The sequence below is a fragment of the Pongo abelii genome, chromosome X (genome assembly GCF_028885655.2).
Source record: "Pongo abelii isolate AG06213 chromosome X, NHGRI_mPonAbe1-v2.0_pri, whole genome shotgun sequence".
Taxonomy (NCBI): Eukaryota; Metazoa; Chordata; class Mammalia; order Primates; family Hominidae; genus Pongo; species Pongo abelii.
Window position 1 is genome coordinate 94,533,256 of NC_072008.2, and position 72,089 is coordinate 94,605,344.

Genomic DNA, 72,089 nt, shown 5'->3' on the forward strand with positions numbered 1-72,089 from the left:
ACTTGTGCTTTTGTCTTGTTGATATTAATACGTATTTTGTTACAGGGGGTACTGTTGAAAACTTAGAAAGATAGAAGAAAAATTATTTTTTCCTCCCCTACAATGTCCTTCTGTGTATAAAGTGCAAACCTGGCAGGTGTATGTGTGTGTGATGCTCTCGAGTGTATGTGTGTTTTACTCTTGCTTGTATAAAAACTACCAAAATGTATTTCCTTAAAATGGATCAATAGTGAGAAACTATCATTTTGAGTTTAGTTGGTGAAATCAACCACATCACTGCAAGCAAATCATTTACATGGTCAAAGTGGATGGAATCTATGTTTAGGAATGATTTCAGAAATCTTCTATTAAGACAAGAAACAAGAAACAGGATTCCTTTGATATTCCTGATCTGACATTCTCTTAAACAGCAGCACTTTTTATTTATGCCCTATTAGAGACTCTCAATCAGCAATGAAATTACCATACTGCATAGCAATATAACTTAAGTTCAAAAATAGTCATTGTTTACCAGATATTCTTGATCTGTCCAGAGTCAGCTTCTCATCTCCAGTGTTAGGAACAAGTCAACAATTGAAAAACTGCCTACACATGATGTCATAAATAGGGTCATATAAATAGGAGAAAAGAAATGGCCACTTTTATTCCCAAGGAGAAATGACTATTTCTGTCAATAATAGATTTTATGTTCTCTAACTGGCTCCAAACAACCACTGTAGCTCTAACTTTGCTCGTAGGCTATGTAAACCAAAAACTATTTGAGACAAGTCTCAATTAATTTAGAAGTTTATTTGCCGGGGTTAAGGACATGTCAGTGACACAGTCTCAGGAGGTCCTGAGAATGAGTATCTGAGGTGGTTGGGCTACAGTTTGATTTTATATGTTTTAGGGAGACGTAAGACATCAATCAATACATGTAACATGTACCTTGGTTTGGTCTCGAAAGACAGGACAATGTAAAGCGTGGGGTGGAAGGTGTTTCCAAGTCATAGGTGGATTTAAAGATTTTTTTGATCAGCAATTGGTTGAAAGAGTTTATCTAAAGACTTGGAATTAATAGAAGGGAGTGTCTTAGTTAAGATTAGGGGATGTGGAGACCAAGGTTTTTATTATACACATGAAACCTCCAGGTAGTAGGCTTCAGAGAGAATAGATTGTAAATGCTTTTTCTTAGACATTAAGAGGGCCAGATTCTTAGTTAATTTTCTCCTGGATTAGGAAAAAGACATGGAAAGGGAAAAGGATTCTCTACAGAATGTAGATTTTGCCCACAAGAGACAGCTTTGCAGGGCCACTTAAAACATGTCAAAAACGTGTATTTTGGAATAAAACACTTTGATTTTTTTTAGGGCCTGCTACCTGTTATGTTATTTTTTGGTTGCAAAGAATCTGTAAGACTGTTTTGTTAGTCTTAAGGCCTCTGTTTTAATGTTAAGTGCTGTTCAGCTGTGTCTCAATTTCAAAAGGCGAAGAGTATGAATCCCCCAACCCCCACTTCTCATCATAACTGACGACCAACCCCCACTTCTCATCATATCCCGAACTAGTTTTTTAGGTTAATTCAGGAATATTCTTGTCCAAAAGGAGGAGTCCATTCAATTGGTTGAGTTCTCAGAATTTCATTTTTGGTTTACAGCTATTATTGGTGTAGAACAACTAGAATATCTAAGAATGTAGTTGTTTGCAATGTTACTAAAGCATGAGTAAAAGTGAACCTCTCACATTGTGTAGTTGTTTAAATGACAAGAGCTATCAAAAAAAATCACAGTGTTACACAGAAGACTCTTTTAGGAAACATGAAAAGCTTATTTCATTTTAAGGATATGTTACTGATTAATCCTGAAACTATTTAGAAATTCAGACTTTTAATGTCAACATTGTTTTCAGCATAATTGTTCAATGTAAATACACATGAATTTTACTGTGTCTGTGTTGTTTTGAAAATTAGAGAGATGCTAGCTTTCATCTATCTTTTTTAATTGTAAATTTTGGAGTTGCAAGCATTCCGTTTTGTATTTGGAATGTTATGCAAAAGTTGGATTACTATGAGTTAAAGAAAATGGATTTAGAAATATAATAGCAGGTTGCTGGATAAGCTTTAGCCATTAGAAAATCTATTTTTAAAAAGGAAATAGAAGAACATTATTTTACACTATGACATAAAAATCCATAACTGCATTTGACTTGTACATCTGAGACAAGTTGTATAATTATATTGCTTTTTACTTGCAGTTTTACTGTTTAAAGTTTACAGGCTCCAACATTTAATTTGATTATTTTATTAAGGTTGAGAAAAATTCTCAACACTATTAAAAACCTGGAAATAAAATGAGTCCTTAAAAAGCATTCCTTCATTTAAAAATGGTGGTTTCCAATTACTGCTCAAAATATAATTCAATGTTACTATTTCTTAAATTAAAATATTTCAATATATAAGCAACATATTTAATTAGAGCTGTTTCATTTTGGTCTATAATTATGACATTAAAACATTTTAGGACATTATAGCATTTCTTTGGAATTTGAATTCAAATATGTGTATATTTATCACATAAAACAATTCACGAGATAAAGCTGTACTCTAAACCTAACTCTACATTTAGCTAAGGTTTTAGCTTAGTATCTTCTGTCATATGTACTCTCTATCTCAATTATAATGGCAGAATGTTATTTTAAATTTAAAACAATAGAAATTTGAAAGAAAACGTGTCAAACAGATTCTAGCATTATTGAAGGGTTGACTTTATGATGTTACTGAGAATTACTAAAAATCCCTAGGTCTGATTCCCAAAAAAGCCTGCCATGGCATCCACCAAAATTCCAACTCTTGGATAGTCCTTTGGTTTACATGATCAAATTTAAGTTAGTATGTTAATATTTTGATATCCTATTAAAATATATTAGTTTATTTGATTGGCTGGCCAAAAATAGGCTGTGATAGGCCTTACAGAGTACCTACAGTTGGGGCCTAGAGCCTGCCAAGTCTCAAAGGCTAGTAGGCATCTGTAGATGAGTGTCAATCCATATGAAAGAGTATCAATAGGAAATTAAGAGCCCACTCCCCTTCATTTCTCATATTAGTAGAGTTTTAATATCCTGCCTGATCAGAGTAAAGAATTACAGTGCTAAATTCCTCCTGCTGTTGAGGTTTTAGACCATTTATTGCAATGGAGTCCTATTTGGTGCCCTGTCTTATCCTGCCTCAACCCTGCGACATACACCATTCCTAATCTTCAGGTTTGCTGAGGTGGATGAGGATGGTTGAGAGTAAAGAGCTTATGTTTCAAGGTTGTTTTCAAAAAATTGACAAAACATTTTGTAACATTTACAATGAATTTAATAGCACCTTAATATATTGCCAACCATAGCATTTGCATGGTTTGAGGAAAAAGAATGTGTGTGCTTGTGCCCATGTGTGTGTCTGTGTGTGTGTGTGTGTGACATTTATTAAGTCTATAAAGAATGTCTCTCTTACTTGCAAATCTGTGACTCTCTTATGAGTCCACAGTGTGCAGACTGTGCTCCTCTGTGAATCCTCTGCTTTAGAGTACACTTGGCCAGTTTGGGAAATTAGGTTTACACATTTTGGGTGTGTCTAGATAGGATGAAAACAAAGAAAAACAAAAAATTGTTAATCCAACAAAGCTATACATTGAAAATTGAGATAGGTATCTTAATCCAGTAACTGACTTATTTGAAAGAATCATCAGGACAGAATGACAAATTATTTCTAATATCTAGTTTTTGAGGAAGGTGAAACACAAATGCATACTCAAGTTCAATATGAATTACTATGACAATATGGCAACATGAGCAAGTTTTCATTCTTAGAGAAATGTATATGTACATAATTTTATTGTATTATTATTTTTTTCTTTAGTAGAAACGAGATCTCACTATGTTGCCCAGGCTGGTCTTGAACTCTTGAGCAAAAGCAATCCTCTTGCCTTGGCCTCCCAAAGTGCTGAGATTACAGGCATGAACCACCATGTGTGGAAATTATATATATATATAAATTCTAAATACATAATTTATACATCTGAAAATGGATAACACACATACTCACATACACATACATACACAATTATCATTTCTTGAACTTAGTCTCAAGATAAATGGGTACAAAATTTGTTTTCCTCTGTGGTTAGGGCCTTGAATCACCGACTGTTTCTCAACAGACAGGGAGCATATTTTTAGCTATTGAAAGACAATGCAATCAGATTCATCCATTTGAGACTTCTTATTTGTCTAAAAACAATAGCAAAAGGACTCAAGGGAAATACACTGAAAACTCATGACTCTTCCATTATGTCAATATATAATGTGAATATTTTTGCATGCTTGCTGTTAAATATACGTAAATATTCTTTGGAATCCATGTGATATTAATTTATCATCATATAGAAATCTTAATTTATGATAAGTGTGACATTTATAAGGGTCACTGATTACTGAAATACATGCACTCTACTCTGTTGTCATTGATTTTTCGCCTTTGATTAAAAATCTGAAGGATATCTTGTATATTCTTAGATTTCCTAAAATATCATTGAATTTCACAGAACTATACAATTTATTTCTCATTAAAATAATGTTTATTTATATGAAAAGATATATTTACATATATTGAAATGTGTGTTAAAAATAAATGACAGAAAGGAAAAATTTCTTTCTCAAAATCATAGTGAACTTACTATTCCCTTGTATAGTTGTTCTCAAATATATATTCAAATCAGATAGTATAATATAGCATTAGGGATCTTTGAAATGTACAATAAATTTTGTGTAGCTTAACAAACTTTGATGATGATTTTGGACGTTATAAGGAGATACATTAACATCTCTGTAAAATTCTTCAATTAGAACTGTGTTATGTAGACTTAAAATCAAGCATTAAAGACAACTTTCCTAGTATACACAATGAGACTTTAATGATCAAATGTATTTAGCATAGGTTACACAGACACAGGATTTTAACTCAGAAAACTCAGATGCCAACATTTTAAAATGCACATTAATGTTTTTAAAAATTAGCAATTACAGAAGGTACATTACTTCAAAAAACTGAAGTTTTATGCATTGTATGATAATATAATTTATACTACTCTGCTAATGATATATTATTTAGGGAAAATGAAAAATAGTGTAGAAAATATAAATTACTCAATTTTACCCAAGGAAAAATAGAAAACATGAACAAATCAATAGCTGTCAAAGAAATGGGAAAAGCTATCAAAGAATCACTACATTAAAAATAACAAGCCTAAGAAACTTTTTATGTAAATTCTTTCAAAGAACACTCTTTTGATTCTATATAAACTCTCTTAGAGCATGGAAAAATACAAAAACTTTCCAACTCATTTCTCACAAGTAAAATAATCTTATAAAAATGTTTGAAGCATGGTGCAATAAAATATTAATTGATGTATAATGAAATATACCAAGTTCTAAATTAAAATATTACAAAACCCAATTCAGAAAGGCATTGAAAGAATAGCATCATGACCAAAAAGGGATGCCTTTAAGAGCTCAACCGTTTCTGTCAGTGTAAACTGCTGTTCAAAATGAAAAACTAAAATAAAATGAAAAACTAAATTAAAATGTAATTCAAATAATGTAAGCATGATTATAATGTAAGAAAATCTATTACTATGATATTCCTGATGAATATGTTAAACATAAAAAAAAATTTAATGCACAGTAGGTATTTGTTTGTTTCTGTCTTTTTCGGAGACAGGGTCTTGCTCTGTTACCCAGGTTGGAGTGTAGTGGTGCAATCGCAGTTCACTGTAACCCTGAACTCTTGGACTCCAGGTATCCTTCCACCCCAAACCCCTGAGTATCTAGGACTACAGACACATGCCATTAAGCCCAGCTAATTTTTAAAATTTTTTTGTGGAAGTGGGAATCTCGCTATGTTGCCCAGGCTGGTCTCAAACTTCTGGCCTCAAGGAATCCTCCCACCTTAACCTCCCAAAGCACTGGAATTACAGGCATAAGTCACCATGACTGGCAGCACAGTGGGTATTTCAAAGATTCAACAAGCACACCTTTATAATACATGCATATAAATTAGGAATTGATGGATATTTCAACATAAATTGATTATTTCACTCTAGTGTTCAAAACCCTCATTGTGGGCCGAGCATGGTGGCTCATTCCTGTAATCCCAGGACTTCGGGAGGCCAGAGCAGGAGAATCACTTAAGGCCAGGAATTTGAGAGCATTCCTTTTGGCCTCTCCAAGCATGCATTTCTTCCTTCTATGTATGTAGCAGGACCCTCTCTGGAATGAGAGTCTTACTAGCTACATCCATGTAAGGCAGGTCAGATAATTTCTTTATGGCCAATTTTTACACAAATAAGGCAAAAGGACATCAAAGTCATATTTTTAGGTTTTATGGCCAACACTGGGGAAAGGAAATTCTTGTTTCTAAGACCCCCCTTGGGGAAGAGAAATTCTAGTTTCTATGGCTAGCCTCTGAAGAGAACAGGACTGAGAGACAGAAAGGCAGAAAGAAAAATCTTTTCTTTCTGAGACTTTTATTTTGGGGTATTATTTTCTGAGCTGCAATGTAATGAAAGACTATAGAACTATTTACAAAAGCATGTTCAGCATTTCTCAGAAGGCAAAACTTCCATGAGAGGAAATGCATCTTTTCTTTCACTAGACATGGTCATGCTAGCATGTGATGTCTGGATCTCCTGAGGCTATCCTGCAACCACAAGATGAAATATTATTTTTACACTGAATATGGCACAACAATCAAGTGAAAAGAAAACTGGTTTCTGACAATATTTTTGAGTTGCTAATTTAACCAAATTTAGTGCCATTCTAATTCGGGACTTCTGTGAGCTAATAAATCCCACAATCATTAGATTACTTTTAATGAGTCTTCTTTTACTTTTCATTGATAGTATTCTACCAGACACATATACATTATTACATTATCCCAAATAGAAATAATGAGAAGTAGTTATTAACACCACTGCACCAACAGTAAATTTAGTATTGGAGAGAATACTGGCTGGACGCTGTGGCTCACACCTGTAATCCCAGTACTTTGGGAGGCTGAGGCAGGCAAATAACTTGAGGTCAGGAGTTCGAGACCAGCCTGGCCAACATGATGAAACCCCATCTCTACCAAAAACACAAAAATTAGCCGGGCATGGTGGTGGGCACCTGTAATCCCAGCTTCTCAGGAGGCTGAGGCAGGAGAATTGCTTGAACCCGAGAGGCGAAGGTTGCAGTGAGCCAAGATTGCGACATTGCACTCCAGCCTGGACGATAAGAGTGAGCCTCCATTTCAAAAAAATAAATAAATAAATAAAAAGAGAATACTGACATGCCTTAAGTCACTTAGCTCAAAATTTTGTAACCAGGATTCAAACATAGGTGTTCTTACCTCTAAATCTTATGCTCTCAGCCATTATGCCAATGTCTTCTGTTTTGTAATGATGAATATAATACTGTATATATTATCATCATTTATTTAACTGCTGTACTGTTGTTTTTCACATTGTTTTATAGGTAATATAATGATGAATATAATTTTTATAAATCTTTTATACTATATCAATTTTTCTTTAGAAGTAATTAGTAGAAATAGAATCACTAGGTTTTTTTCATGAATACTCTAAAAGTAATAATATTCTAAAGGAACTCCTATTTTTTTTTGCTCTCCAACTACTAAAACAACTTCTCTCCTTTCATCTTATCTAATGTTAAGGCTAAGAATAGGGTCAGAAAGGAAAATGGGAAATGTAAGGGATGTCTCAGTCACACAGGTGAGAGAAAGGCCCTCACTTTCTGGTACAGTGCATTATAGGAAAGAGAAATGCCAGAAGAGGATTTTTAAAATATAAAGCAAATGACTGAGATCAGTGGAGAAGCTTTTTCCTTGCTTCCTTTTCAGAACTCTGAGAAGAAAACAACTTACAAGTTCCCCTTCCACAGGATAACTGTATCCACATAAAAATGATGACACAGAGAGAGCCTGGATTTATGTTCTCAAACTGTCTACGTCTTATGTAATAGAAAAGAGACACAGAAACTCTTTCATGTCCAAAGGTTGAGTATCTCCTTGGTGAGCAAGCCAGATGGCAGCGACAATAAATTATATTGAAAAACTGAGCTGCAAACCAAATGAGATGCACATTCAGACTGCTGGAAATTCCCAAAACCACCAGAGGGAAGGTATGGCCAAGTCAGGAAGAAGACCTACAAGATTCAGTCTAAGTAAAAAAGGAAACAAACTGTGAGTTATACCAGCAATAGAATTCAGCTTTGGATCTCATCAGAATGCCCAACAAAGGAATTGGACAAACCACACCTCAACAAATAACCAGTACACACCAAATGCCTACCATAGAGCTAAAGGTTGCCTGTACCAAAGAGCCAAGGTAATGTAAACCTTCTATGTTGGTCACTATCATAAAGAGAAGGGGAAATGAAAAGACATCTGAAAGGTTTGGTAACAAAAAAGGCTAATTGTGTAAAAAGACTTTTAAAATTTTAGATCAAAATGAGTATACCATATCAGAATAATTTGAGTTTTTATTTTCCTTCTTAGCTAGTGAAGGTTAAGTTGGGATGAGTTCTTATAGAGAACACCAGGGTCAGCTATGCAAATAAATAATATAAACAGTGTAGGGTGAGTAGATGTATAACCTCACTGTAATATGTTTTAAAGTTCTCAATTCATATTGTTGAAATCATCAACCAGAAAGGAAGATTTGATTTATACATTATACATTTGATTTATACATTTATACACTAATACTATAGTGTTTAAGTATATTCTTTCTTGAAATCTGGCAACCCTTGGTATCACTTCAAAAACTCATTAAAATTTAACAATATGAAAAATTAAAAATTAAAAGTGTTACTTTAATTTGCATTCCTTTTATTACTACTGATGTTGAACATTTGTTCATCTACTCATTGGTCGTTTGTGATTCTTGTTGGGTTAATTGCCTCTTCATGACATCTAACTTATTTCTTGTTTTGAAGTTTTCTTCTGAAAGAGTTTGTATATTTTTGGTTAAGTTCATCTATTAGAATATTTTTTCTTTTTTTTCTGTTATGAATTAGAACAATCATTTCCATGTTATCGTTGTTTTTCCTTAAGTGACCATAGCTAATATATAAAAAAGTTATTCATTGTTTTCAAACTTTTTAATGAAGAATAAACTATAAACAATAAAATAGTTAAAATGTACTACTTCTAAACAGACACTTTTACATATGTCTATATAGTTCCATACCATTGGTTTCAAGATATAGAACATTTCTGACACTCCAGAAAATTCTCCTGGGTCCCTTCTCAGTCATTTTTTCCCAATGGCAACCACTATTCTGACTTTAATCTCCATTGATTAGTTTTGCTTATTCTGAAACTTTACATAAAGGAAATAATACTGTTATGTACTATTTTGTGTCTAAGCCATTTATTTTTACGTGTTTGTTATGGATTTGGAGACTTTCCTAAACACTATTTTCACAGCATTATGTCATAATCTACACAGCAAGAATACCAATATAGCTCTACCAGAGAGAATCAAGGGGCAACAGTAGTAAGAACAACCTTTTATAAAGGCTTTACAAGAGTCTTCTCCTGAGGTCTCACTGGACATAATTGGGTTATGTGATTAAATCAATCACTGGGAAGAGAAATAGATCACCCTAATTGCATTTCACTTATGTAATTTATTCCCTGGAACTGGAGAAGAAAACATTTATCCTGAATATGTAGCTGCGTAGAGAATGGATACTCAAGCAACATTTGAGTATTGCCAGTGAAAAAGAAAGTTTGGAATAGGGAATGAGAATGTGACTATGGTTTCCAACATTGGCTAGCACAGTGTTTAGGAAAATTATCATAGTGCTTGATTCATAGTATAAAAAGTTTAAAAAGTATTAAAATATAAAATAATCTGTTATTACTGATAATTCAAGTAAGAATTAAATTTAGGGAATAATGAAATAGGAACATTCTCTCATTTTATTTGTTAGAAAGTAGCTTATAACCTGTATGATTACAATCTTGTTTTAAGATAAATGAATAAATATACAAACACATATTGTGTGCAGAAAAGAAAAAGAAGGAAGAAAGAAAAGAAATGAACACACACACTGGAAAACAAAGAACAATGTATAACAGTGAATGTCTGAAAATTGAAATAACAAATGATTTCATTAAAAATTCTAAATTGTCCACAGCTTTTGTTATCAAAAATAGCTATTTAAATACAGTAAAAATATAGAGAAAAACAAAAATATAATTTTCAGTTTTATATTTTATTTATGCTAATTATAATCTATATTGTCATTGAATAAGGTAATTAATTCATGTGTCATTGAGCATTTAAAGATCAATTAACTGTTGCCAAGCTCATCGTTAAATGAATTGCTTCTCTCGGAGATATCAGTTACATCTTGGAATGTTTTATTTATAATGCATTTGACCTATTCACCTGTGATGTTGGGCTACAGTGCATCAAACTTAGTCTAATTATACTTCTGTTATATACTATACACATTTGAACATTCTCAAAATGAAATGAGGTATAGACTTGTGGTAGGCCAAATAATGCCTATTCTCTTTCAGCAAAAAATAAAATAAAAATTAAAAATTAAATAAATGCTTACATCCTAAACTGTAAGTATTGAACTTCACGTGGCAAAAGGGGCTTTTCAAATGTGATTAAGTATCTTGAGGTGGGGAGATTTTCCTGGGATACTCATGTGGGGTCAGTGTAATCACAGGGTCCTTATAACAAGATGAGGGTCAGAGTTATAGAAGAAGATGTGACAATAAAAATAGAAGTTAGATTGATGCAGCCACAAAGCAAAAAATTTGGTCAGCTTTTAGAAACCTAAAAAAGGCAAAGGACAGAATTCCTCCTAGAGCCTCAGAAGTAATGCAACTCTGCAGACAACTTGGTTTATTTCTTTAAAACCCAATTTGTACTTCTGACCCCTCAACATGTCAGAGAATATATTTGTGTTTTATCAAACCATTAAGTTTGTGGTCATCTGCTACAGAAGCAATAGGATATTAATATCTTCCTATACTTTGCTACATTTTGGTTTTTTCATAAGTTTGTAGGAGATGATAGAATTAAGTATTTTTATGTGTCTCTCATTTACAGAGATAAAGTAATATATGTGTTTTTTTCTTATGTTGATTAATAAATCATTGTTTTTCCTGATGTTCACAATTTAGAATATGCTAGCTTTGGTCAAGTGGGTGAACATTTTCTGAACAGTTTTCAAATCAGTTTCTGAGTCTGTTTTACTTCATATATGAGATTGTTTTTCTTAATACATATATTACCACAGGTATGCAAAATAACATGCCCTGAAACTAATATTATTTTTTCTAAAAATGATTAATTCAACTCATAAATGTATAATTCTGAAAAACTATATATCCAAGCTATTCAATATGCCATCTTTATTATATCAGTTAGTAAGAAAAATGTTTAAAAAATAGACTGAGTCAATATATTTTTGGCAATCACTCCAAGCTTCAGGAAATTATTGAAAATCAGTTAAAATAAAAGAGATTGTATACATTCATTTAAAAAAATGAATAATGGTGGTCCATTTGTAATTTAGTATCAGTATAAATAATAACCTCTTTTCAAATTAAATCACTTGAAGGTCCTTATATTACTAATATATCATTTTATTTCTGATGTGATTTTAATGAATTTTTTTTTGAATTGAAAAAAGTATTCTAAGTGGCACAAGTTTTTAGGCTTACTTTTTGTTTAAATATTAGTAAAAGAGGAATTGGTGGAGAAGGGTTTTTTGACGTCCTACAACATGAACTTATAGCTCAGAGAAAATTACGGCTAGTGATTACTGGCAGGAGGAGAGAAGAGAATGGCAGATAATGAAAAATAGCCACATTGACAAAGATTGAATCAGAGTAAAACCATACAATAAAAGTAATGGTTTTCCTTACGCATGTTCCATTGTATTGGGGGATACAGCTACAATCATCTTGGGCTTAGTCTGACTGCAACCATAGAAGCAGACGACAGCCTAGCTGTTTTAGAATTCAAGCCAGTGGTTTCAAGATCCTCATGCCTAACCTTTCTATCCCACTTGGCTTGCTCTAATAATAGAGAATTCTAATGAATATTTTAATGTATCAAGTATAAATGGAGATTTTGTGGAATATTTAACCCATATCAGTAATCTGCCTATTTAATTATTATGTAGCTTATCTCTTTATTAACAATTTTCTATAATCTAAAATTTAAAGTGCTTGCAAAATATGTCTGTGCATGATCATGTGTGCATAAGCAAAGTCTATTAACTACCTCAGAGAGTATGTACATCAAGAATTATTAGGAGGGGCTATGTTAGTGGAAAATTGATTTTCAGGATTCTAAAACTAGTGATCTAGGCTTTTAGATGAATATATAAATAAAGCAAGAATCACACATATGAAAGAAACTTTTTAATATACTAAGTCACATGTATTTGATATTCAGGTAATTGTGTGTATGCATGTGCATCTTTACCAGAAAAAAACTCATTTGAAGAAATAATAGAAATAATAATAAGCAACTGTAATGTACCCTTGGAGTCCAATGAAAAGTGTAAATTATTCCTTCACTGTTTTCCTTGGGTCATCTTTTAGCCCACAACAAATAATTTCTTCTGGGCTTGTAGAGACCCCTTATCTCTTCTCCCTCCAATCATCCTGTCTGCCATTCAGTTCTCCCACCCATGATTCTTGTTCTCTTATCCCACTTCTATCGCTGTCCAAAAGAGTTTCCATAAGAAGAGCACCTACAAGAAAAAAAAATCTTCATAGTATTGATGTGTTTTTATTGAGGAGCTTTGATTTATTGTTATGATTAAAGAACCCTTCTCTTCCAGTGCTGAACTAAGCACAGTAGGCAAATAAAATAGAGAACTTATCAATCACTACCACCGACTCCTCATCAGGCAGAATATATTTTGTGTTAAGGTTTTTAAACTCAAAAATATAAATATTCAACTACAATTTGTATCTGGGTTAAAAAATACACATACACACATACAAACACACACACACACAGAGTACTTTCAAATTTATTATAGTAATTGACCTGTAGTATTTTGAAAATATTTAAATCATGCTGAACATTTTAAATTCACATATGACATTAGGTACTCAAGTGCCTTATTCTACAATAAGCATAACCCCAAAAGTGATACCAGATAGCTTTTGTTGTTTGGAGTTATTTTTGTATCAAAAGACTTCTATTGAATGCCATTCTCTGAAAAAGCTTGGCATGAAGTGCCTCAAGCATATAGCCAGGTTGTTGAAATGCTACTGTTTTCTGAAAATCAAGTTTTCGAGAGAAAATGATGACATTGTGCGTTGGAAAGCGGAAGACAGAGCAGCAAAGTTAACAAAGTCAGAGTATATGAAACAGGTGTTTGGCAATCTAAGTAAACAAACGCATAACATCACCATCTATGCCAAAATTCATATTTATGAGTATTTTTTCAGATAATCTTATTTATGCTTACATTTAAAAATAAACATTGGCAAGGATGCTAACATGAGTTAATCTGGCAAATAAAAAATTAAAAGTAGTCTCTCTCTCTTTCTCCTGCTTCCTACCCATACCCATTTGTGTGTGTGCACACTTGTGCCTGAGTTTGTGTTTATATATGTATTTTATATGTATGTATGTATGTATGTATATGTATATAATACATGTCTTAGAACATACATACATTAAAGAAGTTTCCACAAATCATTTCCATAATCATTGCCAAAAATGAGAAGTGTGTATCTAAATATTTTTCTTGTGGTTGTTAATGAGCATTGACATATAAGAATTCTCTGTGTTATGCCAAAATGGGTATTATAAAGTCATTTATTGTAAAGAACCATAGGGTAAGGCAGACATAATTCAAGAGTTTATCAATAAAGTCAGCCTCCACTACTGCTTACTCAAATGAAGACAGATATTGAAAAAAGAACTAGCTTGGTTTAAATAAAACTGGTCTGTTATTTGTAAAAATAATACATTTGGGTAGGTGCTAATCTGTTACTGTTATTGCCTTTTGTTTTTAATGAAGCTGGAATACATAAACTCAAGTCATCTAATCTGAATGATATTTAGAAAGGTTATACTTGTTTAAGAAATATAAACTCCAGCTATAGATCATCTAACAACTGGTTAGAAAACAAATGAGTTAGAAGCACTTACTGTGGGAAATGTTAATAACCAAGCAGAACACATTGGATCATTCACCTCCTAGTAAAAGGGGTTCCATTTGGCCACACTTTCCCTTTGTCCGTTTAGTAAAATGGCTTAAGATTTTTTTAATTGATTTCATCGTGTTTGCTTTCTAGTGCTTGCTAGAGAACATGTTTTTTAGATTACACACCCTGATTTGATAGGCAGTTTGCTGTCTCTGAAGAAGGCTTAACATGATTTGTTAGAAAAAGATTTTATTGCAGGCAATGCCATTATTTTGAAGACCTGCATATTGAAAAATAATTTTATTTTTAATTCTATTTCAAATTCTGTAGAATTTTAATTCTACAGAAATTATCCTCTTTTTAATAAATAATCAGTAGGATGAACTTCAAGAAACATGAGATAATCTAGACCAGTGTTTATGTTATTTTAAGGGTTCATATTTTCTCATTTAAAGTAGTCTGAAAGGACGTTTACTTTATTTGACTAAGTGTGATTTTCAAAAGTAAAACTTTGAAGGAAGATATGAAAATTACTCAGGCATTTTAGAAAAATCAATTTGCATGTATTCATAGACTATGACATTTCACAACCTCTATTGTGTATCTTTCTGTGGCTAATTATATTTGACTTTTACAGTAGAGAATAACCATTTGATTAATCAACACACCAACTCAAAAAAACAAAAAAAGCTACTGGTAAAATGTTCAATCTGTCAATATAAATACTTTTCAACAAAGTAGGAATATAATGAACTTCCATATTCTGATTAGGTTTATACATCAATAATTTAAAAATTACAGGCCGGGCTCAGTGGCTCACACCTGTAATCCCAGCACTTTGGGAGGCCAAGGCAGGCAGATCACGAGGTCAGGAGATCAAGACCATCCTGGCTAACAGGGTGAAAACCCATCTCTACCAAAAATACAAAAAATTAGCGGGATGTGGTGGCGGGCGCCTATAGTCCCAGCTACTCGGGAGGCTGAGGCAGAATAATGGCGTGAACCTGGGAGGTGGAGCTTGCAGGGAGCCAAGATGCGCCACTGCACTCCAGCCTGGGTGACAGAGCAAGACTCCATCTCAAAAAAAAAAAAAAAAAAAAAAAAATTACAGCACATATTTTACTATGATATTTTTAGGTAATTTTTTAGAGTAAAATATGAGACAAGGTTTCCCACTAGCATTGTTTCTATTCAACTTTATAGTGCTGCCCCATGCTAGTATAATATAGAAAGAAAGAGAAATAACAAAATTTGAAATTTTTTTACCCAAACGTGCTTTTAATTACACTATTAACAAAGATAAAGTAAAATCAGGGAAGCGAAACATAATCACATGTGAGTCTAAAAAATTAACATCATTTGATCTCAGATTCTGTTTACTTCCTCTAAACCTGTTCCTTTTCCAAATATTGAACATTTTCCCTCTTTGCTAGTATTTCTCTATGAAACACCAAATTAAATATGCCTTTGCTTTAACAGCCAAATAATTATATAAGAAAAATAACAAATATAAAATAAATCATGTTGGCATTTAAAGATTAAAATGAAGCCATGGTTTGATCAAAGAGATTTATTAGTTGATATTTGTTCATCACTATGAATATTTCAAATCTTATGTAGTCAAATTAGTCTGCCACTGCATTCCAGGAAGTGATAATATCTCCTTTAGTGTCATTAACAATGTTAGTCTTTGTCAAAGTCCCCTACATTAAAAATGTATAAAAGCAAAACATTGCTGTAGTAATCATTCTAGAACAGTATTTTCTGGTTCTTGTGATTTAAAGACCTCAAATCTATAAGCAGAGCATCATGGGCAAGATATTATATACATGCATAGATACATGTATACAAATATGCAATACGCTCCTCTCCCCTTTCACACATAACTTTTTATGTATTTATTTATTTTCAGACATGGTCTTGCTCTGTTGCCCAGCCTGGAATGCAGTGGCATGATCATAGCTTTCTGCAGTCTTGACGTTCCAGGCCCAAGCAATCCTCCCATCTCAGCTTCCAGAATAGCTGGGACAACAAGCATGTACCACCACACTTGGCTGATCTATTTATTTTTCTTTTTATTTTCTTTTTTTTTTTTTTTTTTTTTTTTTTTGTAGAGACATAGTCTCTGTATGTTGCCCAGGCTGGTCTCAAACACTTGGGCTCAAGTGATCCTCCCACCTTGGTCTTTCAAAGTGTGGGGATTACATGCATGAGCCACTGCGTCCAGCCTGATAAATTTTTCTTAAAACAGAAAACATTAAATAGTCACACATTCATGAAATGGATTAAACTATCATTTACATATGGACCAGTTGTGTGTTTTATATTAAAAGTAACCAAATCATTTATTTCTGCTATTCCCATGAACATTGTGTGGAGACTTTCTGCTTGCCATTGTCTCATTTCCTCTGTTGAATCAATGTGTTCATCAGGGGTCTTTCAGTTTCAAGCAACAGAGATACACTCCAGCTATTATAGTTTAAACAGAGAAGAGGCAGTCACTGGAAGCACAATCTATGTTTCACAGCCAGGAAGGGCCAGAACCAGAATTCAAGGACTGTCAGGGCCAAGCACTGGCTCTTTCTGAGACTTTATTCTCTCTCTTCGTGCATGCTTGCTGCTTCTTCCTTCTCTCTGCAGACAGGCTACTGGTGCATAGGGGCAAAACCTGGCCACTTCCAAAGGCCGTCTCTGCCTCATTGTGCATGCTAATCCCAAATTCTTTTTTTTTTAAAAACTCTCAACAAAATCACCTTTATTATTTAATATTTATTGTCATTTTAAAGGATTTTGATTTTTAAAAGTACTAATTTTATTTTATATGAAATTAAAGTAGCATCATTTTGATTTAATACAATCAACTTATGTGAAGTAGTATAGATATCCAAGTTTTATGTTGAAATAAAACAAATTATATCTTAGCAGACTGCAGCTAATAAGTATTTGCAAGTAAAAATTTGCTAATTGGGGAAAGGAAAGAAATGGTAGTAAAGCACCAATTTGGATTTGTTCTGATAATTTATTTAAAAATTATTCAAAATTAATCAGAAATTTTTAATTCAGATTTTAAGAATGAGTTATATCATTTTCTTCAAAATAATGAGACACTTTATTGAATGTTTAATATTGCCGTGTATTTTGTGTTTACCAGAAATAAATAGTGCCAAAAGCTTTCTATATCATGAGACTGAATCAATGGCTTTCTTATTATTTTAAGCCAAGTGATCAATAAATATTTGATCTTATTTTAAAATTTAGATTTCTAGAACCATCCACCATGTATTTTACTAAGTACAAATAGCACTTTTTAAAATTTCAAGTATTGGTTCTGATTAGTCACAGTGGCTGTTATGATTGGCAGGTATCCATGAAAAACTAATTGTCAAGTACTTTGGATGCCATTCTTACTTTTCTTCATTTTTCTTTTTTAGAGACAAGTTCTCACTATGTTGTCCAGGGTGGTCTTGAACTTCTGAGCTCAAGCAATCCATCCACTTCAGCCTCCCAAAGCGCTAGGATTACCGATTTGGCTCAGCACACCTAGCCTATATGTCTAGCATCAATTTTTTAATGTGCTTTTTTTTTTTTTTGGTTAGAGATGTTTTACAAAAAGTTTTCTATTTATCTGCCCCTCTCAGCACCTAATTCCCTTTCCTATTCATCCACTGATATTGGAAGGGGAGTGAATTTAATTTTTTAATTTTTTTCTGTCAAATGAGCATAATCACAGAGTGAGAAGAAATTATAAATGTAATTTAAAAACTAACTTAGTTTAGTGACATATTAGTCAAAGCATCTCTATATTGGTTGCCTTTTCTGGCATTGATAGGTCATGTCTACTTTCTTCCTATTATGTCCTTGTTGTGAATTTGAATGAGATATTAATGGGAAAACACAGCAATCTAAATATACCTGACTGAATAATAGTTCTCCTCTGTCTGAAAATGTTATCCTTACAATCATGCAGTTAGAGGAGAATTGGTTTTTCAGTTGCCAGATTATCTAAATAAAATATATGAATCAACCAACGGACTGATATGGAAGTTGCCTACGAGAGTTTGCTATCAACATTATAATAATTTTAAATATTGGTATAATTTATTCTGAAAGTGATGAAGACAAATTAGGAAGCATTTTCAAATTTTGTTTTCTGAGATACAAAATTCATAAACTTAAAGATGAATATAGCAATTTGCTATGAGTCATGTGAGGCAAATGAGAAAAATAGAAAAATTGAAGTGTCTAAGGTGACATTTAACTATACTTGGTTTATTACTGAGTTGGAGGTGGATAATAAATTATAATTTTAAAATTAGTTTATTACTTTCTATAAATAAAGTTATTCATAGATATGTGTTTACACATGTATAAGTAAATTATCTAACTTTAGTCAAATTTCAATTTGTAATTTTTCACCTCAATCAGTGAGAAGCTTTGAATTGGTAGTTTTTTATGTTTAGAAATCATGAAGAGGTATCAAATCAACTTCTGTGGTATATGCTATATTCAGAACACATTTGCTTTAGTTATACACATATATAACTAAGTTGTTGAGCAGACAACAGTAGTAAGTTGAGCAGAACAATATGTATATACATGCATATATGTGTCTATATATATGTGTATATATGCTATATATACCTCTCTTTAAATATATATAATATATATTTTAAGAGAAAAGATCTCAGTATGTTGCTCAGGTTTGCCTTCAGTTCCTGGGCTCAAGCAACCCTCCTGCCTCAGCCTCCCAGTGTGCTGGGACTACAGGCATGCACCACCACAACTGGCCCCGTTTAGTCTTAAGAGAGTAAGATTACGTAAATTAATGAAAATGAAGTAAAGAATCAGAATCATGTGGCTCAATCATTAAAATCTCAAGCTGTAGTTAAGTTGAGCAAAACAATGCCTCTCTCAGTTACATTATCATAAAAATGGACGGCAATAAAGTGTTTCACTTGACGGAAGGCAAAGGACTGACTTACATTTTGAGGTCTCTTTTTATATTATTTTATGATTCCGATTGTGTATGTTACTGCAGGAAATATAATAGATATAAAACTAGCAAGGCTAATACAAGCAGAGTGTCTGCCTTATTTTCAATTGACAATGTTTAGTTATTTATAGTCCCACAACAGCCATTTCCGTGATTACATTTTGTCTATATTTATTGCTATGATTTTGAAGCAAGTTAGATAAGGCCTGACAGTCATATAACTATCTCGCTGATGCTAATAGCTGATAATGGTTTACAACAATGATCTTAACCAGAAGTATACATCTGAAATATACACCAGAGACTGTTGAGGTCTGAATATTTGTGTCCTTTCAAAATTCATGTGTTGAAATTCTAACCCTGAAGGTAATTGTATCAGGAAGCGGGCCTTTGGAAGGCAACAGGTCGTAAGTGTGCCGCTCATGAATAGGATTAGTGCCTCTATAAAATAGAACGGAAAGAGCTTGTTCACTCCTTCCACCATGTGAGAACACAATAAAGACTCCATTCTATAGACAAGAAAGTGATTCTACACCAGACATCAAATCTGTTGGCATCATGATCTTGGACTTTCTAACCTCCAGAACCGTGAGAAATAAATTTCTTCATTTAGAAGCCACCAAATTTATGGTATTTGGTTAGAGTATCCCAAATAGGCTATGACAAAGGTATACATCAAAACCACCTAGGTGGGTTTTTAAAATTACAGGTGCCTTGGTCCAAGCCCCAGAAATTTTGATTTCATAGCCTAAATTGAAAATAAGAACTGTTTTTTCTTAATGTTTTCAAGATCATTCTGAGAAGCAATACATTTTCAGCAACTCTAAAGAAGAATTCTTGCATATTCATATTTTGGTAGAAAAATGCAAGTAGAATATTTCTTTAACCCAAAAGAAGAGATGTGATTTAAATATTTGCAATAGGCTAGTAGGGGTAAATATTTTTTTTGGAGGGGAGAATCTTGAGAGCTACTTTTCAAACCATAATTTTACATGCCAGATGTTTTATTGTCTTAGTTGCAACTAAAAATCTATAAAAGAGAAAACCAATGTATTTCAAAGTATTACAGGGTTGGATTTAGGATATATTCTCAGATTTGTAGTTTAAAATTTATAAGTTCAACATTAATAATTACAATATTGGGAAATGCTTTATATGCAACAAATTCAAAAGACAGGGATATATAATAGAGGAAGCCAGATTATTAAGTAGAATGGACATTTATTTGTCACAGTACCTGAAACTGGCCATTTAGTTAGGAATCTTTTCCATCTAGTTGTTTTCATCAATAAAAAATACTCTCTTAAAATTACAGGCAATCAATATTCTATAAATAAATTTTCTAAGAAAAAAATTTAAAAAAACATTTACAATAGCTACAGATAAAATTAAATACCTAGAAATTAACTTAACCAAAAAGCATAAGATCTCTACAATAAAAATCATAATGTACTGATTAAAGAAAGTGAAAATGACACAAAAAGTAGAACAACATTTTCTGATTGTGGATTGGAAGAATCAATATTGTTAAAATGTCCATACTACTGAAAGCAATCTAGATTCAATGTGATCCCTATCAAAACGCCAATGTCATTCTTCACAGAAATTTTAAAAAAACCCTAAAATTTGTATGGGATCACAGAATAGCCAAAGCTATTTTAAGCATAAAGAACAAAACTGGAGGAATTATATTATCTGACTTCAAATTATACTACAGAGCTATAGTAACAAAAACAGTATGGTACTGGCATAAATACAGACAGGTACACCAATAGAACAGAATAGAGAACACAGAAAAAATTTTGCACACCTACAGTGAACTCATTTTCAACAAAAGTGCCAGAACATACATTGAAGAAAAGATGCAATAAATGGTGCTCAGAAAACTGTGTATCTATATGCAGAAGAATAAAACTTGATCCCCATCAATCACCTCATACAAAAATCAAATCAGAATGGATTAAAGGCTTAAATCTAAGATCTCAAACTATGCTACAAGAAAACTTTGGGGTAAATCTCCAGGACATTGGAGAGTTTTTCTGGGCAAAAATTTATTGAGCAATACACCATAAGCACAGGGAACCAAAGCAAAAATGGACAAATAGAAGTTAAAAAGCTTCTGCACAATAAAGCATACAATCAACAAAGTGAAAAGACAGCCCACAAAATGAGAGAGAATATTTGCAAGCTACTCATCTAATAGGGCATTTATATCCAGAATATAAAATGATCTCAAACAACTGTATAGGAAAAAATTCAATAACACAATTTAAAAATGTTCAAAAGATTTGAATAGACTTTTCTCAAAAGAAGACACACAAATGACAAAGAGGCATATGGAAAAGTGTTCAGTACCCCTGATCATCAGAGAAATGCAAATCAAAACTACAGTGAGATATCATCTTAACACAGACAAAATGGCTTTTATCCAAAAGTCAGGAAACAGCACCTGCTGGTGAGGTTTTGAAGAAAAGGGAAACCTTGTACACTGTTGGTGGGAATGTAAGTTATTACAACCACTATGAAGAACAGGTTGGAGGTTCCTCCAATAAATAAAATAAAATCCCGCATCCTCACTGCTAGGTATATATCTAAAGAAAAGAGAACAGTATATTAAAGAGATATCTACACTCCCATATTTGTTGCAGCACTGTTCACAATAGCCAAAATGTGAAAGCAACCTAAGTGTCCGTTAACAGATGAATGGATAAAGGAAATGTGGTACTTTAACGCAATGGAATACTATTCAGTGATTAAAAGAAAATGAGATTCTGTCTTTTGCAACAACATAAATGGAACAGGAGTTCATTATGTTTTTACATGTTCTTTGTTTGTTCTAAAGATCAAAACAGTTGAACTCCTGAAGATAGAGAATAGAAGTATGATTATCAGAGGCTGAGAAATGTAGTGGGGGAGTGGTCAGAAAGGAGATGGGGATGGTTAATGCACACAAAAATAAACTGTTAGAAAGAATGATTAAGACCTACTATTTGCACAAAAAGGGGATTATAGTGAATAATAATTTAATTTTACATTTTAAAATAACTAAAAGAGTGTAAGTGGATTGTTTATAACACAAAGGGTAAGTGCATGAGAGGATGGATATCCAGTTTTCCATAATGTGATTATTATGTATTGCATGCCTGTATCAAAATAGCTCATGTAACCCATAAACATATACCTGTACTGTATACCCACAAAAATTAAAGATAAAATTTAATGAAGATTATTTGCTAAGAACAGAGAGCTTGATAGAAACAGAAAGATTTTTTTAAAAAACGGCGATCAAAAAGAGTGAGGAAAATTATTTTTATCTTGACCCTGAAAATTAAAATGAAGTCTAACAGTTCAATGGGATTTTCAATTATCATGTCTGTAAAGAGAGTCTTGGCATGGAAGATAACAAATGGATAAGAAGTGTATCTTGGTCTTAGAGGTTCATTTTATAAAATGAGATTATTTTTAAGTCATGCTTAAAAAATAACATAGTGGTATAATGATAGACCTATTTTTCAACTTCTTATGGAAAAATAGAAGAGTACTATATACAATGGGGTAAAATGAAGGTAGAGTCTGGTGGGGAAAATAATATTTTAACAATAACAAGTGATATTGTACTGTGAGTACTTTTTTTTCATTATTGGCTAATAAGTTTTGTTTAATAGACTAAATTCTCTTTAGCTTTAATTTAAGACATTTTATGGGTTTCTTTTTTCTTTTACATTGTTTTCATATTCTTAGTTACCTTGTCATATGATTTCTATAAATTTGGTTCTAGTTAAAAAGTTTCTCACAAAATAACAAAAAATTTTCAGTATATCCAGATATCTCATGTAGTCTAAAGTAAAATTTTCATTTTAAAAATGCCTCTAAGGGGGCAGGATGTGGTGGTTCATGCCTGTAATCCCAGCACTTTGGGAGGCTAAGGTGGGAGGATAGCTTGAGCCTTGGAGTTCAAGACCAGCCTGGACAACAAAGCGAGAACCTCTCTAAATTTTTTTTTTTTTAATTTCCAGGTAGGTTTGCATGTGCCTGTAGCCCCAGATACTTAGGAGGCTGAGGAGAGAGGATTTCCTTGAGACCAGGAGTTTGAAATTGCAGTGAACTATGATAGCACCACTGCACTCTACTCTGGATGACAGAGTGAGATCTCATTTAAAAATAATAATAATGAAGAATGAATAAGTGAAATGATTCTAAGATATAAAAACAATTTTAATATTCAGAATGTGAACAGATTCACATCTAAGTTGGAAATAGACACATTTAATCGAGGAGAAATCTGTAAAGGTCAACCTAAACAAGAAATTATTATTTCTATTTATTTAAACTAGAAGAAAATTATTCTTAGAAGAAAATAAATCTGTTTTGGGGGAGTGAGATGTAACTTCCAGATTGTTTTAAAAATGATTTTTTCGTATTTTATTTTCAACATCCACCTTAATTGGAAAGTATAAAATGGGACCTTCAATTTTTTTTTTGTCCATGATAGTTACAAAGTCAAGGAATTTCAGTTGACTCTCAAAAAATATAAAATATCTTGACATGTGAAAACATAGATCATAAAATACTTAAGATGGTGGTGACACATTAATAAAAATTAAAATATGAAAATGAAGACACAAAACAATTTTTTTGTGTTGTTTTAAGGTTCCAATCATTCTTTTCCTGTGAAGTGGTTAACCGTTCACAAATAAAGTGTTGCATATACAAAGAAAAGACATGAAAGTTATTTTAAATTCAATAATATGATATGCCATAAAAACAATTCATACAAGCTTCTTTTCAGAACTAATAAAAAAGAAGTTATACATATCAAAATATTTAATTTATGAAACATTGCCCCTTAAGACTTAGTCATAGTTTTCAGGATATATCAGATAGCACTATATTAATATTGATGTATGAGGTGCACAGTACTCAGCAGGGCACAAGCAAGAGGAGTGCAATACAGAGGCAGAAATAAAGCACAAGATGTACTTTATATTCTCTAGCATTCTGGCTGTTTTTTAAAGAGCACTCAGAAAATTGGAAAGAAATGCCATTCAAAGGAATCTGTGAACTTTACAAGGGCTTATTTCATGGCAAGTAGCCAAAGCATTTGATCCTAAAATTCATTGGCTCTGATTATTATTGCTTATGAAGTAACCCTTCAAAATAATAGGTTCTCAGGATTCTAGCTATCCTGTGGCTCATGGGGCTATGCAGCCTGTGTTGGATCTTATTTCATTAGAGTTATAAAAAGCTTTTGAAATGTCCAGTCTTCATATTAAATTAAATTAAAATCAGCTCTGAAAACTTTACATATACTCATCTTTTTATGTGTATTTTGATGACCCCAACTTTTTATTACATCTAAATTTTCTTATTTTTGAATTCTATTTTCCTACTTCTTTTTTTAATCAATTCTTATTGTGAATCTTTAGTAAGTTAATTTTCAGTCTTTTTATCCAAAATTAAAATATTGAGTACTGTGAAATTTATTGTAAATAGTTCATATTTTAGGTTTGATACATGTTCATTTTGTTTAAGAACTACTAAATGATTCATAGTTTCAGCTTTAACTTTTCAGTTAAACACACAATGGCTAAGGTTGTGTTTGTTGGATTATCTCTCTCTCTTTTTTTTTTTTTTACTTTCTTATAATCCTATTTTCTTTAGGGTATATAGGATGTGAACTGAAAAGTACCTGAGATAGATCTCAACTAATTTAGAAAGTTTATTTAATGCCAAGATTAAGAACATGCCTGTAACACAGCCTCAAGAGGTCCTGGTAATGAGTGCTCCAGGTGGTTGGGGTACAGTTTGCTTTTATATATTTTAGGGAGACATAATACATCAATCAATATGTGTAAGATTTACATTGGTGCCATCTGGAAGGGCAGAACAACTCAAAGCTGGGGCTTCTAGATCATAGAGAGACTTAAAAATTTTCTGATTGGCCATTGGTTGAAAGAGTTATTATCAATATAAAAGAATGCCTGGGTTACAATGAGAGAATACATTGTAATTGTTTCTTATCAGACTTAAGGTCTGTGTTGATGTTAATGCTGTCAGCTTTTCCTGAATTCTAAAAGGGAGGAGAGTATAATGAAGCATTTCTGGCTTCCCCTTCCCATCATGGCCTGAGCTAGTTTTTCAGGTTAACTTTGGAAAGTCCTTGGCCAAGAGGAGGGGTCCATTCAGATGGTTGGTGGTCTTATAATTTTATTTTTGGTTTACAAAAATTTTTACTTTTCAAAATTAAGGTGGTCATTGTTACCAAGCATAAAGCATATGATATTTCAAGAGCATAAAAGACTGTTATGCATCCTGGGATAGCCATAGTAACTTGAAATAATCAGTATACATATAGTATTTAGAGCCATCAGAGGAGATGACCTTTTCAAAGGAGTGGGTATAGATGGAAAAGAGATTCAGGAAGACAGACACTCCAGTTTGTAAGGGTTATTTCAACAAAGAGGGTGGAGGTATGTGAAAGATTATGAGACAAGAGCAGTAAAAAAGATTGAGAATAAAAAGCTGGTGAGAAAAAAAGTCAACTGTGGGAGCACAATTTTCTATAAGTGAAATAAAGAAAAGTGTTTCATAAAGAATGGAGTGGGCTAGGCACAGTGACTTGCACCTGTAATCCCAGCACTTTGGGAGGCTGAAGTGGCTGGATTGCTTGAGCCCAGGAATTCAAGACCCACGTGGGCAAAATGGTAAAGCACTGTCTCTCCAAAAAAAAAAAAAAAAATGCAAAAATTATCCAGGCATAGTAGAGCACTCCTGTAGTGCCAGCTGTTAGGTTTTGAAGGGAAGATGAGGGTTAAAGAAAGACACACACACCAAAAGAGGGCAGCCCAATAGCAAATCCAGGATTTGTGTCCAGCATAAAACCTATAGAAGTGGGGGACCAGTCCAATGCCAGAGCCCACCACTGCTTACAGGCTGGGGAAATTTATAGGTATGGGTGGGAGGGGTCTGGGCAGTATGGCTTGCTGCCCGGCAAAATATTGATAAGATATTCCCATGATGAGGCAATTCTTGTCCTTGTTCCAGTGGAATGTCATCGTGGTGTTCCTTGGAACTTTGTCCAGCAAGATATAATAGGGATGTTTCTTTAGTGGGCCCTTGTCCGCCTTGTAGTCAGGTGGTTAGGCAGGATATTTCTCATGGTCCAAACCCCCATAAAATGTTTCACTTTAACTGAGGTCTGCAAAATAGCGGTGAGCTTATAAAATGGTGCAGTTCATACTAACACCAGCTACTAGGGATGCTGAGGTGGGAGAATCCCTTGAACCTGGGATGTAGAAATTGCAGTGAACCCTCCTTGTGTCACTGCACTCCAGCCTGGGTGACATAGAGAGACCCTGTCTCAAAAAAAAAAAAATATGAGTGATGAACTGTCAGATTATGTGGGTATGTAAAGTTACAGGATGTCTTAATTCCTTCAGGCTGCTATAACAAAATACCATAAACTGGATGGCTTATAAACAAGAAAAGTTTATTTCTCACAGTTCTGGAGGTTGAAAAGTCCAAGATCAGGGTGCTGGCAGATGTGGTGTCTGGTGAAAGTCTACTTTCTAGTTCTTCGATGGCTGTCTTCTCACTGTGTCCTCATATGGCAAAAGGGGTGAGCTAGTTGTCTGGAGTCTTCTGTATGAAGGCATTTATCAAGAGTCCTCATTACCTAATCACTTTCCAAAAGACCCACTTCCTAATACCATGTCATTAAGAGTTAGGATTTCAAAATACGTATTGTGGAAGGAACATAAACAAACCATAGTATAGGAAAAGTGAAAGTCACATGGTCAATTTTACACTGTAGAAATAATTAGTGGCCTTGAAAAGAGTTGTTTCTATAGTGTAGTGGGGATAAAATTTTGATTTGTGTGGGTTCAATAGAGAGTGGGAGGAGAGAAATTTGAGAAGGGGGTTATAGGAGACTTATAGAAGTCAACCATTGCAACAAATGGAATACTATTTAGGAAAAAAATATAGGTAAGATTGATAGATGCAGTAGAGGGAGAAAGTGGAAGTGTGGTTATATTTGTTATTGCTTTATATTATCTAAAATTATGCTAATAAAAAGTTTAGAATAGTATAATAACCCCCACATACCCATCATTGAGTTTCAAAAATTATCAACTTGTTTTACCTCTACCCCCAAAACCCCCCCAATTATTCCGAAATAAAACATAAATTATATTACTTTATCTGTAAATATTTTAATATAAACCTCTAAAAGATAAAGAACCTTTAAAAATCACCAGAATGCTTTATGGTAATTAAAACAATATTAATTAAAATACTTTAATATCATTAAATTACCCTAACATTGATCTTCTAACTTCTTTTAATCAGGACAATTAATATGTATAAAACATTGCAATGTGTTAAAATGTTTCTTAAGTCTCTTTCAATCTATAGCAGTGGTTTGTAATCTTAGTTACATGTCAGAATCAGTTGAGGGTGGGTCTTTAAAAATCCTGATGTCTAAGCTATACACCTGACAAGTTAAATCAGTATCCCTTGTCATAGGATGTAGGCATCAGTTTTTTATTTTTAATCTCTATGTGTGATGCTAATGCTCATATGAATTTGAGAACAATGATCTGTAGATCCCCACTCCTCTCATTTTTTTCCCTTGCAATTCATTCGCTATAACTACTAATTTGCTTTATCCCACAATACATACAGACACACACATACACACACAATTTTTAGAATAACAACACTAATACTCCCATTAATAGCATGTTGAAATTTAAAATTGTGTTATTTTTAATGATATTCTTTGTTTTTAGGATGTATGTTATAAGTGATATGCAGTCCAATTACTGTTTTGTTTTTCTGTGAATATGTGGTCTTACTATGTTGCCCAGACTGGTCTCAAACTCCTGGTCTCAAGCGATTCTTCCACCTCGACCTCCCAAAGTTTTGGAAATACAGACATGCACCACCACATCTGGTCAAATTACTAGGTTTCAAAGTAACTTAATTTTTTTCTTCGTGTAGTTATACCTCCAACTTGATATTCAGTTAGACTTATTTATATTAACTGTTTATTTGAGTTTTAGGAATGGCATTTCAACATTTAATTTTATTGAAATATTTTTTATGTATTTTCATGGATTCCAAAGCAAAAGTACAAAACGTGGCATATTCAAAAGTTATATAATTACTTTTTCCAATAGCTTCAGGAATACAAGTGGTTTTTCATTACATGGATGAATTTTATTGTGGTGAAGTCTGGGCATTTAGTGGACTTGTCACTGAACCCAATAGGTAATTTTTCATTTATTTTCCTTCCTAACCTCCTCTCTTCTGAGTCTCCAATGTCCATTATACCACTCTATACGCCTTTACAAACACATAACTTAGCTACCACTTATAAGTGAGAACATGCAGTATCTGGTTTTCTATTCCTGAGTTACTTCACTTAGAATAATAACCTCCAGATCCATCCAAGTTTTTTTTTTTTCAATAATGAATTGTGCAGCATTAAACATACATGTGTAGATTTCTTTTAAATACAATGACTTCTTTTGTTTTGAGTGGATACTCCATCTTTGGATTGCTGTATTGAATGATAGAGGTACTTTTTATTCTTCGATACATCTCCATACTGTTTTCCATAGAGGCTGTGCTAACTTATATTCCCACCAACAATGTATAAGTGATCCCTTTTCATTATATCAATGCCAATATCCATTGTTTCGTGAGTGTTTAATAATGGTCGTTGTGGTTGGGGTGAGGTGGTATTTCACTGTGGTTTTAATTTTCATTTCCCTGATGATTAGTGAAGTTGGGCATTTAATTAGTGATGTTGAGTCAATCACATTTGTTGACTTGCATATGTTGGCTGTGGATTTGTCCTAGATGGCTCCCATTATTTTGAGATATGTTTCTTTTTTGCATGTTTGTTGGCCATGTGTATATCTTCTTTTGAAAAATGTTCCTTCGTGTCATTGGCTCACATTTTAATGGGATTATTTCATTTTTTTCTTCCTATTTTTTAAACTTCCTTGTAGATTCTCAATATTAGTTTTCCTCTTGTGGATGTACAGTTTGCAAATATTTTCTCCCTTCTATATGTTGCCTGTTTATTCTGTTTATTGTCTCTTTTGCTGTTCAGAAGCTTTTTGGTTTAAGTCCAATTTATTTACTTTTGTTTTACTTATATTTGCTTTTGAAATCTTAGTCATAAATTCCTTGCATAGGCCAATGTCCAGAAGAGCTTATCCAATGTCCAGAAGAGCTTATCCCAGGTTTTCTTGTATAATTTTAATGGTTCAAGACTTTAATCTAACTTTACTTAATCCTTGTGTGTGGTGAGATATAGGGATCCAGTTTCATTTTCCTATATGTGGCCATCCAATTTTCTTCACCATTTATTGAACAAAGTGCCCTTTCTCCAGTGTACGTTTTTTGTTTTTTTGTTTTTTGTTTTTGGCTTTGTCAAAGATTAGTTGTTGTAGCCACTGGGCTTTATTTACAGGTTCTCTATTCTACTCCATTGGTCTTTGTATCTATTTTTATACAATTAGCCTGCTGTTTTGGCTACTATAAATTTTAGTTTGTAAAGTGATGCCTACAGATTTATTTTTGGATCAGGATTGCATTGGCTATTCAGGTGATTTATTGGTTCTATATGAATTTTAGGAATTTTTTTGCTAAGTCTGTGAAAAGAAACGACATTGGTATTTTGAGAAGAATTTCATTGAATCTGTAGATTGATTGGGCAGTATAGTCATTTTCACAATGCAGATTCTTTCAATCAATGAGAATGTAATATTTTTCCATTTGTTCCTGTCATCTACGATGTATTTCTTTAGTGTTTTTTACTTCTTCTTACAGAGGTCTTTCACCCCTTTGGGTAAATGTATTCGTACATATTTTATTTTATTTGCAGCTATTGTAAATGGGATTGAGTTTTTTACTTGATTAACAGCTTGGTTGTTTCTGGTGTATAACAGTGCTCCTGTTTTACGTACCTTGATTTTGTATTCTGAGACTTTACTGAATTCATTTATCAAATCTAGTAATCTTCTGGAGGAGTCTTTAAGATATAAGATCATATTACTGGAAAACAGAGATAGTTTGACTTCCTCTTTTTCAATTTGGATGGTCATTTTTTTTATTATTATTATTTTTTGCCTGATTTTTTGGGCTGGAACTTCCAGTATTGTATTGAATAGAAACGGTGAATGAGGGCATTTTAGTTTTGTTCCAGTTCTTAGAATGAATGCTTTCAACTTTTCCCCATTTAGTGTGATGTTGACTGTGGTTTTGTATAAGATGTCTCTGATTATTTTGATGTATGTTCCTTCAGTGCCTAGTTTGTTAAGGGTTTTTATCAAGGGGTATTGGCTTTTATCTAATGTTTTTTCTGCATCTACTAAGATGATTGTATGATTTTTGTTTTTAATTCTGTTTATTGACTTACATATTTATTGACACATTTATTGACTTACATATGTTGAACCATGCTTGCATACCTGGAATAAACCCACTGGATTGTGGTAAATTATTTTTTGATGTGATGTTGGCTTCAGTTTGTTGGTATTTTTTGAAGATTTTTGAATCCATGTTTATTAGGAATACTGGTCTGTAGTTTTCTTTTTTTTCTTGTGTCTTTTTCTCACTTTGGTTTCAAGGTGATACTGGCTTTTGAGAAGGAGTTACAGAGAATTCTCTCCCTCTTGATCTTTTGAACTTTGGTTTCAATGTGACACTGGCTTTTGAAAAAGAGTTACAGAGAATTCTCTCCCTTCTTGGTCTTTTGAAATAGTTTCAGTGTAAGTGCTACCAGTTCTTTAAACATCTGGTAGAAATTGGCTGTGAATCTATCTGGTCCTGGATTTTTTTGTTGCTGTTGGGAGATATTTTATTACTGATTCAGTCTCACTGCTTATTTTTGGTCTGCTCAGGATTTCTATGTATTCCTGATTCAAGCTTTGAGGGGTTATACGTTTCCAGGAATTTATTCATCTTCTATAATTTTTCTAGTTTGTTTACATAGAGGTGTTCATAGTTGTCGCAGATCTTTTGTATTTTTGTGATATAAGACATTATTTTCATTTCTGATTGAGCTTATTTGAATCTTCTCTCTTTTTGTCTTGGTTAATCTAGCTGTTAGTCTATCAATCTTGTTTATCTTTTCAAAGAGCCACCTTTTACTTTTATTAATATTTTGTATTTGTCTTGTTTCAATCATTTAGATCTTCTTCAATCTTTGGTATTTATTTTCTTCAGTTAGCTTCTTGTTTTGTTTTTTCTTGCTTCTCTAGATCCTTGAGGTGTAATGTTAGATTGTCAACTAGTAATTTTTCCATCTTTTTGATATAGCTATTTAGCTCTAGAAACTTTTCTCTTGGCATGAATTTTGCTGTATCCCAGAGATTTTAATAACGTGTGCCAATTTTACGGTGTATTTCAGGGGCTTTGTGTGGTGTCATGCCTGTAAACCCAGCACTCTAGAAGGTAAAAGTAGTAGGATTATTTGAGGTCAGGGGTTCAAGACTAGCCTGGGAAAAATAGCAAGACCCTGTCCCTTCAAAAAATAAAAATAAGAAAATTAGCCAGACATGGTGGAACATGCTTGAAGTACCAGCTACTCAGGAGGCTGAGACAAGAGGATTGCTTGATCCTAGGAGTTCGAGGCTGAAGTGACCTATGATTATGCCACTGCACTCCAGCCAGGATGACAGAGAAATAGCCCATCTTAAAGAAAAAAATGATTAAATTTTCATATTAATATTATTGCTGATAAAAAAATTCTTCAGGAGCCAATTATTTGATTTCCATGTATCTGTATAGTTTTGTGAGTTTCCTTTGGAAGTAATTTCTAGTTTTATTCCACTGTGGTCTGAGAAGATAGTTAATATAATTTTGATTAAAAAAATTATTCAGACTTGTTTTGTTGCCTATAATATGGTCAATCTTAGAAAATGTTCCATGTGCTGATAAGAATGTGTATTCTGCAGCTTTGAGGTATAATGTTTGTAACAAATATCTGTTAGTTTTGTTTGTTCTAGAGTCCAATTTAAGGCTAGTGTTTCATTGTTAAATTTCTACCTCTATAATCTGTCTACTGTTGTCGTTGGAGTGTTGAAGTCTCCCACTATTATTGTATTGCTGTGTTTCTATTTTCTTAGGTCTAGTAGTATTTCTTTTATGAATCAGGGAGCTCCAGATTTAGTTGCATATGTATTTAGAATCGTTACATTTTCCTATTGAATTGATCTTTTTATCTTTACATAATGACGTTTTTTCCTTTGTATTTTTACCATTGCTGATATAAAGTCTGTTCTTAGAAGAGACTATTTTTGGTCACTTTTGTTTCTATTTGCATGGAATATTTTTTCACCTACTTACCTTGAGTATATAAGAATCTAAAAGTTAGTCTGGTGGGTGCAGTGGCTCACACCTGTAATCCCAGCACTTTGAGAGGCTGAGGTGGATAGATGTCTTGAGTCCAGGAGTTTTTGAGACCAGCCTGAGGACATGGTGAAACTTTGTCTCTATAAAAAAATACAAAAATTAGTCAGGTGTGGTGGTGCACATCTGTAGTCCCAGCTACTTGGGAGCTGATGTGGGAGGATTGCTTGAGCCTGTGAGGTCAAGGCTGCAGTGAGCAATGATCACGCCACTGCACTCCAGCCTGGGAAGCAGAGTGAGACTCCGTCTCAGAAAAAAAAAAAAAAAGAGTCAAAATAATCTACAAGTTAGGTGGAACTCTTAAAGGCAGAAGATATTTCAATTGTATTTTTTTGTGTGTGTTTGTTTATTTATTTCTTTATTTATTTATTGAGACAAGGTCTCAACTGTGTCACCCAGGCTGAGTGAAGTGGCACAATGATAGCTCACTGCAGCCTCAAACTCCAGCGCTCAAGGGATTTTCCCACCTCAGAATTCTGAGTGGCTGGTACTATAGGGGCACACCATTATGCCTAACCAACTTTTTAATGTTTTTTTAAAGACAGGGTCTTGCTATGCTGCCCAGGCTGGCCTCGAGCTTCTGGGCTCAAACTGTAGGCCCACTTTGGCCTCCCAAATGATGGAATTTTAGTCATGAGCAACTGCAGCCAGCCACGTTTGTGTTATTTCATTGTCCATTTTTGCCAATGTGTATCTCTTAAGTGGGGCATTTGGATTATTTATATTGAGCATTAATATTGATATGTTATGCAGTGTTGCAGTTGTCATATTGATTGTTACCTGGTTGCTTTGTTTTCTTTAATGGGTTACAGTTTTATAAGCCCTGTGTGTTTTTTATTTTTAAGTATATATTTATACTGATGCATATTGACCTTTCATTTCAATATTTATAACTCCTTTGAGCATGTTGTATAAGGCTGGTTTAGTGGTGATAAATTCCCTCAGCATTTGCTTGTCTGGGAAAGATTTTATTTCTCCTTTATTTATGAAACTTAGTTTTGCTGGATACAAAACAATTGGCTGACAGTTACTCTATTTGAGAAGACTAGATATAGGGACCCCAATCCCTTCTGGCTTTCAAGGCTTCTGCTGAGAAGTCTGCTGTTAGTCTGAAATATTTTTCTCTATATTTTATTACTTTCTCTCACTGTTCTTAAAATTATTTCCTTCATATTGACTTTATGTAGCCTGATGACCATGGCTTGGTGATATCCCTTTTGCAGTGAATCTTTCAGGAGTTCCATGACCTTCTTATATTTGGATGTATAAATCTCTGGTAAGACAAAGGAAATTTATTTCAATTATTTCCTAAAAAAAATTTTCCAAACTTTTAAATTTTATTCTCCCTCAGAAATGCCTATGATTCTTAGGCTTGGACTTTTTACATAATCCCATATTCCTTGAATGCTTTGTTCATTTTTTAAATTTTTTTTTGTTATTTTCATCTGATTGGGTTAGTTCAAAAATCTTGCCTTCAAGCTCTGAAATTCTTTCTTCTACTTGGTCTCACATATTGTTAAAACAATCCACTGCATTTTGTGATTTTCTAAATGTGTCTTTAATTTCCAGAAGTTCTATTTTTTTCTAAATATATTTCTCTTTATTATATTTTAAAATCATATTCTGAGAATTGTTTTAAGTTGCTTTGTGTTTGTTTTCAACATTCTCTTGGATCACATTGAGCAAATTAATAATAGACGTTTTGAATTATCTAACTGATATTTAAAAGATTTTATTTTGGTTTGGATCCATCGCTGAATAGTTCATGTGATTTTTTGTTGAAGTGTTGCAAAACTGTTTTCTTATATTGCTAGAATTATTTTTCTGGTTCCTTCTCATTTGGGAAACTATTTCTTCGTACTAGTTTTAAATTTATTTTTTATTCAACTGGATTTTTTTTCTTTTTTTCTCTTGAATATGTGACTTTAATGTGTATAGTCTATGGTCACCTAGCTTAGGCTCTGCATGTTTTCAGCAGCAAAGACTCTATATGAGTTTGTTTTGTAAAGAATCTTTATGCGATAGCTTTCTCAGATGCTGGTGGAAGTAGTAATATACCAGATGTTTGAATAACTTCCATCTCCTGTGGAGCCAGAATGACAGAAGTCTGATAAATCTTAACTTGTTCACCAGTGATTTGCCCTTTTTTCTCAGTATTTCGTTTTTCTGGGTAGAACAGTTCAGCCTTCAGTTCAGTAGGAGGTTCTCACAGGGAAAAAATCAGCTGTGGCTACCAGGCCCCACCTTCAACATTGGGGATTACAATTCAACATGAAATTTGGGTGGAGACACAAATCCAAACCATATCATTTTGCTTCTGGCCCCTCTCAAATCTCATGTCCTTCTCACATTGCCAAATACAATCATGGCTTCCCAACAATCTCCCAAAGTGTTAACTTATTTTACCATTAACTTAAATGTCTGAAGTCTATAGTCTTATCTGAGACAAGGCAAGTCCCTTCTGCCTATGAGCCTGTAAAAAATAAAAACTAGTTACATTTCCAAGATATAATGAGAGTATAGGCATTGAGTAAATGCTCTCATTCCAAAAGAGAGAAGTCAGCCAAAAGAAAGGGGCTACAGGCCCTACCCAATTCTGAAACCCAACAGGGCAGTCATTACATCTTAAAGCTCCAAAATAATCTCCTTTGACTTCATGTCTCACATCCAGAGCATGTTGGTGCCAGGGGTGGGCTTCCAAAGCCTTGGACAGTCCATCCCTGCTACTTTGCAGGGTTTAGCCCCCACAGTGGCTCTCATGGACTGGCATTAAGTGCCTACAGCTTTTCCAGGTGCAGGGTGCAAGCTGCCAGTGGATCTACCATTTTGGGGTCTGGAGGATGGTGACCCTCTTCTCAAAGCTCCGCTAGGCAGTGCCCCAGTGAGGACTTTGTGTGGGGCCTCCAACCCCACATTTTCCCTCCACAGTACCCTAGTAGAGATTCTTTCTGAGGGCTTTGCTCCTGCAGCAGGCTACTGCCTGGGCTTACCAGCTTTTCCATACATCCTCTGAAATCTAGGCAGAAGTTCCCAAGCATCAACTCTTGAACTCTGTGCATCTTCAGTCTTAACACCACTAGGAAGCCACCAAGGCTTATGGCTTTCACCCTCTGGAACAGTGGTCCAAGCTCTGCCTGGGGTACTTTAAGACAAGACTGGAGCTGAAGCAGTAGGGATGCAGGGAGCATTGTTCTGAGGCTGCATAGGGGAGCAGGTCCCTCAGCCTGGTCTACAAGATCATTTTACCCTCCTAGGCCCCTGGGCCTGTTATGAGAGGAGCTCCTGAGAAGGTCTCTGAAATGCCTTGAAGGCCTTTCCCCATTGTCTTGGGTATCAGTACTTGCCTTCCTTTTAGTTATAAAAATTTATGCAGCCTGCTTGAATTTCTCCTCAGAAAATTGATGCTTCTTTTCTATCAAATGATCAGGCTGAAAATTATCCACACTTTTCCACTCTGCTTCCCTTTTAAACATAAGTTCAGGTCATTTATTTGTTCACTTATGAGCATAGGTAGTTAGAAGCAGCCAGTCCATATCTTGAACACTGCTGCTTAAAAATTTCTTCTGCCAGATAACCTAAATAATGACTCTTGAATTCAAAGTTCCACAGATTCCTAGCACAGGGGCACAATACCTCTGAGTTTTATGCTAAAGCGTAACAAAAGTGACATTTGCTCCAGTTACCAATATGTTTCTCATTTATATCTGAGACTTCCTCAGCCTGAACTTCATTGTCCATGTCACTATCAGCATTTTAAGATCACAACAATTCAAAAAACATCTAGCAAGTTCCAAACTTACCCTCATTTTCCTGTCTTCTTCTGAGCCCTCCAAACTGTCCCAATCTCTGCCCATTACTCAGTTCCAAAGCTTCTTTCACATTCTTAGGTATCCTTATGCAATGCCCTGTTCCTCAGTGCCAGTTTTCTATATTAGTCTTTTTTTTTTTTGCACTACTATAGAGAAATACCTGCACCTGGATAATTTATAAGAAAAAAAGTTTAATTGGCATACAGTTCCACAGGCTGCACAGGAAGCATAATTCTGGCATTGGCTTACCTTCTGGGGAAGCTTAAGGAACTTACAATTATGGTGGATGGCAAAGGGGGAGCTTACAGTTCAGAAGAAGGAAGTGGTGGGGGAGGTGCTTATACACTTTTAAATAACCAGATATGGTGCAAACACTATTACAAAAACAAGAACAGCACCAAAGGAGGAAATCCACCCATGTGATCCAATCATCTCCCACCAGGCCATACCTCCAACATTGTGGATTACCATTAGACATGAGATTTTGGTGGGAACACAAATCTAAATCATTTCAAATGTACTAATTTCTTTGCAGGGAGAAATGTTGGAGCCACCTCAACTTTTCTATCAATTCAGCAGGAAAGTGATCCACATGTCTATTATGCTTCTCTAAGTGCTTTAGATATTCAGATCAGATAAGCACCTCTGTCCATCTGCAGGAACTCTGCTGTTTCATGTAGAGAGGAACTGGGACTTAACACCTTCTGAAACCCTAAGACTGGAGTGCACTTCTCTTATGGAGATGGAGTCACCCAAAGAGGTCCAGAAAGAATTTCAACAGGTGTACTTATGTTGAGTTCCAATAATAGAAGCCCCAGATGTGTCTGAAGCAGTGGGTGAGGGGGAGAAAAAGTCTCATTCTCCAAATTTCTTCATAAGCACCAGGGGGTGCTTGACTAATGGGGTAGAACCACAGTCTTTTCCCACTCATCCCAGAACTATGCCTCTGCCTCTAATGAAAGAAACTTTCCACAAGCAAAAAAGTTTTGGGCTTCAATGTCTGTATTTTTTTTTCTGTCCCAAAGGGTGCTCCTTTAATGTGATGAACTTCCCCTTCTCCTAAGAGTGACAATCCCTGAGGGCCAGTCTACTGTGAATTCTGCTTCTCCTCTGAATTTTGCTACTGTGGCACTGCCACAACCCAGAGTGGTGCTGGGGGATGTCTGCAAGGGATTCAGTGATGAAAAGACACAAGGGTTGAAGGTCTCTGAGCAGAACAATGTACCACAATGGGTGCACACGCAGTATGGCACCTGCTACTATAGTTCGTATCTGGAGGGAAAATGAAATGACCTTATGTGAGCAACATAATGCCCTAGAGAAGTCCCCAAATTGCAGCCAACTCAAGACTGGACTAGCAAGGGCAAATAAACTCTCCTTGATCTTGGACACCACCAGCAAGGGTGGGAGAGGCTGAGAGCACTCCTACCTACATTTTCCTCAAAATACTAAGTACGTCAGGGTTTAATCTTGCTGGCTTCTGGTTACTTTGTTTTGTGTGTGTGTCATAGATTCTTCCAGTTAACTCTCTGATGAGCTCCAGCATTCTCCCCTTAACACCCCATTTGGGCTGTGATTATTCATCTATAATTTTGGTTCTTCATTCTGAGGAACATTGGTCACTGAGTTCTCTAGTCAGCTCTCTGGAGAAGCTCTCCAATGCCTCAGGATATTGACAGATCTGTGGGATGTGCAATAGCTGTGCTAAACTCAGCTTCCATAGTGGGTGATGTTGAATGGAGCTGACCCAAACTGATCTGTCCCCTAGTCTCCCAGTAACAGGTGTAAGCACCAGCTCTAATAAGAGTGGCAGGGGAGTGACATAGATCCTGTATGATTTCCTTCATTATGATTAGTCTTAGTGTAGTGGCTTTCTCAAATACCAGCTGCAGTGGTAATGTACTGGGAAAATGGACAGGCTTAAGACCATTTGATTAAATGGGGTTGCATGGACAATGGTATTAGCTGAAGTCACACAAGTTTTCTCCTTCTCAAGTGCTATTTGTGTGTGTGTGTGTGATAGTCTCTCTCTGTTGCCCAGGCTGGAGTACAGTAGTGCAATCTTGGCTCACTGCAACCTCTGCCTCACAGGTTCAAGTGATTCTTGTACTTGAGTCCCCTGAGTAGCTGGTATTACAGACATGCACCACCACATCCGACTAATTTTTGTATTTTTAGTAGAGATGGGGTTTTGTCATGTTGGCCAGGCTTGTCTCGAACACCTGACCTCAAGTGATCCTCCTGTCTTGACCTCCCTAAGTGCTGGGATTACAGATGTGAGCCACAGTGCCTGTCCTCAAATGCTTTGTTATTGTGCCAACAGATGTTGTAATAGGTTGTGCCAGTTGGCCTTCAACCAGGTGTTGGCACTTGCAGAAGAGTGCCAGTTGTGGTGGTGGCCATGAGATTTGTGCTTGGTTTATGTTACCCAGGAAAAGAACTCAGGTGTCACAGGCAATGAGTGGGGTCATGGAACTCCCAAAAATCTCTGTCCATTGTATTATGCTACCAAGGTGAGTGGAGAGACAAAGCCAGGTGGGGATTGAGTCAGGCAAATCCACACTCTGGCTCCCCACACGCTAGTGCAAGTGGCAGTCCCAATGAGAATCAGAGGGTAGTTCTCTGGCTGTTAGAGTAATATTTCATGAAGGATCACAATTGCCTTTGCTGCAAAAAATAATCCACATGGGGAGAGAGGGGAAGCAGGTAGGAGTAAGACAACATTCAGCTCCCATACCCTAAGCAAGGCAGGCGTCACACCCACAGACTTCTTCTGGAAACAGCTAGCAGAGTCGCAGACAGTCTACACTCTGAACCCAAAAGTATCCAAGGCCACAGGGTTTCTTGCTCCAGAGAGAAACGTGTTTTCAGTCCACAAGTCTCCAGGTCTCCTCTGAAAGTGAACCTGGCTCTCGCACTTTGACAAAAGCATGCTTTCTGCTTATCTCTTAGCTCTTGCCAAAGGAGTTCATCCCTACTCAAGATTAGATTGCAAATCTCAGCTGGGGGCTTTTAACAACCTGTGACCACTGCCTGAGTTAGTTGGGAGACTTCCACAGGTCTCCTATGAGTTAGGATCAAGAATGGCTTCCTTTTGTCTTTGTTGGGGTCTGGCAGTGCACACAAGGAACTTACCAATGTCTAACCTCTTAGCCTTTTCATCACTCACCAAATCATCTCAAGTGCTGAGCAGGGTTAAGGCACTCCCCCGTGGCTTGGAGTGCTCAACTTCCCAGTGGGCATGTCTATCATAGAAAGTCTCTTCCCATTTCACTCTGGAGACGCACAGTTTTCCACCTGACTCAAATTGAAAGTTGCTGCCCACTGCTTCTTTCAAAATGTCTTATGTTTCTTCCAGTTTTTCGGTTGAGTTCCCGTGTTCCTTTGATAAAAGTTTATAGCATGAGTCTCTACATACTAGTTTTCTCTTTTCAAGTGGGTGAGACACACTGACAAAGCTTCCCCATATAATTGCTTTTATCACCATCTCTTTCACCCTTTATCCTTCCCTTATAGTTAACTTTTTAATTAATATTTAACCTAACTTTTTAAAACTATAAGCAAATATATACACACATTATATGTATATGCAAATACACATACATGCATATATGTGTCTCCCCATTCTTTGGAAAATGACATTATCTGTAAAAACTAGAAGTGCTCTTTAAATGGTTTCTTTCTTGATGAATTAAAAATATTAAAAATAGTTAATTAATTAATTTATTTCCAATAAAGATGGGTGTCTCACTATGTTGCTCGGGTTGGATTCAAACTCCTGGGCTTAATATATCTTGCCTCCTCAGCCATTCAAGTAACTGGGACTACCAGTGCACACCACTATGTCCTAATGAAAATGACATTTTATTTCCCATATTGAATCAATGAATATGTGAGCAAGTATTGTGATTTTGATACTTTGTATTGGAGTAAAATAATGAACAAGAAAATTGTAGCACTTGCCTTCCTGGAGAGATTACTCCAAAAGAAAGACAGGCTGATGTGGGAAAGTTTGGAACTTCCCAGATACTTGTTGAATGGCTTTGACCAAAATGCTGATAGTGATATGGACAATGAAGTCCAGGCTGAGGTGGTCTCAGATGCAGATGAGAAACTTGTTGAGAACTGGTATAAACACGATTCTTGCTATGCTTTTGCAAAGAGACTGGGGGCATTTTGCCACTGCCTGAAATATTAGTGGAACTTTAAACCTGAGAGAGATGACAGAAGAAATTTCTAAGCAACAAAGCATTCAATGCTACTTGGGTTTTCTTAAAAGCATTCAGTTGGAATTTATGCTTAAAAGAGAAGCAGAACATAAAAGTTTGGAAATTTTTCAGCCTGATGATGCAATTAGAAAAGAAAATCCCATTTTCTGAAGAGAAATTTAAGCTGGCTGCAGAAATTTGCATTAAGTAATGAGGAGCCAAATGTTAATTGCCAAAACAATGGGGAAAATGTCTCCAGGAGATGTTAGCAGTCTTCTCGACAGCCCCTCAGATCACAGTCTGGGAGGCCCAGAAAGAGAACATTGTTTCATGGGCTGGGCCCAGGGACTTGTTGCTTTGTGCAGTCTCAAGACTTGGTGCCCTGCATTCCAGCTGTGGCTAGAAGGGGCCAAGATAAAGCTGAGGCCATTGCTTCAGAAGGTACAAGCCCCAAGGCTTGGCAGCTTACCTGTGGTGTTTAGCCTGCAGGTGCACAGAAGTCAAGAATTGAGGTTGGGAACCTCTGCCTTTCAGAGGATGTATGGAAATGTCTAGATGTCCAGGCAGAAGTTTGCTCCAGGGGTGATTCCTCATGGATAACCACTGCTAGTGCAGTGTAGAAGGGAAATGTGGCATCAGAGGCCGAGTCCCCAGTGGGGCACTGCCTAGTGGAGCTGTGAGAATAGGGCCACCATCCTTCAGACCCCAGCATGGTAGATCCACCAAGAGCTTGCACTGTGTGAATGGAAAAGCCACAGACATTCAATGTCAGCCTGTGAAAGCAGTTGAAAGGGGGGCTGTACCTTGCAAATGTATAATCCCCACATGTCAAGGGAGAGACCAAATAGAGGTAATTGGATCATAGGGGTGGTTTACTCCATGCTGTGTTTATGCTAGTGAGTGTGTTATTGCAAGATCTGATCATTTTATAAGTGTTTGGTAGTCACTTCTGCGTTCATTCTTCTTTCTGCTGTCCTATGAAGAAGGTGCAATGATTCTTCTTCACCTTCCACCATGATTGTAAGCTTTTTGAGGCCTCCCCAGCCTTGCTGAACTGTGAGTCAATTAAGTGTTTTCCTTTATAAATTACCAAATCTCATGCAGTTCTTTATAGAAGTATGATACCAGACTAATCTATCTATCTATTTTATTAATTTTTTCAAATACCAATTCTTGGATTCATTGATCTTTTGAAAGGCTTTTGTGTCTCACTCTCCTTCAGTTGAGCTCTGATTTTATTTTTTCTTGCCTTCTGCCAGCTTTGAAGTTGAATTGTTCTTGGTTCTGTAGTTCTTTTAGTTATGATTTTAGGTTTTAAAATTGAGATCTTTCTAACTTTGCAATATGGGAATTTAGTGCTACAAATTTTCTTAAAACCATCTTAGCTGTGTCCCAAAGATTCTAATGTGTTTTATCTTTGTTCTCACTAGTTTCAAAGCAATTCTTGATTTCTCCTTTAAATTTATTATTTACCCAAAAGTCATTCAGGAGCAAGTTATTCAGTTTCCATGTAATTATATGGTTTTGAGTGATTTCCTTAGTCTTGATCTCTAAATTTATTGCATTGTGGTCCAAGAGAGTGGTTGCTATAATTTCATTTGTTTTGCATTTTCTGAGGAGTGTTTTGTATCCAATTATGTGGTCAATTTTATGGCACATGCTATGTGGTGATTAGAAGAATGTAGACTGTTGTTCTGAGTGGAGAGTTCTGTAGATGTCTATCAGATCCATTTGATTCAGTGCTAAGTTCAGGTCCTAAATATCTTTGTGAATTTTCTGCCTCAATAATCTAATAGTGTCAGTGGGGTGTTGAAGTCTCTCCTTATTATTGTGTGGAGGCTTAGTCTCTTTAAAATGTCCATCAGAACTTGCTTTATGAATCTGGGTGCTCCTGTGTTGGATGCATACATATTTAGAATAGTTAGATCTTCTTGTTGAATTGAACATGTTACCATTATATAATGCACCTCGTTGTCTTTTTTGATTTTTGTTAAAGTCTGTTTGTTTTTCTGAAATTAGTATTAAAACCTCTGATTTTCTTCTGTTTTCCATTTGCTTTATAGATTTTTCTCCATGCCTTTATTTTAAGCCTATGGGAATCATTGCATATGATATGTGTCTCTTGAAGACAGTATAACAATGGATCTTGGTTCCTCATCCAGCCTGCCACTGTATGTCTTTTAATTGTGGCATTTCACTAATTTACATTTAAAGTTAGTATTGATATATGTGGATTTGATCCTGTCGTATGGAAGTTAGCTAGTTTTTGTTGCCTGTCTTTTGGGTAAAAGCCTTTCTAATTAAGGTGAGATAATATCTTACTGTAGTTTGGATCTGCATTTCTCTGATGATCAGTAATGTTGAGAAACTTTTTATATGTCCGTTTACCAATTAATTATCTTATTTTGAGAAATATCTATTGAAATATTTTGCCTATTTTTTAATTGAGTAACTAGATATTTTTCTATAGAGTTATTTGAATTCTTTATATATTCCAGTTATAAATCTCTTGTCACATGGGTAGTTTGCAAATATTTTCTCCCATTTTCTGGGTTGTCTCTTCACTTTGTTGATTGTTTCCTTTGCTGTGCAGAAGCTTTTTAACTAGATGTAATCTTATTCATTTATTTTTGCTTTGGTTGTCTTTGCTTATGGGGTGTTACTCAAAATATCGTTGCCTAGACCAATGACTTGGAAAGTTTCCTCGAGGTTCACTTGTAGTGGGTTTATTAGTTCGGGTCATAGATTTAAATATTTAATCCACTCTGAGGTAATTATTGTGTATGGTTAGAGATAAGTGCCAGTTTTCATTCTTCTGTGTGTGAAAATCCAGTTTTCACAGTACAATTTATTGAAGAGATTGTCTTTTCCTCAGTGCACATTCTTGGAAAAATGAGTTCACTGTGAGTGTGTGGGTTTGTTTTGGGGTTCTCTATTCTGTTCCATTGGTCTATGTGTCTAAGCCAGTACCATAGTGTTTTGGTTACTATAGCTCGGTAGTACAATTTGAAGTCAGGTAATGTTATTCCTTCAGCTTTGTTTCTTTTGCTTAGAATAGCTTTGGCTAGACCAGGTGCAGTGGCTCACTCCTGTAATCCCAGCACTTTGGGAGGCCAAGGCGGGTGGATCACTTGAGGTCAGGAGTTTGAGATCTGCCTGGTCAATACAGCAAAACCCTGTCTCTACTAAACATACAAAAAATTAGCTGGGCATGGTGGCTTGTGTCTCTAATCCCAGCTACTCCAGAGGCTGAGGGAGGAGAATCACTTGAACCCCAGAGGCGGAGGTTGCAGTGAGCTGAGATTGCGCCAATGCATTTCAGCACGGGAAATGAGAGTGAAACTCTGTCTCAAAATAAATAAATAAATAAATAAATAAGAATAGCATTGGCTATTCTAGGTCTTTTGTGGTTCCATATAAATTTACAGTTAAAAAATTATCTGAAGAATGTCATTGGTATTTTGATAGCGATTGCAGTAAATTCATAGATTGCTTTGAGTAGTATGGACACTTTAACTATATTAATTCCTTCCATCCATGAACATAAACTATCTCTTTTTTTTTGGTGTCTTCATTAATTTCTTTCATTAGTGTTTTATGGTTTTCATTACAGAGCTCTTTCACTTCATTAAGTTAATTCCTATGCATTTAATATTATTTGTGGCTATTTTAAGTGGAAGCAATTCTTTAATGCTTTTTCAGTTTGTTCACTGCTGGTATATAAAAATGTTACTGATTTTTTTGTGTTGATTTTGTATCCTGCAACTTTAAGAAATTTGTATATCCGTTCTAAAAATTTATTTTGATGGAATCTTTAGTTTTTTTTTCAAATAGAAGATTATATCATTTGCAAATAAGTGTAATTTGACTTCTTCCTTTCCTTTCTCTTGTCTGATAGCTCTAGCTTAGACTTCCAGTACTATATTGAAACACAGTGATAAAAGTTAACATCCTTGTCTTGTTCTAGATCTTAGATGAAAGGCTTTCATTTTTCCCCATTCAACATGATACTAGCTGTGAGTTTGTCATATATGGCTTTTATTACGTTAATGTGTCTTCCTTCCACCCCCAGTTTTTTGAGGCTTTTTATATGAAAGGATATTGAATTTTATCCAGCGCTTTTTCAGTATCAACTGAAATGATCATATGTTTTTTGTCCTTTCTGTTTATATAATGTATCACATTGATTGATTTGCATATGTTGAAGCATCCTTGCATTCCAGAGATAAATATGACTTGGTCATGATTAATAATATTTTTAGCATATTGTTGATTTTAGTTTGCAAATATTTTATACTTTTGAGGATTTATGCATGTACATTCATTACGAATATTGGCCTGTAAGTATAATTATTTTTTTTTGGATGTGTCTTCGGTTTTGGTATCAGCATAGTACTGCACTTGTAGAATGAGCTTGGAAGTATTTTCTTCTCTAATTTTCAAAATGTTTTAAGTAGGATTGGTATTAGTTCTTCTTCAAATGTTTTGTAGAATTCAGCATATAGCCATTGGGTCCTAGAGTTTTCTTCAATGGGAGACTGTTTTAGAACAGCTTCCATCATATTACTTGCTACTGGTCTGTTGGTAATTTGGATTTATTCATGTTTCAATCATCATTGGTAGTATGTGTCTAGGAATTTGTCCATTTCGTCTAGATTTTTCAATTTATTTGCACATATTTGCTAATGGCAGCCACTAATAGTCTTTTTAATTTATGTACCATCAGTTGCAATGTCTTCTGTTTCATCTCTAATTTTATTTACTTGAATCTTGTCTCTCTTTTTTTTTTTTTTTTGGTCTGGCTAAAGGTTTGTCAATTTTGCTTAACTTTTCAAAAAACCAACTTTTTATTTCATAGATTTTTTTGTATTGTTTTCTTCACTTCAAATTTAATTATCACTGCTCTTATCTTTATTTTTCTTCTACTAATTTTGGGGTTGACTTGCTCTTGTGTTTTTAGTCTTTAAGGTACATTGTTAGGTTATTTATTTAATTTTGTATGTAGGCATTTATAGCTATAAAATTCCTTCTTAGTACCAGTTTGCTGTATCTCATAGGCTTTGGTATGTTGTGTTTTCATTATCATGTGTTTGAAAAACAATTTTTAGTTTCCTTCTTAATTTCCTCATTGACTCACTGATTATTCAGTAGCATATTGTTTAATTTTAATGTATTTCTATAATTTCCAAAATTCCTCTTATTATTGATTTATAGTTGTATTCTATTGCGGTCTTATAAAATGTTTGACACTATTATTATAATAATTATTATTATTACTGTTTTAATACTTGTTTGGCTAGACACAGTGGCTCACACTTGTAATCCTAACACGTTGGGAAACGAAGGCAGGTGCATCTCTTGAGCTCAGGAGTTCGAGAACAGCCTAGGTAACATGGCGAAACTCCGTCTCTACAAAAGAAAAAGAAAAATACAAAAATTAGCCAGGCATGGTGGCACATGCCTTTAGTCCCAGCTACTTGGTGGTGCTGAGGCAGGAGGATCATTTGAACCTGGGAGTTTGAGGCTGCAGTAAGGTGAGATCATGCCACCGCACTCTGGCCTGGGTGACAAAGTGAGATCCTGTTTCAAAAAAAAAAAAAACGAAAAACAAAAAACTTGTTTTTTAACCTAGCATATGCTGGGATTACAGGCATGAGCCACTGAGCCTGATCAGATATGTCTCTTTTATTTCTAGTTTATTGTAGTTTTTATCAGGAAAGGGTGTTGGATTTAATCAAATTTTTTTCTACAACTATTGAGATAATAATTTGTTTATATAATTTTATTGATGGGATGTATTGCATTGATTCAGTTTTTATATTTTGAACAGAGTTTGCATTCCTGAAATAAATCCCAGTTGGTCATGATGTATGATCCTTTTCATAAACTGCTGTATATTGATAGCCATATTTTCTTGAAGATTTTTGCATCTACATTGACAAGTTAAATTGATTTGTAGTTTTATTTTGATGTCTTTGTCTAGCACTGTTATCAGGGTAATACTGACTTCATAGAATTAGTTTCTATGTTTTTCCTTCTCTACTAGTATTTGGAACAGTTTGTGAAGCAATAATAATTCTTTGCTTTTGGTAGAATTCACCTGTGAAACTACCTGGCCTTGGAGTTTTCTCTGTAGGAAGTTTTTAAATTACTAGTGCAATCTCTTCACTTGTTATAGGTCAATTCATATTTTCTTCTTCTCATTGAGTTAATTTTGATTGTGTGTTTTTAAGAATTTGTTCATTTCATCTAAGTTATCTAATTTGTTAGTATGCAGCTATTTACAGTATGCCCTAATAATCCTTTTTATTTTTGTAAGGTCAGTACCAATATCCCCTGTTTCATTACTGATGTAATACAATTCTTGTTCTTCTTCTAGCCCTTCTTCTTCTTCCTCCTTCTCCTTCTCCTCCTCCTCCTCCTCCTCCTTCTTTTTCTTCTTCATAGAACCAACCAAACTTTTGGTTTTGTTAATCTTCTGTTTTTCTCTTCTCTATTACAATTATTTTAGCTCTCATTTTTATTATTCCATTTTTGTGCTTGCTTTGGATTTAATGGTTCTTCTGGCTTCTTAAGGTGAAAGCTTAGGTTATTGATTTGAGAAGATTTTTCTTCTTTTTAATATATATGTTTACAACTATAACTGTTATTATCTTTTTTTTTTTTTTTTTTTTTTGGAGACAAGGTCTCACTCTGTCACCTAGGCTGGAGTGCAGTGATGTGATCATAGCTTATGGTAGCCTAAAGCCTCTGGGATCCAACGATCCTCTCACCATTCCTCCTCAGCCTACTGAGTAGCTGGGACTACAGGTGCATGTCATTATGCCTGGCTAATTTTTTAATTTTTAAAAATTAGATCACACTATATTTCCCATACTAGTCTCGAACTCCCGTCCTCAAGTGATCCTCCTGCTTTAGCTTCCCATGTAGCTGGGGTTACGGGCCATAGCCACTACACTCATGACTATAACTTTTAATTAAGCACTTCTTTTGCTGGATTGCATGGGTTTTGGTATGTTGTGTTTTCACTTTCATGCTCCTCAAGGAAGTTTCATGATTTCACTTTTACCCATTGGTAAAATCAACCTGAAAGACACATGCATAATTTCTCTTCACAAATCATTGACAAGAATTATTCACATGGTCCTGCAAGGAGGTGTAACTACAAGGAGGCTGAAAAATGTAGGAGAGCACATGTCATATTTGACTTTGCTGCAGGCACACAATCATTTTTCCAAATCCAAATCTACTCAAGGAAAACTGTGTAAGTGCAATTTTTAATATCTAAAGATTCACAAACCCAGAATGATTTTCTACTTTCTTGCTCATCTAATTTAATGTTAGAAATATTCCACTGTATACTCTCTTTCTACTTGCTTATGATATTTTAGACTTCTCATCTATACGATTATCTTCTATATATGTGCATGTATGTATGTACATGTGTGTGTACATGTATCATACATATGCATACTGCTTTTCAAATAAGAACAAAATAAATATCAATCAAAAAAGGAAAAGCTTCAAGAATTAGCTAAAACAAGAAAAGTAAAGAAATGCAAGTGGCCCAAAGTAAATAAAAAATGTTCAAATTCAATAGTAAGAAACAAAATGTAAAATGAAATTATATGCTATGTTTCCTTCATAAAATTGCCTTTAACTTGGCCTTGATCTGATCATTCTTGGCCCATGCCAGCAGATCTCCATTCTAAATATTGAGGAGAAGAATTTGGAATATTAGCCCTAGAGTGCTTGGATCTTCCTATGCAAAATGGTATAATTCTTCGATCAGATCACTGAATGACAAGAAGTGAAGCCATTTTTGTGAAGTCAAACAAAAGACATGATTATATCTTTTCCCAGGGATGGAATTATTTTAAAATTATCTTACATAACTATAGGTATATGATGGGCACAAAGCAAGTTTGCTCCATCATTGACTTTTGTCCCAACTTTTCCTTAAATTTAAGGGAAAAACTGTTCTGAAAGTTTGAGCATGGTGACACACTTGGCAAGGCCGAGGCAAGGGAATTGCTTGAAGCCAAGAATTCAAGACCAGCCTGGGCAACATAGCAAGACCTCATCTCTACAAAAAGGTAAACATAAAAAATTAACTGGGAGTGGTGGCATGCACCTGTAATCTTAACTGTTTGGGAGGTTGAGACAGGATGATCATTTGAGCCCAGGAGTTTGAGGCTGCAGTGAACTATGACTGCACCACTGCACTCCAGCCTGAGTGACTCAGTGAGACCCTTTTCTCCCTAAAACATATTCTGATAAATAAAATATATCTAGTTGTTTTTCTTCCTTCTATTCATCTCTGTTTTCATTGTTGGTGACTTTTTCAAACTTTGTTAATTAAAAGTATCCATATAAATTAAGATTGAAGTCAGATTTTTATTGAAATAAATACAATTAATTTATTTATTTATTTTTTTTTTTTTTTTTTTTTTTTTTTACAAAATAGGGCTTTGAAATTCAAAAGAAAAGACCTGAAAACTAGGGCACTGTGTTTATAATGCAACAATAAACTTTTAAGGAAAAATACAGAAATTGGACACCATTCAAGATCGCTGAGAGATTAGCAGGGAGTCAAATGGATTGGAAGATGGGAAGGAGCAGAGACGATTTGATTCGAGAGAATTTATAGGATTGCATGAATATAAACTAGAACTGAAAACTGAGAGCAAACACACAGGGATTACTTTTGGGAGAAATTTCTAGTAAGTTTATTTCCTGTACTTTAGAGTTGTGAAAGAGCCTAATCAATGCCTGGATGCCATGCTAATGCCTGGAGAAAATAGAAGGGAACCTGGCAAACAAAATCCTTAACCCATTTCTGAACACACAGACATACTGTGTGAGGAAACATTCTGTTAGTTCCTGGTTTTCTGTTATATATTTCTATAATTTAGGTATTATTTTATTAACAGCGACTTTAAGATCCAGTGTGGCTGCCACCTGTGGTCTTAGTGAGGTCCGTTTATAGGTTTCACAGTTTATTTTATTCATGTTGATTACAATGTGAAATACAGTACCCTAAAGCTGTGTAGCACACAATCTATACAACCAAATGTGAGGGCCCTGGAAACTCTCCAGACCTGGGGTCATCTCAGAATTTCATCCAAACTAACTCATATTTAAATTCCCTTATAAATGGCCCAAAGTAATAGTAAACTCCTCAAAACAGAGTAAAATAGAGGGACAGTTGATACCAAGATAACCATAAAAAAAGTCCCAGCACTGGTATTTTATTGGCCATTTAAAGTGCTTATATATGTAGATCTGTATCTGCATCTACATCTAGGAATTTATCTCTAATTAGTATATCATCAATATCAATATACTATTCACAATTGATCACATCTGGTTATTCAAAATCAATTTGAAATGCATTTGTACTAATCTGTTGATGATATGCATACAAAGTAATGCTGTAAAAGTCCCCTCATATGTAATTGGTATCTCCTTTCTCTTCTTCAGAATGTCTGAAAACTATTAAATGCAAAGTTTCTAATTAATAAATAGTTTCTGGAATGTTAGTATGAGGCAGGTTTGTTTGTTTCAAAAGTGATCATAAATCAGAATAATTAAGAGCTGTAATGCATTTTGAGATATCTATGTGTTTGTTTTAAATTTATATGTGGGTCTACCTGGAAACTAAGTGGCTATTTGTAGGATAATGTACCATCAGTAAGATGATATTTATTTAAACATAAAATAGCAAATAAGGCAAAACTCTTTTTGTGCCAGTAGATGTTGACGTTTAAGTGAAATTGCTTTCAAAAGTCAGAATTTATTTTGATGAGAATGATTACGACGCTAGTGTTTTCAAAAATTTAAAAAAGGAGAATAGTGAATAGAACTGAAAGCAGAGGGTATCATAACAACATTTAATACATAAAGCTCTATAACTGATAACCGAAGTACACAAGGAGTTTACTATTTAGGGTAAATATTTATATATATGTATTTTTTTTTGACCCAGGTTCTCACTCTGTCACCTAGGCTGGAGTGCCATGGCACAATCACTGGCCACTGCAGCCTTGGCCTCCCAGGCTCAAACAATCCTCCCAAAGTAACTCAGTCTCCAAAGTAACTGGGGACTACAGGCACACACCACACGCCCAACTAATTTTTATTTTTATTTTCTGTAGAGATGGTCACAATATGTTGCCCAGGCTAATCTTGAACTCCAGGGCTCAAGCAATGCTTCCCCCTTGGCCTCCTAAAGTGTTGGGATTATAGGCGTGAGCCACTGAGCCTAGTCATTTTTTGTTTACATATAAAAATCAAGCACTGGCCCTCCACTGTGTGTTGTCAAATGATTACCTGATCTCTTAATCAGCTTTGAATATTTCGTCATTCTGGAATTTGACTGAGATTAAGAAACTACTTCAAAGTGTCCCTAATTTTTGGTTTCTAAAAAGAAAAGTGTCTGTAGAGAACATTTCATTGCAACAAAAAGGAATGAATTCACAGCATAGTTATTCTCCCATGTATTTGTAGAAGCTGTTTAAAAGAAAAAACAATGTACATTTTCATTTTATTTACCTTTAGAAACTGATGATATAAAAATAGTAAATAAATATCTATAAGCCTAAAGGTCTATTTGATTTGCTAATAGTAATGACGACTTTCTCCTTTGTCTGCTTGTTCTTACAGAAAGGTTAAAATAATTATTGTAAATTTACAAGTAGATATTGTTTTACTAAGTAGATAGAGATTTGTTACATCATAATTCAGTTCCCAGTAATATTTAGTTAAACTAGCAATTATCCATTTTAAGATTTAGAGAAAATAAAAAATAACGCAAGGTGGCATGCTTTTATTGCCACAGTGTCTTGTTGGAAATCTGGCTTGCCAGAGTGTCATGTTGAGAAAAATGTTGAATGGAATTAAATAAACTTTTAGCCAACCAAGTGGAATACATACAGAAGTGTTTAGCATTCCATGAGTTGGTCTGTAACAGATGCTTTACAAAATTAAGTGTTTGGACACATTTTGAAATTCATGAAACACTGTAAGCTTTTCACTAAATCTGAAGTTTTGGCATTTGATGATGCCAAGGCTTTGTCAATAAAATTAGTTTGGTACAAACATTAAAACTGTTTTTGTTTACTATAGAACAGTAAAGATTAACAGATTTTTAATTAGCATTCAAAATTTACATTCAATATTAATTATTCCTTTTGGAAACAACTGTCTTTAGGCCTTTTAGAGAGCACGAGGAAGAGTGCATATTACCCTTTAAACCTGAATTTAAAAAATCTCGTTGCATTTAATATGAGAATCTATCCTGCAGCAAATCTTTTAAAGTAAATAAGATAACAAGCCTTAGAATAATGATTCTAAAGAGTCTGTTTGCTTATACCAATGCTCTCCAATATATCTATCTAATCACAGCTGTATTTTACACCATAGCATGCAGTAATCATGCTCTCAGATGAGAACATTTCAACGACAAATCTGCAATAGGTATTTGGAAATAATTAAGGATCCATCATATGGCAAGCATTTATATCAAGGAAAAAGCTGAAGTAGTTTAGAATTATGTGAGTTATATTTTGTTGCCTTTGGGAGCTGTCGCTTTACACATTTTGGCAGATGATCTTGTCGTCATGATAATTTTTTTCCCCCAAAATCTTGGTTCTTTAAGTAAAGCAAGAAACATAATCTCCATATCTACCACATTGTCAAGAAAGATGCCAACACATAGACAGGTTACTTAATTAGGTTTTACTTCCATTTGATCACCCTTTGCAACTTGCTTACTCTGTTGAAAAGATAATAATGAAGACTGAGCAGGGAAACTGTACAGGAAAACTAGAAGAAGAATGAGACCAGGGGACCGAAGAGTCTGAGAGTTGCCTAATCAGTTCCTAAATAAACAAGCGTTAATCACAGTATTTCAAATAGTTGAAGCTCCATCAAATGTTCAGTTGAAATGAGGTAAAAATAGACATGCAGTTAAGCTACTGAAAGTAAAGGTGTGTTTAAAGTCAAGAATGAAGAAAAGGTAAAATTGGAAAAAATTTGTGCACTTAGTTCATGTTAGATAAACTCTATATCTACATGGGATATGGAAAAATAGTCATTTTTATGTACTTATTTTAACCAATAATTCTACCCACATTTATTAATAATTAATATAAGTGGATTAGAATTGATGAAAACCACATGAAGTGAGAGCCAGATAGGTCAATCCTAGTTAACCTGGCAGCCATTTAGAATGAACTATAGTAGTATTCTCAAACTTTAGTGTGTTGATTACTTTTGCAATAAAATGACCACATAAAGCTTATTCTGAGTTATTGGGAAAAGCCATAAAAGATATTAACTGTTTTGTTAGGGTAGCTATCATGCAGAAACAATTGTAAGATGCTTGGCTTCTGTGAACCCATTATGCTGAAGTGCCCATGAAGAAAGACCACAGAGATTAAAAAAAAATAAAAAGGTGCTGGAGGAGCATCAGCTGTTTCATCCTCCAGCTATTGTCAGCCCTTAGGTGTGACATGTAAGTGAATTAACATTTGAGATGACCCCGGTCCCAGCTACCACTTTACTGCAAACCTAAGAGAGAATGTCCAACCAAGCTGCTTCTGAATATCTGATTCACAGAAACTCAGGAACAATAAATATTGTTTTAAGCCACTAAGTTTTAGCATGGTTTTTACGCAGTCATAGCAACTGACATCTTCTCTAACAACTCTATTGGATGATGTAGAAACTAGACTTTAGTTATAATGATGAAGAAACTGAGTCCTAAAAAAGATAAATCCTTTGATCAAAGCCATATAACTAGTCTGCAGCAGAGATGAAATTGGAATCCAGGTTTCCTTCACTCTAAAGCAAATTTTCTTTCTAGTACAACACACTGTCTTCTTTCTAGTAAAACATGCTGCTCTTCATATTTCCTTAACTTCTCACTCGTACTCCATGCTTACTAGCTATAAATAAATATACAGAAGAAATAATATTCCCTTAAAAACTGCACTGCATGGTGCATTATTTATCTATTGCTGCACAATGAATTATTATAAAACATTAATTAAAAAGGGCAAAAAGTTATCTATATCTCTTGTCATTTCTGAGGATCAAGAATTCAGGAGTGGCTTGGCAGGGGGATTCTAGCATGAGGTCTCTCATAAATTTGCAAGGTCATGTTGACCAGAGCTGCTGTCATCTAAATGCATGGCTGAAGCAAAAGTGTATTAGTCTGTTCTCACTCTGCTAATAAAGACATACCTGAAACTGTGTAATTTATAAAGGAAAGAGGCTTAATTGACTCACAGTTCCACAAGGCTGAGGAGGCCTCAGGAAACTTACAATTATGGCAGAAGGGGAATCAAACACTTCCTTATTCACATGGCAGCAGGGAGAAGTGCTGAGCAAAGGGGGAAAAGCCCCTTATAAAACACTCAGATCTTGTGATAACTCACTATTGTGAGAACGGCATGGGCAAAACTGCCCCCATGATTCAGTTACTTCCCACTGGGTCCTCCCACAACACATGGGGATTATGAGATTACAATTCAAGGTGAGACTTGGGTGGGGAGACAAAACCAAACCATATCATTCTGCCCTGGCCCTTCCCTAATATTGTCTTTCTCACATTTCAAGACACAATTATGCCTACCCAACAGTTCCCCAAAGTCTTAACTGATTTTAGCGTTAACCTCAAAGTCCAAGTCCTAAGTCTCATCTGAGACAAGGCAAGTCCCTTTCACTTATGAACCTGTAAAACCAAAAGCAAGTTAGTTACTTCCTAGATACAATGAAGGTACAGACATTGTGTAAATACACTTGTTCCAAATGGGAGACATTGGCCAAAACAAAGGGGCAACAGGATTCATGCAAATCTGAAATCCAACGGGGCAGTTATTAAACCTTAAAGTTCCTTTGACTCTGTGCCTCACATCCAGGTCCTTTTGATGCAAGAAGTGGGTTCCAACAGCCTTGGGCAGCTCCACCCCTTTGGCTTTGCAAGGTACAGCCCCTTTCTCAGCTGCTTTCATGGGCTTGCATTGAGTGCGTGTGTCTTTTCCGGGTAACAGTGCAAGCTGTTGGTGTACCTACAGTTCTGGGGCCTGGAGGACAGTGGTCTTCTTCTCATAGCTCCACTAGAGAGTGTCCCAGTGGGGACTCTGTGTGGGAGCTCCGACCTTACATTTGCCTTTTGCACTTCCCTAGCAGAGGTTCTCCATGAAGGCTCTGACCCTGCAGCTGGCTTCTGCCTGGACATCCGGGCATTTCTATACATCCTCTGAAATCTTGTTGGAGGGTCCCCAGCCTCAATGTGTGCCTTCTGTGCACACTCAGACTCAACACCACGTAGAAGCCACCAATACTTGGGGCTTGCACCCTCTCAAACAATGGCCTGAGCTGTAGCTTGGCTCCTTTTAGCCACTGCTGGAGCAACTGGGACACAGTGCACCAAGTCCTGAAGCTACACACAGCAGGGGAACCCTGGACCTGGCCCAGGAAACAATTTTTCCCTCCTAGGCCTCTGGTCCTGTTATGGGAGGGGCTGCCACGAAGTCTCTTAGATGCCCCGGAAAAGTTTTTCACATTGTCTTGGTTATTAACATTTGGCTCCTTGTTACTTATGCAAATTTTTGCACCAGGCTTGCATTTCTCCCCAGAAAATGGATTTTTCTTTGTTACTGCATCATCAGGCTGCAAATTTTCCAAACTTTTATTCTCTGTTACCTCTTGAAAGCTTTTCTGCTTAGAAATGTCTTCTGCCAGACACTCTAAATCCTCTCTTTCAAGTTCAAAGCTTCACAGATTTCTAGGGCAGGGGCAAAATGTCATTAGTCTCTTTGCTGAAGCATATCAAGAGTGACATTTACTCCAGTTCTGATAAGTTTCTAATCTCCATCTGAGACCACCTCAGCCAGGACTTCATTGTCCATATCACTATCTGCATTTTGGTCAAAGCCATTCAAGAAGTCTATAGGAAGTTCCAAACCATCCCACATCTTCCTATCTTCTGAGCCCTCCAAGTCTCTAGGAAGTTCCAAACTTTCCCACATTTTCCTGTCTTCTTCTGTGCCCTCCAAACTGTTCTAACCTCTGCCTGTTAACCAGTTCCAAAGTTGCTTCCTCATTTTTGGGTGTCTTAATAGCAATAGCCCACTCTCTGAGGTACCAATTTACTTTGTCAGCCTGTCTCATGCTACTATAAAGAACTGTCTAAAACTGGGAAATTTATAAAGGAAGGAGGTTTAATTGACTTATAGTACTGCAGGATTGGGGAGGCCTTAGGAAACTTACAATCATGGTGGAAGGGGAAGCAAACGCATTCTTGTTCACATGGCGGTAGGAAGGAGAGGTGCCACGAAAGGGTGGAAAAGCCCCTTATAAAACCATAGATCTCATGAGAACTCACTCACTATCATGAGAACATCATTGAGGAAATCACCCTCATGATTCAATTATCTCCAACCAGGTTCCTCCTATGACACATGGGGATTATGGGATTACAATTCAAGATGAGATATGGGTGGGGACACAGAGCCAAACTATATCTTAAAGGATATGCTTCCAAGGTTACTCAATTGCCTGGCTGGCAAGTTGGTGCTGACTTTGGTAGAAGGCCTCAGTCTCTCCATGTAGGCATCACAACAATATTGTTTGAATGTTCTTAGGCATGTAGGCTGGATTCCTTCAGAGTGAGCTATCTAAGAGAGTGAAGCAGAATCGTCAATGTTCTTTATGACCTAGTCTTGAACATCATACATCATCGTATTTAAGCCCTTGAAGAGGCTGAGGCCAGCATTCAAAAGGATTTGGGGATCATAGGGGAGCAGATAATGTACTCTGTGACAAGTCATATACCCTTATCTGCAGTTTTAGCTGTAATGCACACAGTAGCTTAGCTTTGATGCTTAGATGACCAGATTCTGTAGTTGATTTGATTCTACAATGGGTTGAGGCTTGTCTATTTATGCTGAGGAAAAGTGAGGGAGGTAACGGATGTGAATATGGATAGCTCTGTTTCACTTTGGATCACACATGTTCATGTGGGGATGGGATGTAGGAGGTGGGGGTGGATGAGATGCTGAGGAATGTAGAATGAAAGCAAAGGAACATGTGAAAGGGCAAAAGAAAAGACCCTGAAGCCTTCTAGTACACATGGGCTTATGCCAGTGTAAAAAAAACGGGGGGACAGTTTAAAAGAATTCACTGCAGCTGCATTCCACTTCACATTTTCATTACCCAGAGCTAGGGCTAGGGATAATACTTTCTCTTGGCAGTTGTGATTTTAACCTTGTAAGTGGTAAATGTAACTGCTAGAAGTGAGCAAAGCTTTCAGACAAAATAGAAGGAAGAATTAATAATTTTTTAACTGCTTTGTATTGTTTTCTGTGCTATTGCATCTGTGTGTATGGTGGCAATCAATGTTGGATATTATATGCTTATTGTAAATGTTAAGAGACAGATCATCCCTGATCAGGGAAAGCTGCAAAGACAAATGTTGGTGGGACAAACTGCTTCTTGCTTCCTGCGGGTGAGACAGAGGAAAACAAACTGCTGGCTTTTTACCATCAAAAAGGAGACCTAAAATCTTGTTAAACTCTAGGTATAGGAGACACAACAGGTCTTCTTGATGGATTTTTTTTTGCTGTGATTTCTGCCTCTGGAAAGGAATTAAGCAAAGGAAGACAGCTGGAGCACCTATCTGCTGACAAAGGTACACTTGGAATTTTAGGCAGGCTACTAGATACATATGGTTTTGAAAAGTAGCTTTGAAGCATGCAAATGAGCTCTTATGGAAAAGAGAAGCACCCTTTTAGGGGTGGATCAACTCAGACTCAATGACTGGTAAAAAAGGGGCTTAAGAAAGAAAAGCCTTGCAAGAAAGCCCAGATTAACCCAGCAGAGTCCTGGCTTTGCCTGAAAAGGGGGCAGCTATGCCCTCTGCTTCCTATTCTAAAAAAAAAAATTCAGGATTTTGACCCAGTCATTTCCCTGGGCTTGATGTGTTCTTGTTTTTTTTATAATTGTAACCCCAGGTCAGGTTGGCTGGAAAGGGAACTGGCATATTCAGACTTTAAGTTTTATGAAAATGTACTTCTGTAAAAAGGCCTTTGTTTCTCTTCCACCAGAATGTTCTGAACGAAAGATCTAAAAGCAGAAGATGACTAGAAAAACTATAAAGTTAGAGTTAATGAAATGGGACACCCAGGTTTTATAACAATGGAGCGAAAGCAAAAACCATGCCATTGGGAAAGGGTAAAGTTAAACCTCTAAGAAGTGTAGAGGAAAAGGGACATTAAGGAGCTCTGTCTTTTAGGAAGTGTCCCTGGAGCACTGGTCCACACTGTTCTGCCAACTGACTGCCCTGGTTGGAAGGAGTTCTTCTAAACTGCTTCCATTGCATTGTGAGGGCTTTGAATTCAGGCTACCTGCTGAGCCAACCATCCCTTGCAAGAGAGCTGGGGATGGCCTCAGCTTCTACTTTTCAACACAAGGTACCTACAGATGTCATCAACATCTCATGGAACAGATAAATTGGTGTGGTGGGTTAGCAGAATTGCCGGAAACTGACTGCCTTCAAGGGGTCCCTCTGAATCACAGACTGAATTGAACTAAAATATTCTGACTCAACTGCCGCGGGGTGGGGGTTTCCAAAATTTACCAATCAATGGGAGTTGTGAGACTAGATTGGAGGCTCTATTTGTGCTGCCTGGCTGATGTATGTCTTGCATAGGAGCCCCCAACAGTTGTAAATTCTTTATCTCCAGGAGTAACATATATGACCTCTGGAATTGTGCTTCTTGTGTCCTCTGTGTAAAAAGCACATATTGACTTACCTCTCTCTAGCTCTGATTGGTACCTAGGGATAGATAGCAACACATTAAAGTGTTCAGAGATATATTCTGTAGATTTTTTTTCTACAATAGGACTTATTCCATTAGAAAGGTGGTATGAAATGTGTCCCGGATTTTATTGCAAGTGATTCATGACCCCATCTTAGTCTGGAAGGCATTTAATAGGCAGCTTCACCTCACTGACCAGAGTTGTACAAACAAAATTTACTATAGATTTCTTCTTTGCAGATCAAAGTGAAGTCTGAGAAAATTATTGATATTTCTATTGTACCTTGTGTGTATGCTTCTGGCTAGTTGGACAAAGTTAATACAGACACTTAAGTGGGAAGCCACAGGGCTTTCTAAGATAAACCTTTATCGTTAATGAGATTTGTTCAACCGATGAAACCCAAGACCCTTGGAGGGTGTGGCTAAGAACAATAATGCAGATTTGATCTCATCTTACCCTTGGAGTCCTGTCAGTAGTTGAATAACTGTTGTTTTCAACAAACTGAACATATTTGGTCCTAGTTCTTTTTGGTCAGATTAAAACAAAATAACGAATAATGTGGCATATTATGAACAAATTTGCCAGAAGCCAACAAAGGAAAAATTTTGAGGTATGGAGAGAATATTTATGAGTACATGCAGATGTGGGGCATTCTGAAATAAATTATGCTAAAATCTCAGGATCCTGGACTAAGAGCCAAACTTAAGAATATAATTTACAATTGTATAGATAATGAGAGAACTCCAAAAATATTTGCCTAATTCTAGAAGTATAGGTTTTAATTTAAAGGGAAAATGAGGCCTGGAACCTTGGAAAGACTCTAAGTCATAAAAGCCATTGACACCAAGGCCCTTGGTAAGATGTATTTATATTTTTAAAAGTTAGAATGATAACCTAGGATTCTTTCCATTCTGTTTCCAAGAGCAAAGGTTATTATCTACCTCCTTTTGGGAGGAAAGGAGATGTAAGTCTTTCTTTCTCCAACTTGTAAGCAGGGAAAATTTTTTTTCACTATCTCTTGCCTGTGGACACTTTGTATAGATTTGTATACACTTTGCCCACTTGTATAGATTCCTCCATCTAGCTTTTATTATATTGCCCCACTGGTAAGGACAAGGTCATTGGGAAACCAACACAGTTATTATGTAGATATTAATAAATCATCTGTGTATGATCCAAAACACTTTGTCCACACATTGGCAATAAAATGAATACAGATAAGTATAAAAAACCCAACAGTGTAGCATAGGAGAAGCCAGGTGGCATCTTTAACACTGTGCCTAGAAATCTCCTTGGCTAGATCACCCACTTCATTAGGTACATACCCTGTCTTTCATAATAATACATGCTCTGATGTGGGTTAAATGCTTGCCATTACAAAACAAGAGTTTTCTTTCTTCTATTTTCCAATAACATTTTTTAATTTTCCTTTAACTCTTTACCAAAACAACCATTTCAAGGGTGATCAGGGTTCTGCTAACAGTTTCTTTAAGGCTTTTTAGGCTGACAAAGTCCGGAATGTGCTACAGTAGCCTAAGAATTATTTTGAGCTCAAGACGTTTGAGAATCAGCAAATGCAGAGAGAGGCTTTCCCTGAACTCCCCTTATCTTCCTAAAAGCAGATCCTCAGAAAGAAAATAACTCAATTGTCGTGAATCTCCTCCCTGGGAGTTTTCATCATCCTGGAAAGATTGACTTTTATCACAGCAGAAAGGATAATAATTTGACACCACACCCAGACAGACATTGTCACAGACAATGTATTATCTCCCATGTATATTTCATGTATATATCTCCCATATATTTTCCTAAGGGCCCATTTATACTTCCTAACTAAAACGTATTTGCTCTCCCATTAAGTGGCCTTTCTTCTTCTCCCTTTCCTCTATTAAGATGGTATTTAAGTTCTCAAATCTCACCACTATTGGGTATTTACTTTTTTTCTGTGATGCCTCTGTGCATGTACAATTAAAAATTAATCGAGCTGAATTTTTTTTGCCTGTTTATCTGTCTATTGTCAGGTCCCCATTTACTAAACCTAAGAAGATAGAGAAAAAGGTTTTCACTTTTTATTTTTTACAAGGCTTTCAGTGGCATTCTTCTCAAGGTCCTTCTGGCTTATTCCTATAGCCCTATCCCAATACCACCTCAATATTTTAAGCTTTTGTTATGACATCATCCTACTTCTAGGTAGGAACATTTGTACTTGTTATGGAATTCTGTATAACAGATTACTCAAAACTTATTTCTCACAGTATCTGTAGGTGAGAAAATTGGGAGTGTTTTGGCAAGGCAGTTACTGTTTGATGTTTCTAATAAGATTGCAGTTAGATGTCAACTAGGGCAGTTGTCAACAGGAAACATGACTGGAGATAGAGGATCTGCTCCATTATGGCTTGTTTACATTGCTGGAAAGTTAATACTGGCTGTTAGTGGGAAGTCTTAGTACTACAGGGAAAAAGAAGTATTTTTTATCCCTATAGCAAGGTTCACAGCTGAGGCATCTGTAACAAAAGGCAGATTATCAAAAGAAAAGCCTAAACATTTTTTAAATGTAAGTTTTATGTGGCATCAAAGCCTTCAGAAATGACTGAAAGAAACAGGTGGGCATATGTATTTTTATGCTTAGGTATGATGAAGGGTAGATGGCCATGGGGAAATATGATTGAAAACAAAAAAGTGTGATCAGAGGACAAAAGGGTGTGATATAATGGTAGTAAACTGGGAGGAACTTAGCAAGACCAGCTTGTTCAGATTCTTCTTGGCATATCTGTGTCTTTAGTAATAAGGATGTTTCTTTCCACCAGTATAGGGTGGAGACATCTCAAATAAGAATCTTATAACCTGCTTCAGAGGAGAAAGGTGAGGGAAAGGAGAGAGTGATCTTCCTGCTTCTACTGTTTTCTCAAATGCCACGATGCCATATTTTGTGGTAGCACGTCCTGAGCCCCATCAATATATTTCCATGTATGCTTCTGCACAAGGATGCTTGAGTTTTCCCAATGACATCATAGCTGTCTTTCCCTAGAGCAAGCAATCAAGAAGATGAAATGCCCTTTATGGCCTAGCCTCAGAAGTTGCACAGTGTCACCTCTGAATATTTTATGGGTCACAACAAGGCCATAAATACCAGAATTTGAGAATCTTTGGGGGCATCTTGGGAGCTGGCTATCACACAAGAAAATGGTCTAAATATAGCAGATGCAGGTTCTAGCACTTGAACATAGTACTAGGGATTCTTGCTGTCATTGGCCTGTGATGATATCAGAAGGGTTTTCAGGGAGGGGTGTTGGAACCCTAGGTGCTGGGTGGCATTGGAGGGTCAGACTGAGACCTAGGCTATTTACTGACTGAAACTGTTAGCTGAATATTAATTACACACAACGCGCGCGCATACACACACCCCTACACAGTATTTTGGCACCTAGAATCATTCAATAAAAAAAGAATAACACATCCTTTTAAGGTTGCTGTGTGAGAAAAACATCAAATTAGAATCAAAAGCATTCCACAAAATCGATGTTTATTACATTTTCATTCTCTTCTCCATCAAGTTGTCTGACACATTTTAACATTTAATTGTTCTCCAACTCTCAGTGGCTCCATACACTCATTTTCCTTTCCCGCTTTACTATTCATTCTTTTTTAAACAGGATTCCTATCTTAAACATACTTTTTGTTTCTATCCCCGTATGTGAGAAGTACTGATGCTGGACATATAACCTATTATTGAATAATAAATCCTTACTGAGTTGGCTAACTCCTCCATCTCCTTATTATTTAGTTAATATTTTAGCAACTGTCTCCCAAATTTAAAGCCTGTATTTTAAAAAGTATGTTGAGCTCCTGCCCCAAGGATCACTAATTTTAATCAAATACTATTTAGAAATTTCAAAATATATAAGGAATCAGAAAATATTATTCTAATGTCCTGTGAGGGGAGTATACTGTTACTTCTAGGGCAGGGATAACAAAATTATTTGAGGGGTACTTTAAAACATACACACATTCTCCCAATATTCTGTATTTACTACCTAAAGGTTTTGGACACTCACCAACAGTACCTGCCCATACTTCCTGGCCCCATTCCCCACTTCAGTAGCTCACCTTTTTTCCTGTATTTTTTCTTAAAAATAAAAAAAAAAAATTCCCTTTTTTTTTTTCTTTTTAGAAACATTAATCTAGAAAGTAGTTACAATTCGATTGGTTCTTATAAATTAAATGTTCTTGTTTTTCTGTGATGTTGAAACAAATCTTCTTGTTCTGACTTGTGAAAGTTTTTATTTTATTATGTGCCGTTGGAATAGAGATCTGAGTGCTTATGAGAATTGACTTAGATGAAAATCTTTAAATGCACTTTCTAAATTTGGAAGACTAGAAAATAGTCAATTGCTTACAAAATATAAATGAATACATTTTCAAAGAACAAATAAAAAATCTTCACATCTTTTTTTTTGTCTTTCCCATGCTTTGTGCTTACAAAGTATCTTTCTCTTTCTCACTTTTTCTAAAAGTTTTCAGGATTTGGTCAAATCCATATCTTGACCATATTGTCTCAGTTGAAATTGGAAGTATCATCTTTATTGTTTTGAATAATTTAAAGCTGAAGCCTACAGTTGTCACTCATTGGTTTTTGTGCTTTCTGACTAGATGTGTGTGTGTATCTTATATATGTAATATATATAAACCATGGATTTCTTTCACTAAGTTACAATCCATGTTGCTGATTGTGAAGGTTATAAAATAACCCTTCTTCTTTGGCTGGGAAAGGTGGCTCACAATTGTAATTCCAGAAATTTGGGAAGCCAAAGTGGGAGGATCACTTGAGCCCAGGAGTTTGAGACCAGACTGGGCAACATAGCAAGACCTCATCTTTAAAAAAGTAATTCTTCTTTATTATTCTTTAAGTAATTCATTTTCAGATAGACACTTTCATGTACAAACACTAAACATGGTTTGATTGTAAATCTTTTATGTGCTTAGACTATGTATCTAATAATTTCTTTCCAGAATCTGCTATCTAAGTTTGATCCAAGTTCATTTCAGACTCCTTGTTTCTGGTGCAATGCAGTGAAAGAGTCTGACGTCAACACTTATTACTATCTTTCAACTAAGCATCAGCACAGAGGCAGCTGCACAATGATAATTCTACAAGGTGCTTTTCTAGTGGTTTAGCCACACTTGTGGCAAAGTTAAACTCTGTGGTCAGAGGAAATATAAGTAAGACAACTTGAACAAGAACAAAAAATATGTCCTCTGAAATGATTGCGATTGTCAAATTTCTCATAGAACATATACATTATGCAGGGCTGGGTAAAACTGCACAGGCTCTTCCTTTTAACAGGATATTGGAAGTTGGAGGAGTGGAGGTGAATTCCAGTTCTCATTCCACCTGCTAAACCTGTTATTCTGGTGATAGACTGCATCTGACCAGACAAGGTGACTATTTCTAACTCATGTAAAGACATCTTCTATCAGTGCTCCTGAGCCTGAAGGCACTGAAGCACCAGGATTTTTGTTGTTATTTAACCAATGTAACTTATTGATGACAAACATTTTTGTAAGTTTTAAATTTTTTATTTTTATTTTTAGTCTTTGTAAAATAAAATACAAAATATAAAATACATACCGTACAAAGTACAAGCTCAAAACTTTATATTAAGCAAAAATAAAATTACATTTCTATAATATAATTAGAACATATATAAAATAGAGAATCAAGAAAGTACATTGTCCATTGAAAATGTGCATATGATCAATTAACATAAAGTCTACCTACTAAACTTAAAACTTATTAGTTCACAATTATATCTAAAGTTTTAAAAAATGATTATAATAGCAGTTCTCAATATTAAATGCCTATACACACAGTTTGAATTAATAATTTGGTTATCAATTTTAAATACTTTAATGTGAAGCAGTAGTATGGATATTGTTTAATCTAATTTGGTTTGACAACACTAGTCATTGGATAATGCATATCTAAACTGTTTGTACACTTTATTTTAATAACCTTCATAGTAAAGAATAAGTCTCATAGATGTATGTTGAAGGGAATAGAAGAGAAATTTTTTTAAAATTTCAGCAAACTTCAGATACTAACATTTAAGCTTTACACATAACAAAGCCAAAAAGAGCACATTTTGAAAATTTTCTTAAAACCTTCATCGGTAGCCAGATCCACCAATTTATATTACAAAGCTTTTGGTAGGTTGAAATTATCTCTCTAGGAAAGAAATGAATTTAAAATTTTTCAAATTTATGAACTTTCTCTGTATGGATTTTCTTCTGAAGGAATATGAAATTCAGTACATTGTACCAAATTTGTAATGTGTTTGGTGGTACCCTTTTATAAATATGCAATATGGAGATCATCATCTCCTTATTGATAATTGTCCAATTGCGTAGCACAGCATAATAATCTATAAAACTTTTGGCAAAGCACTCATTATATCCGATTTATAATCCTCTTTTTTTTGTTGTTTTTTTTCTCCTGACCAATCATTAGTCAGTTTCTCTCCTCTGCAAAAGCCCTTTAGCTTTGGTTTACCTCTAAACCTGAGCAAGCACTCAAGTGCAGAGCCTGCTTCCTTTAGCAGTTTATGGAGAATCAGTTAACCGCAGTGCAATGCATTTCCTGTTAAACCTCAAATATCCTGTAGTCAACCCAGTCTCCCTCATTTGTCCAATGTCTCCTTATGTACTGTACTGCTTACCTCTCCCTATAAAAGAAAGAAAAAACGTTTTCTGTTTGATTTTGAGAACTTTGCAGCAGATACCTGAGATCTAGAGAGTTCTTCCTATTGTAGTAGTCTTTTTTATTTACTTATTTTATTTATTTTTTTAATTTTTATTTTTGAGATGGAGTCTCTCTGTGTTGCCCCGGCTGGAATGCAGTGGCACAATCTGCACTCACTGCAACCTCTGCCTCCCAGGTTCAAGTGATTCTCCTGCCTCAGCCTCCCAAGCAGCTGGGATTACTTGCAGGTGCCTGCCACCACACCCTGTAATTTTTTTGTAATTGTATTAAAGACGGGTTTTCATGATGTTGGTCAGGCTGGTCTCGAACTCCTGACCTCAGGTAATCCACCCGCCTCAGCCTCCCGAAGTGCTGGGATTCCAGGCATGAGCCACTGTGCCCCGCCTGTAGTAGTCTTTTTGAATAAAGTTTCTCCTTACCTAAGTCTGGAATGTTCTTATTGGACAATCTACTCTTTCAGGGTTCTTTCTCTTTTGCCCTTTGATCTTAACTGCCACTGAAATACATGTTCTCTTTCTTTCTATGGAAATTGTTTAATGATTAAATATATCAGATAAATAAAATAAATGAGAGAGCCTGACTGTCCAATTTGTTTCTTTGAATATTTTGAACCAAACCATTGTTTTTAACCTTGCAGAAACACTGAGATTGTGTTTAGTAACAACCATACCTTAGTATGCAATATGATTGTGTATGATTAGCTAATAAATTTTCACACAATAAAGATAATAAACTTGAATGTATAGCATTAATTTTATGTAATTCACATTTTTTTACTACTTCAGTGAGCAAACTATTTGGTTCAGCTGACCAGTTTTTGTAGCAAGACTTTCTCAGTGATGGAAATTCATTTAAATTCAGAAGCCAGCACTTTAATCTGGATACATTCCTGCCATTTTAGCTATTCCATCAGAATATACTCTTAGATAAAATTTAAACTCTAAGTCACATTTACCGATAATGTGCTTTTTTTCGTAGACTTATGTAGTTCAAAGTAGATGTGTTCATCAGCAAAGATATGGGAAAAAAATCTTCTTTCATATTATTATTATGTTCAAATTTTACATTCTTGAAAAAAATTCCCATGCTATCAATTTGTGCCTTTGTCAAGTTGTACTTCAAATACTTAGCTAGCTGTGTATATCTTCTAAGTTAGCCTTCTATGTCATTTTTCATTTCCTGAGTATGTTGAGTTATAGTGTTATTGAAAAATGATGCCTTTTTTGGTCACATATCCGCCAAACATTTAAGCAACCATCTTTGATGTAGTATTTTAACAATATTTCAGCAGATGCATATATTTCCAGTCTTAGTAGTCTTAAGTTCTATATTAAAATAAATACTAGTATTTGTGTGAAAAATATTGACTATCTGCATCTATCAATTTTTTACACAATACTCTTTCTTTAAAAGAATTATATTGGTTTTGATATTATCTCTTTTGGTTTTTATATAAATGCTACCTAAATTTTGATGGTTTTATTGCTTAGTAACCCAGTATATCTCCACAAGCTATATATTATAGTTTTAGTACTTCACAATAAATTATGGCTAAAACACTGAACTCGATATATGAAGGAGCACACTTTGAAGCAAAACTACTACAGACTATACTGGTTATTTTTTTTTTCTAAGATCACATCCATCATCAACATTTAGTTTATAACAGCAACCACATCCAGAAAAAAAAATGTACTTTTTCTTAACAAAAAAGATTAGTAAAGTTTGTTTTATCATCAGTGTATTGAAGTCAAATGTAAAGAATATAAATTTTAGGCCAGATGCGGTGGCTCACTCCTGTAATTCCAGCACTTTGGGAGGCCAAGGTGGGCGGATCACGAGGTCAAGAGATTGAGACCATCCTGGCCAATATGGTGAAACCCCGTCTCTACTAAAAAATACAAAAAGTAGCTGGGTGTGGTGGCACACGCCTGTAGTCCCAGCTGCTCGGGAGGCTGAAGCAGGAGAATCGCTTGAACCTGGGAGGCAGAGGTTGCAGTGAGCCGAGATCACGCCACTGCACTCCAGCCTGGTGACAGAGTGAGACCCTGTCTCAAAAAAAAAGGAATATAAATTTTAATTTTCTAATCTAGCTAGTAATGTTGAAACCATAAAAAATTCAGTCTTTATTAAATGTTAATGGATTGCTAAAATGAAGTTTATAAATATAAATAAATATTTTTTCAGATTCTTATATACTGTTGGGTTCATTTGGGAAATTAACCTTAAAATATAATTATCTTTTGTGTTTCAGCTGCTCCTGCCTAGTAAGCAATTCATGCTATATGCACTTTAGACATACATAAGACAGTATCCCAAAAGATCCACATCCTGTTGAAGGAGGCAAGTTTACTAATCACATGCTTGATTGTTTCGACAATATTAGTAAAAATAGTTCCCCCTAATTTGCAGAGATGCATTCCAAGATCCCCAGTGGATACCTGAAACTGTGGATAGTACTGAATCCTTTATACAATATATTTTTTTGTCTGATAACCAAGACAGCTACTAAGTGACTAAGAGGCAGGTATCGTCTACAGTGTGAATATACTGGACAAAAGGATGATCTATGTCCCAGAAAATATTTCATTATGTTACTCAGAATGGTGTACCAATTTTAAACTTATGAATTGTTTATTTCAGGAATTTTTTATTTAATATTTTTGGACCACAGTTGACCATGAGTAACTGAAACTGAGGAAAGTGAGACTGTGTACTGTACTACAGTACTACAAAAATATCTAACATCATTGGGATTACAAGTATGAGCCACCATGCCTTGCAAAACCACCCTTTGAGTTACAATTACATATGGGTTAGTGGAGGCTTCCACACTTTTTCAGATGTAATAAAAGCACAATAATCGAAACTGGTTGATTGAAATTTTTTTTCTGAGCTGTTTTCTACACTTTTTTGGATCTTTGTATGATGGTAACATTGTTTTAAGGCAAGAATGATACTGGTGATTGTTTTTCATTATCTGAATATGTTGCTATTTCTTTTGTTGCAAAAAAGTTCACAATTCAAAAGTGTCTGATTTTACTTATAATACAGTAGATGAAACACTTTCTCAAGGTGATACTGAGCTTGTTACTGTTCAGATACAAACATACGAAGAAACGACTGGGTGTGTTTCATGCAGTCTTTTTCATGTTTGAGAGTGAAACAAAGGTGGGCTTTCACAATTTTTCATGGTATCTCTTAATCAAAATTTAAAAGTTCTTATTCTTACTGCCCCTTCCCTAAGTCTTAAGAGATTGCTGAGACTTACTCCTGTTGGGGCTCAGAAACCACCATCCCAAAATATGACATTTTGAAATGCTGAACAGAAGAAGAAGCCTCAGGATCTCTCTGACCTTTCCCCTCAATAGAATACCTCTTCTTCCCCTTCTCATAACCTGTTTTACCAGGCTCCAAGCCCTCATTTTTTCTGTAATCTCAAGATGGTATATAAGCTTCTGTTACTCATTGAAAAGTTGAGTCTTCATTCTGAAGGCTCCCGCGTATACATGTTAAGTAAATTTGTATGCCTTTTCTCTTATTAATTAATCTGTCTCATGTCAGGGATTTTTTAGCAAACCTTTAGGGGGCCAAGAGCCTATGGCACTCACAGTATGGTACTGTGAGCAAGATAAACAAAGCTGCTCTGCTCTTATTAAAGCTACAGTGAAGAGAACTCAGGAACCTGACAAGCCAGCAAAAGGGTAAGGACTTCTTACCAATCAGGCTCCCGGTCTCTCTCTCTCACTGTGCAATCTAGTTGAGCAGAAGGTAAAAATCACTGTTTTGTCTCAAGGTTTTCATTACTGGGAAAAAAGCATTTATGTGATTAGTCTTGGGTTGTAGTGACTCTGCTGTACTTTTGGTACTCTGTAGTATGAATGCTCACATTGTTTGATCCTTTACTTATCAGAATTAAATTCTTTTTGTGGTCATTTTCCTTTGTCTTTGTCTTTCTCTGCCATTCTGCCATAAAGAGGAGTACCATACGGTAGAACACAGGCCTGGAACCCCTAGAAGCCTGCTGGATGAGCCAGTCCTGCAGACTAATCAGCTTTGCAATTATGACTAGACCAGAGTCTGTTAAGACAAACATTTCTGTGGGTCCCTGAAATAAAAGCTGATTGATGAGGTTTTCCTCTCATCTTGGCTTATGTCCTTGAAAACTTGATTTGTGACTAAGTGGGGATACTGTCTTAGTGTATGCCAGCCAGAGGGTATGAGTTTTCAGGGTCAACTCAAGCAGCCATCCTGAAAAGATTGGGCACGCAGGACATGTAAGATTTTAAGCCACATACTTTCATTCTGAACGTAAGTTCTTAGGGAAGTTTTGTCTTAAAAGGCACCATCCCTATGAAAATTTTGTCATCTTTACTCTCTTAAGTCTATTTCTGAGAGTAAGTTTTGGGGGATCTCGTGGACTGTCTTATGTATGCCATTCCAGGAAATATGGTAAAAACCCTGGAAATTCACTTGGGCTTTACATGACAGGCTTTTGGATTGAGTTGCTATTGAAATTAAGTGTGCAATTATAAATTCTAATGTACAGTGGCCACAAGGTCCCTTAAATTAGACTAAAATGCTAAATTAGAAAGGATGTTAGCGATGTCTTATTCTAAATATTGATTATAAAAAGCCACAGTCTGTAAGATATTTAAAGAGGCTTATTCTCAGCCAAATATGAGTGACAATGGCCCGAGGCACAATCTTAAGAGGTCCTGAGACCATGTGCCTAAGGTGGTTGTGTTATAGCTTGGATTTATATGTTTTAGGGAGATGTAACCACCCAACAGGTTCATCTTGCCCACTGCCCAGATAGAGTTGCTTTATCAAGTTAGGGGAATTACAATAAAGAAAGTTGAATGGACACAAGGACTGCCTCCTTGAGAGAACTGGCGCTATCACTCAAATCAGTCTTTCTGAAGGCATGAATGTTAGGGTTTTTATGGACAATTTGGTCAGCAGGGAGCTAGAGAATTGGTGTTGCTGATTAATTGGGGATGAACTCACAGGGGTGTCCAAAACAGTCCTCATGCCCCGAGTTGGCCTCTGGGTGGGGCCACAGGATCAGTTGAGTAATGAGTCAGAAGTCCACGTAGAATCAGTCTGAAAGATACCTCAAAAACAAAACAAAAGAAAACAATTTTATGTTCTACAAGAGTGATGTTATCTATAGGAGCAATTGGAGAAGTCGTGAATCTTGTGACTTCTGGCCACATGACTCCTGAGCAGTAAGGGATTGTAGAAAGTACACTTACATTTTAGCAGAGTTCAGGCTCCTCTCATAATCCTGTTCTTGTGGACTTTCATTAGTCTTATAAATGTGGGTTTCAATTCCTGAACAAGCTACGGGGTTAGTGTTAGAGACAGACTTGCTTTTAAGTTAAACTAAAAACTAAATTCCTCCCAGTGTTAGCTTGACCTATACCCAGAAGTGATGAATTACATCTTGGAGATAAGAAGCAAGATGGGGCCAACTATGTCAGGTTTCTCTTACTGTCATAATTTTACAAAGGCAGTTTCAGGTCCCTGTGGAGTCATCTGATCATTGGAAATGCAGAAGTCTGAAAACACATTTCAAAAGGCCAATCTTAGGTTCTACAACCGTGATGTTATTTACAGGAATAATTGAGGAAGTTCCAAATCTTGTGACTTCTGGGACACTGGCTGCTAATCATTTAACAATGCCTATATCTTAACAGAATTCAGGTCACTCTTATAATTCTAACCTTGTGGACTTTATTGCTTTTATAAAGATGATTCAGTTTTGTGAGGGCTATTATCATTTAAACTATAAACAAAATTTCTCCCAAAATTAACTTGGCCCACACCCAGGAATGACCAAGAGCAGGTTGGAGGTTAAAAGCAAGGTGGAGTTGGTTAGATCAAATCACTTAAACTGTCAAAATATTCTCACTGTTATAATTTTTTTTCAAAGGTTGTTTCAGATATATATTAGTCAATACATATGAGGTACACATTTGTTCAGTCCAGAAAGGCTGGACAATTCCAACTGAGCGTTTACAGGTCATAGGTGGGTTCAAAAATATTCTGATTGGAAATTGGTTGAAAGAGTTAAGTTATTATCTAAAGACCTGGAATAAATAACAAAGAATGTCTGGGTTAATAAGACAATAAGAGAGTTGTTGAAACCACGGTTCTTATTATGTACATGATGCTTCATAGATGGCTGTGTTTAGAAACAATAGATGACAAATATTTTCTGTTTTTCCCTTTAAATGATGCTAGACTCTGAGTTAATCTCTTCAGGGTTGGGATGGCCTGAATGGGGAAAGATCTAGCTATGTTAATGTATGTCATTTATAGATGTACATTTTTGCCCACAAAAGGTTTTTCAGGGCCATTTTAAAATGTGACAAAGAAACCATATTTTTGAGTAAAATATTTTTCTTTCTTTATTTATCTGTCATGTGATGTTATCCTAGAGTCAATTGGGAATTTAGTATCTTATTGTTACAAAGAGCCTGTTTCGTCAGTCTTAAGGTCTATTTTTTAGTATTAATGCTGGTCACTTGTGCCTGAGCTTCAAAGGAAGAGTGTAAGAAGTCACGTGTGATTCTCCCTTGCCATCGTGGCATGAACTAGTTTGTTCAGATTTCTTAGGGTTCCCTTGGCCGTGAGAGGATTCCATTCAGTCACTTGAGGTGCTTTAAATTTTATTTTTGGTTTACATAAACAATTAATGAAAAAAATCATTTTTTTAAAAGGACACAAAATAGTGTCATGCTTAGCCTTTAGAATTCTCTTGTCTAAATTAAGGAACAAAAGTATGACCCAAAAAAAGTTAAAATTCTTTGTAAGCTTAAAACTTCCTTCA